Source organism: Rhinolophus sinicus, chromosome 3 (assembly GCF_057876585.1).
Source record: "Rhinolophus sinicus isolate RSI-liver-muscle chromosome 3, RSI-T2T, whole genome shotgun sequence".
Classification (NCBI taxonomy): Eukaryota; Metazoa; Chordata; class Mammalia; order Chiroptera; family Rhinolophidae; genus Rhinolophus; species Rhinolophus sinicus.
This window is the reverse complement of record NC_142503.1, coordinates 100,505,056-100,570,944: the sequence shown is the minus strand read 5'-3', so window position 1 is coordinate 100,570,944 and position 65,889 is coordinate 100,505,056. Positions and strand designations below refer to the sequence as shown.

The 65,889-nt window shown below is 52.6% G+C and overlaps 1 protein-coding gene and 1 long non-coding RNA gene across 5 annotated transcripts in view; both read right to left on the bottom strand.

Annotated features, from left to right (window-relative positions):
* Positions 1-7,460: 7,460 nt before the first annotated feature.
* PSTPIP1 (proline-serine-threonine phosphatase interacting protein 1) lies at positions 7,461-55,112 on the bottom strand. Of its 3 annotated transcripts, none has more exons than XM_088796809.1 (16): positions 54,584-55,112; positions 51,913-51,981; positions 30,604-30,704; positions 30,165-30,239; positions 21,217-21,251; positions 20,885-20,991; positions 18,698-18,760; positions 17,984-18,082; positions 16,996-17,041; positions 15,842-15,921; positions 15,147-15,245; positions 13,968-14,064; positions 13,365-13,455; positions 9,110-9,165; positions 8,799-8,923; positions 7,461-7,761 (listed from the first exon to the last, which is right to left on the bottom strand). In XM_088796809.1, exons 2-16 carry the CDS (start codon positions 51,946-51,948, stop codon positions 7,630-7,632), a joined length of 1,242 nt encoding a protein of 413 aa, XP_088652935.1. In that variant the 5' UTR covers positions 51,949-51,981; positions 54,584-55,112; the 3' UTR covers positions 7,461-7,629. The 3 variants fall into 3 exon arrangements, with proteins under 3 accessions (XP_088652935.1, XP_019574083.1, XP_074184427.1); XM_019718524.3 differs by lacking the exon at positions 54,584-55,112 and adding an exon at positions 52,144-52,396; XM_074328326.2 differs by lacking the exon at positions 51,913-51,981 and having other exon boundaries at positions 54,584-55,111.
* Positions 55,113-63,407: 8,295 nt separating this feature from the next.
* LOC109438576 (uncharacterized) overlaps positions 63,408-65,889 on the bottom strand; it is a 15,658-nt gene continuing 13,176 nt past the window's right edge. For both annotated transcript variants that reach the window (XR_016020753.1, XR_012494887.2), the window contains one exon: positions 63,408-65,889. This exon is cut by the window's right edge and continues 500 nt beyond it. This is a non-coding gene — a long non-coding RNA (uncharacterized LOC109438576).

The window sequence follows — 65,889 nt, the reverse complement described above, 5'->3', positions numbered from 1 at the left end:
AGGACTTCCTGGAGGAGAAGCCCACGCCCAACGCTGGGTAGGCTTTGTTGTTGAGGGCACTGGGAGTGGGAGGGGCAGGGGGTGTCCAGGCAGCTACCAGTTGCTTGTCGTGCTGGGGCCTTAGCACACAAGGCTGGGAAAGAAGCAGGGCCCTACACGACGTCAGACTTGGCTGACAGGTGGAGGCAGCCATGTGTGATGTGAGTGGACCTGCCGCAGGTGTCCCTGTGGCTGTGGTAGCGTGTGACCAGATTCAGTGAGGCTGACGCAGTTCTTGGAGGTGGCAGGACAGTGGGGGGATTTATCATTGATTGGATGTGGGACAGAGAGAGAGGAGAACAGAGGAGTCTGCATGAGTCCCAGGTTTCTGGCTCAGTCAACCGAGGAAACATAATTAGTCACAAAGACAGGAAAGCTAGTAAGGACCACATGTAGGGTCATGAGTTCACATTCTGTTTTGGGCCTGTCAGGTTTGAAATCCTGGAATGTCATGCAAGTCTGTCCTGCCTGAAAATGGACAAGATGGGAGAAAGAGAGCAGTAAGCACTGTTCACAGTGGAGGGTAATTAAAACATTCATGAACGCAGAGAACTACAGGAGGCTTGGTATGTTCCACTGATGCAGCCCACCTCTTGTCCCTGCGTGTGGCATGGTGGGCGAGAATGTTCTGCTTGTCCGCGACCTTTCACAACGACCTTCCCACTCCAGCCCTGTCTCCCCTCCCCCTCCAGTTTTTGATATGTACCATTCTGTGGCCACCTGGCCGCCGACGAGCTGGCTGAGCAATGTCTGGACTGTGACGCTGGTCGCCCTCAGTGAGTTCTGCATGACAGAACCGAGCCTCGAGTACGAAAGTGTTCTGGGAAAATGTGCCAACTGCTAGCCCACTCTTTGAACTTGTCCAAGATACAAGCTGCACACAGCCCTCCTTCACTCATTCCTCTCTGTGTGCCTGGCGAAAAGGCAGCTTGCTTCCCTCTGCTCTGAAAACTGGACCCAACTCGACTGTGTTCACAGTGAAGCCAGAAAGCTGGGGGATGGTTGCCCTGGGGCCTGTTAAACTTTCTAGTTCCTGCCGGCTTAAATTGTGTGTAATTCGTGGCACCGTCCTAGAAATACCTTTTTCCTTTGCCTGGGAACCTCTGGAAGGGACGTCTGTCCATGTTGGCCATACAAATCCAACTTCTACCTGCTTAACGTCTCCAGAGTCTCTGCCATACCCCCAGAGCTGGAAGCAGATAGGCCACTTGTCCCCAATGCACACAGCCGCCAGTGTCGGAATCTAATGCTGGAACTCTGAGCGCTGTGCTGAGGATTCCTGTCCTTGTCTGCATGTTGGAGCCACCTGGTGGACCTCTGAGAACCGTAGAGGTGTGGGTTCCAGAGCCTCCAGAGCACCATGAAGGCTGAGCAGCACCTCTGTCTCCTGTTCTTTTTAAAAAGTTAATTTTCTTTAGAAATAATTTCATTCGCAGAAAAGTTGCAAGAATAAGAATTTTACATAGAAGGCCCAAGTGCCTTTTCCTGAGACTCACCTATAACATGTTGCCCCGTTTGACTGTCACGTGTGATCTACATGCTCTCTGTCTCTGCACGTGCCTCACAGCCCGAACGTTTCTTAGGTGTTTCCTCCAATCAGCCTCTGGCAGCCACAGCACAGTTATCAAGTGCAGTGCACTTAGGACTAACCTGCCATTCGTGTTCCTGTTGGTCTCCTAATGTCCTCTATAGGTTTTTCCTCCTCCGGTTCTGGGTCTAGTCAGGTGTTACAGTTGTCATGTCTCTGTTCTGCAAGCTGGAGCATTTCCGTAGTTTTGTCACTTAGGACATAGACATTTTGGGAGAACAGTCCCCTTTTAAATGACGCTCAGTTGGGGTTTATCTGCGGTTCCTCTAACTGAATTGGATTAGGGTTTGCCTTCCAGGGGCTGGGATGCTGCCCGTGTCTTGTGTCCTCGGGGGCGTCACATCAGGAGGTACAGTGTCACTTGCCCTCATGCTCATGTTGATTTGGATCAACTGCTGTATCATTCAGGGCCCGGTGAGGGGAAAGTGGAAAGAGGAAAAGTTTAAACAGTTGTTAATTGTGTAGAAGATTGGTTAGCTACTACTAAATGGGGGTGAAAAACCAAACAAAACTCTAAAGCCACTTAGTAGAAAACAGCTGCCACCCGGAGGGTTAAGGGGAGAGGGCTAGGAAGGAGCTAGAAACTCAGAAAAGGGCTGCAGAGCTTGTCAGACCATCGCCAGAGGTGCCGCCTGCCAGCCTCCGTGGTGGGGAAAGCCGCGGGGGCGCACGCCAGGCGAAGGCAGATGGTCCCCTCCAGAGACCCTCGCTGGCCAACAGGCAAAGGAGGGATGGAGTTTGCAGAGCCCCGGCTTCAGTGTGGCAAGGAAGCGTGGGTTTGGAGCTAGGAGGCCACAGTAACACCTGGCATACCCGATCACGGCCGATCATGGTTTCTTCCACTGCCTCCATGGGGCAGTTACTATTCCCCCCCCCCCGCCCCCAGCTCATACGCAATCTCTACACACATACTGTAAGACCTATAAACACTAGGTTCCTCACCAAACTGTCCACACGTTTAGCAAACACTGCTCATTCTGGCCTGATTCAGTCTTTGCGATGATGATTGTAAAACACTGGTTTTCCTCATGTACCAGTGTGTCCTCCCTTCTCCCCTCCCCCAGTGGTTTATGTATTATATTCATTATGGACTCGGGTTTCCATTGTTTTCAGTAGTTACAACTCATTATCGCCCTGTTTTGATTTTGTTTTGGTTCTCAGATAGTTTCAGATTTGGTCAATGGGATTATTCCCTTTGCGTTGCCTCCCGTGACCCACCCGTTTTGTTTAACATTTCAGTTATTTTTGAGGGAGGATGTTCCAGGGTCATCCTGTTCCCCGCCGTGCCCCAGCCCTGGGTCAAGTACCCGGGACTAGTTGTGCTTATTGCTACCGTGGTATCTTTGCTTCTCATCCTATTGGAGCTCGTCTTACTGCCTTTCAAAAATTGTTCCTAATTTTTTTAAACAAAAGTTAATAGTGCTTTTAAAAATGTGAACTACAGCTATCTCTAAAGAAAAAAGTACCCACAGGTAAGCAAGTTTTGAAGTAGTACATGTCCCTCCAGACTGCCGTTGACGCTTGAACAGCACTGGTTGGAACTGTGTGAGTCCACTTCTATGCAGATTTTTTTCAGTATATATACAGTAGGCCTTCTGTGTGGGTTTTGCATCCACAGATTCCACCAACCACAGACAGTATTTTTGATCCGTGATTGTCGTCTGGATGTGGGGGGCCAACTGTATGCATTGTTCTACACCATCTTCCAGAAGGGTTTGAGCATCTGCGGATTGATCTGAGGGGGTCCTGGAACCCATCCCCAGAGATGCTGAGGGACTGTAGTTAAGTTTTGGGGGAGTCAGAAGTGATTTGTGGATTTTCGACCGGTGGGTGGGTGGGTGGGGGGAAGACGCCTGTAACATGCATTGTTCAAGGGTCAACTGTATTTTCTCTACATACATAAAAACAGACTTGCGGTGGTTTCTAGTTTTGCTTTTTAGTATTTTAATTCTGTCCTACAAGGTTCATTTTTCCTTTTCACAACATAGTATGGTACTGTCTCTGTGTCCAGCGGCAGGCTTTGCGCTTCCTGTTTGTTAGCTGCATGATCTGTTAATACCATGACTAACCAAGGTACATGGACATTCAGGTTGATTCCAGCCTCGCTGCAGTGAACACTTCCATACACATATTATCAGGCTTTTTTTTTTAAAGTAAAGTTTATTGGGGCGACAATTGTTAGTAAAGTTACGTAGATTTCAGGTGTACAATTCTGTAATACATCATCTATATCTCACATTGTGTGTTCACGACCCAGAGTCAGTTCTCTTTCCATCACCATATATTAGACCCCAGTTACCCTTTTTTAGAGCCCCGCTCCCTATTATCAGGCATTTAAAATTGTTTTTGATTTTAATAATTTTTATTGAGGTGAAATTCACATAGTATAAAACTCACCGTTTAAAGTGAATAGTTCAGTGGCATTTAGTACATTCACAAGGTGTGACCGCCTCCTCTGTCTCGTTTCAGTTTGCACAAGGCCTAAGGCCATCATTTTACTGATGGCGAAACTGAGGTCCAGAGAAACCGACTTTACTAAGACCACACAGTGAGTGTGGATTCAGACCCTGACATTCTGGCTTCAGAGGCAGTGCTTTCCCCCTGCTCTACCCTGTCTTTGAGCAGATCTCTCTGTCAGGAAGGGGCCTGCAGTTATTTATAGACACCCAGTTACACAGGCCAGCTCCCCCTTTATATGCTACCCTGTCCTCTGCGGGGAAGGCTGTCCAGCTGATGTTCCCAACAGCTGAGGTACACAGAGAAGGGAGAAGCCGCAGAGGCAGTGACTCTGACTTAGATTCATTCGTGGGTTTTTATTGATTGATTTTTTTTTTTCCCCTCCCTGGTGTAAATTGCTATCCAAGAGTTCCTTTCAGTTGTGTTCTTTGGCTGCCTGAAGGGAGCGTAGGCTGTGTTATCTAACACTATTACCCATCATACTCTGGGGCCCATCGACAATGCAGCCCCTGTCAGAGACGATAAATATCTAGGCCAAAGGTTTCTAAAAATATCTTTGCAGTCATATAGAATGCTCACTCAAGATAACAATGTATGTTCAAGAAATAAAGGTGAAAGGTTTGTACGATCTTATTGAGAAATAAAACATTTAAAGAAAAGTGAAAAGGTGTAAAAAATTAAAATAAAAACTTTAAGACAAAGAAAGGTATAAAGCACTGATACCTAACTTTTGCTCTTGGCTGCACATACATGAGCTGACCCCGGTGGTCAGTCTCCTCGGCTGCCCAGCCTCTTCTGGGCCCTTGGCCAGGCTTTGTGCCGGCTGCCCCCATACCCACCTCCTACTCCACTTGGGGTACTGGCCAGTCCTCAAGGCTCGGCTCAGCAAGCACTTCTCACCTCTAGTCCCACCCCCACTTCTGTCTCACGTCCCGTAAAGTACCAGGTCCCATCAATCCATCTCCCTCGTTCTTCCAGAATTGCCCTCCAGCCCAGTTGCCACTTCCCTGACAAGCCACCATCGTCCCATGATGGACAGCCTGCACCTGGCCTCCTGTCCCACTCTTGCCCTGTTCACTACCTGTCTTGTGTCAGGGGTTATAGCGCCTTTGTACCCCTCCTGGGGTCACAGCTCTTTGAGGCCACCCCGGTTTCTTAGCGTCCCTCCATTATCAGTGCAGTACCTGTCACACAGACATCAAAGTACCTTGATTGAATTACTTCTGGGCTGCCTGACGAGCCTTGTACCTAGCTGTCCCGGGCAGGCATTTTCATGGCAGGCCTTTAGTCATTGCCTTCCGTCTCCTTCAGAGAAGTGTAAGACCAGGCATCAGATTCCATTTTTCTCTCCAAACATCCCTGTGTATGACCCTCAGATGTGTCAGGGACAGATGTGGGAGTTTGGTCAGTTCTCTTGTGCTTTACAAGGGGAAATGACATTTCCAGTAGGTTTAAGCCTTTCTGATTTTTTCCAGAGGCCCAAAAGCTTTTGCCAGCCTGCCTCCCACATTCCTTCTGGGGGAAGCGGTGGTGGGTGACAGCAGCAGAACACTGGCTGCTGCACAGCTCCCGAGCTTTGTTTCCAGGGTCCTGCCGTGGGGTCTCCTCGGACCTCTGCCAGCCCTCCCTGAATGCTCTGTAGACTTGGGAACTGCCCACACACCTGAGACTCAGGTGAGGCCACGATTCGAAGGCACCTTCCCTCCTGAAAGAAGAAAGCCTATCCCCCTCTCACACCAGGTGTCATGTTTGCTTAATCACTCAGGTGATGAAGATGAGGGCACAAGGATTGACATCTGCTGGAAACACAGCAGCAGCCCCCTCCGGCCTTCTGCCCAGGGCAGAGCTTGGGCAAAGGTCTCATTTCTGCCCCTGTGCCATCTGACATTTGCCTGGGCACGTGCGATGGTCCTCCATGCGCTGTCAGGTGCATGGCCGGCCAGGCAGAGCCAGGAACAGCAGGAAGCCCCAGGTCCCCTGTAGGCTTCCCTCAGTGTCATGAGTCCCCCGTCACCAGAGCTGTTGAAGCTGACAGGGTGACCAGTGCCCAGTCCCTAGGAGTGACAGAGGGCATCCGGCAGGAGGTCAGATTAGTTCTCCTAGCGTCTCTTCTAATTCTAAGTCCTGGGGACTTGCAGTAGTGACCCTCTGTCACACACATGAACCCTCTCCTTGCCCTTTGTGGGGCTACCAGAGGCAGGCTGGAGTGGAAAGAAACCTACCTTTCCTTTCTCGGAACAGCTTCCCTGTCTCTTGTCTTACCTCAGGTCATCTGTTCCAGAAGCCTCACGACTGCTCTGTACACCCGGCATTCCTGTACCGTCATTAACTTCCTGGGCTGTGTGGTCCCCTCTACCCCATCAGGACCGCCTTAAATAAAGCAAGGGACTGAGTGAGAGTTTACTTATCTGCTGCTGTAGGGGGCGGGCCACAAAGGTTTAGGAATGAGGAAGCAAAGTAACAGTCACAGAGAAAGACAGTCTATGGGCACAGTAACACCCTCAACAATATCTCAAGCTGCACCCGTGTCTCCCACCCCACCTCCTACAGGCTGCCGGATTTGACGGGTGGGGGCTCCTGGCCTGTTGTGCTGGCAGTGTTGGGGCTCCCACAGGCGAGCGTGGGGGAGGCCAGGGCTGAGGAGCTCCCAGCTCCCACGCGCTGTCTCCCCTACACCCACTCCCTCCCCTACACGCACTCCCAAAGCTGGCATGGGTGGAGACTACCGTGATGAGCAGGGCTTTGGCCGGCCTTGGCCCGTAGTAGAAGTTATGTTTTGGGGGCCTGGGTCCAAAGAGAAAGTCCTGAGAGCATCAAGGACAGAAGAGGAGTTGGCCAGCTGTGCCCAGGGTCAGCCTGTACAAGCTCTGAGCTCTGCCTGGGCAGGAGTCACCACGTTTGAGGGAGCAGCATAGGCACCTGTGGGTCTGGGAGACAGAATTACTTCCTCCATATGCTCTAAACCTGCCCACCTCCAGTGGGCCCATCTCCTGTTTCCTGCCCCAGACTGAGTTTGGCTTGACCCCAGGCTGTTCCAGGTGGTCCCACCTTGTGCTCACACAGCTGCCTGCTCCTGGTGCTCTGCTCTTCCTTGTGTCCTGTCTGCTACTGCCCATCTGAGGCCCCGCCCAGGGCCGCTGCCCCCAGGAAGCCTGGACCCCACCCCAGCTCCTCTCTGACCCTGTGGTCCTTCTTCCATTTGCCCACATGTGAATGGGAGTTCCCAGGGACCGGGGCCAGGCTCTCCATCCCCAGCCAACCTTGGGACAGACACTGAGTGGGCAACTGTCCTCCTAGACTTTCCCCCACTCCTTTGCCTCTGAATTGAGCATTTGGACAGGGGCAGGAGAAAAAGAGAAAGGAACCCCCACAGACGAAGGAGAAAGAATGCACTCCTTTATTCCCCGTAGGAGAGACTGCTCAGGGAGCAGGCAGCACCTGTGGGGTTGGGTCTATTGTGGTCTTGGGGACCCAGCCTTTCAGTGACGGAGGCACTGCTGGCCCCACGGACAGGGCAGGTCCAGGTCGGGGCCGCTGCCCCTTCCTCAGAGCTTCTCCAGGTAGGAACCAGGGACAAAGCCACGCTGCCCATTCTGTTCCACTGTCCACCAGCCATCCTCCCCTTCTAGGATGACCTCCAGGATGTCCCCCGCAGAGATGTCCAGCTCGTCAGAATTCTTGGCAACAGAATGAAAGTTCATCAGGCTGGAGGGGCCAGCTGGGAGGGTCTGGCCGGACATCCTCCCACCCCAAGCTGTAAATTCAAGCTGGTCTCCCAGGTGGGCCGAGTCAGCCGAGATCTGCCCGCCTCCTGGCGCTGTAGGACAGGCCTCTGGGATAGGGCAGCCCTCAGAGACATACAGGGTGTGGGTGCCCCACGGGACTCAGCCTCCTGTTCTCCCTGCACCATTTGTCATCACAGGCCTCCCACAAACCTGGGCAGCTGCTCTGCTTCACATCCCTGCTGTCCCTTCCCCCATTCCCTGCTCCAGACACAACAGTAACTTGCGAGTCAGGCCGGTGCTTGCCATGCCCAAGCCCAAGGGGTGTTCTCATTCCAGGCCCACCACACACAGCCCTCTGCCAGGGAGTCCCCTGAGCTCCCTCAGCCCTGCTAGGCCCTGTCACAGGCACATCGTCCTTCTCCTGGCCTGTCTCCCCTGCCGGGCACTGGGCTCTGGGGGTCAGTGCAGTCTGCCACAGCATCACCCAGCCCTGAGTGGGTGCATGGCTTCAGTCAGCTGGATATGGGGTCTGGCTCTGCACCCCTCACCTCAAAGCAGGGAGCAGACTGGACTCCCAAGGATCTTGGCATAGCTGCCCTGTGGCTCCTTGACTCACCCTTTCCCCATGGACCTCAGAAAACCAAACCCGGCACAGCTGAGGGACCCGTTCTGGCCGTAAGTTGTTCTCGGCAGCCATGGCCGTGGAGAACAGGCCTCTAACCTGAGGGTGCAGAGCCTGACCCCTGGAGCAAGCTGTCAGCTTGCCTGCACATGCGCGCGCGCACACACACACACACACACCACAGGTGTACACAATGCCCATGTCTGCCTGGACACCACGTGTGTGTGTGTGAACAGATTCAGGGAGACACAGGTCCTGGCCCCCACTCACCAGCAGATGCGCACAGACCCCCCTGAGTGCTGGGTACTGTTCTAAGGGCACACGCCCCAAGCACACTCTGCACGCGTGCCGTCCGAGGATGCCTCACCTGGGCCCTGTAGTCGTAGAGCGCCCTGTAGCCCTGGGCTGGCAGCGTCGGGGGTCCCGGCACCTCCTGCACTGCAACTGCGGCATAGACACCCTCATTCCGACTGGGGCTGGGCGGCGGGGCATCTGTGGGGGCCGGGAGCACAGTGAGGCCCATAAGACTTGAGTCCTGGAGGCCTTCCCCTTTGCAGAGTGTCCCCAGTCTTGCCCTAGCCTCTCCCCCAGCTGTGGGAGGGCCCGTCTGTGCGTGCAGAAGTCCTCTCCTTCATCCCAGAGTCACAGTTTGGAGGCCCCCACATTACACCCACTTACCTGCAGAAGCTGCCAGCACTGAAGTCTTGGGACTTCCATGCAGCAGCCCAGAGAACCTGGGGATGGAGGAAAGCAGGTAGGTCCTTCAGGAAGGGGATGAGGCAGGGGGCCCTCAGAGCTCCAGAGCTACAGTCGCCCCTATGCTCCAGTTATAGATGTGACTCATGGGGTGCCCCTCAAGCAAGAGAGCTCCCCAAAGGGTTGTCCCAGCACCACCCTCCTAGTTCCCCACACTGTAGCCCTCCTCTCAGCACCTGCCCCCTCCAGAGCCCTGCCCCCTGCCCCCAAGGTCCCTGCTCCAGCTCCTAAAACCTTCCCTCAGAGGCCAGCCACTCACACCCACTGGGATGGTCACCTGCATGGGCCCAGCCAGCCTTCCTCCCTGCGACCCCAATCAGCCTCTCCCTGGCTACGCAAAGCAGGGTCCCCACTGTACATGTGACTTCCGGGGGGCAGTGCTGGCCTAATTCAGTCCTTCCCTGGCTCAGGCCTGGACTGAGCGGGAGTCATGAAGGTTCGAAGGTTCGTTGAATCAAAGAAAAGAATGGAACAAATGAGAGGCAGACATGGGGCAGCCCGTGAAGCCGACAACGCTAAGGGCTCCATGAGTGGGGGCTGATGCTACTTACCTGCCTGAGGAAAGGCTGCCCCAGGGGGTCAAGCCTTGAAAGACAGCTTTAACAGGCAGACTGGGGTGTAAGGCACTGCTAGTGAACAAGAGAGGGGAGCAAGGTACAGAGGAGGGCAGGATGGGTGGAGCAGTTTGGGGAGTGGAGTGGACCAGGTTGAGGTGTGTGGGAGACAGAAGTGGAGTAGGACTGAGCCTCCGAAGGGGCCTAAGTGCCCCTTGAGGGGCGGGACCTGTGGGAAACAGGGTAGTGAGGCAGGGCACACACCTCCCAGGCACTGCCCTGCTGGCTGGAACCCTGGCCCCCTACCCAAGGTGTGGGAGCAGCCGTAGATGGTGTGCCTGCTCTGCCTGTGTTAGCAAAAGGACTCCTGTGTGCCATTTTGTTCTTTGATTGTGTTTCTGAGTTCATTAAATGGCCTGTTTTTTTTCTTGCATCTCGTTGAGATTTTGAAGAATTGCAATCTTGAATTCTCTGTTATTTCAGTCACATATTTCCATGTCTTTAAGTTGATTTTCTGGAGACTTTTCGTCCTGTCTGAGCTGCCTTGTTACCTTGGTTATTCATGGCAATTAATGAATGTATTTCTCTTCCTAGACTTTTACAGGAGTGGGTTCTGCAACAGGTTGATACAAAGAGGTCTTTCTTTTGTTTCCCAGTAGGTGTTGGTAGAACGCTTTATTTTCTGTCTGACCGCAGCCTTTATTTCTCTCTGCATTGTTCTGGCTTCTCACTCAATGGGGGGATTCCCTGTAAGGCAGGCTTCTCCTCTGTGAGCAGGTCACCTGGGTCTCAGGGCACCACCTCCGTGGGGGGATGTGGAGAGCTTCTGAAGTTACAAAGCTCTTCCTGCACCAGATTCAGGGCCTGTGTGTTTCAGGGGCTCTGTTTACCCCTGCAGGGATTCACCCAGATAGGTGGGGTAGGGGCAGGGTGGGTTCTGAGAGATGACTCTGAACAATGGTGGTGACCACCACCACAGCCAGTCCTTCACCCAAGGCTCTCTCCCCTTCACCGGAACTAGTTGAGCCGCGAGTCCGTGGCTGCAGGCCACAGTTCTCAGAACTGCAAATATGCAGTTCTCAGAACTGCAAATATACACTGCTACTGTTCCACTTGTAGCACTGGGAAGGTGGAGGTGGGGCGAGCTCTGGGAGGGTGCAAAGGGGCAGCTAGGCTCTGTTTAAGCCTTCCGTTCTCTGCTCAGCAGTAAGGGCTGAAATCGGCATTTTCTCCCTTCTTCCCTCAGTCTCTGCTCCAAGGTCTCTGCCGTGAGTGTTGGGTTCAGCTGAGTTATATGCTGACCCCTCAGGCGGGACTATGGGCCATAAGCAGAGCCCTAGCAATTCGAGTTCTTCCCTCTCCCTCAGCTGTGGTAGTTCTGGAATGCAGCGAGCTTGGAGCTCATCCTGCTGCCCACACAGCCGGCGTCTTCTCACTTTCCACTTTCCTCCTCCCTCACTCACACAATTTGCCCACCTTTCGATGATTTCAGTTGCATGTCTCTTAGTCTTGCCTGTCTGCTGTGCAGGGAGTTCTTTGTGGAATTATAGCTGTTCAATTTGTTGTAAATTCCAGGGCAGATTTCAAGAGGCTCACCTCACGCCACCATTTCTATGACTTAATCCTGGTTTCAGGTCTAATATTGAAGTCTTTAATCCATTTTGAGTTTATTCTTGTAAATGGTGTAAGAAAGTGGTCTAGTTTATTTTTTCTTTTCTTTTTTCTTTTTTCATTTATCTGTCCATTATTCCCACCACCATCTATTGAAGAGATTGTCTTTACCTCATTGTATATTCTTATCTCCTTTGTCATAGGTTAATTGACCACATAGGTATGGGTTTATTTCTGGGCTCTCTATTCTATTCCATTGATCTATGTACCTGTTTTTATGCCAGTACCATGCTGTTTTGATTACCATGGCCTTGTAATATAGTTTGAAATCAAGGAGCATGATATCTCCAACTTTGTTCTTCTTTCTCAAAATTGCTTTCGCTATTCGGGATCTTTTTGTGGTTCCATATAAATTTTAAGATTCTTTGTTCTAGTTCTGTGAAAAATGCCACTGGTATTTTGATAGGGATGGCACTAAATCTGTAGATTGCTTTGGGTAGTATGGACATTTTAATAGTAGTAATTCTTCTTATCCATGAGGATGGTATACTTTTTCACTTATTTGTGTCTTCTTTAATTTGTTTCTTCATTGTCTTATTGTTTTCTGAATACAGGTCTTTTACCTCCTCGTTCATACAATTGTGTATGGGATTATTTCCTTAATTTCTCTTTCGATAGTTCATTATTGGTGTACAAAAATTCAACCAATTTCTGAATATTAATTTTGTATTCCTGCTACTTTATTGAATTTATTAGTTCGAATAGTTTTTTTTGTGTGTGGAACCTTTAGGGTTCTCGCTATATAGTATCATGTCATCTGCAAATAATGACGGTTTTACTTCCTCCTTTCAGATTTGGATGGCTTTTATTTCTTTTTCTTGTGTGATTGCTGTGGCTAGAACTTCCAGTTCTATGTTTAGTAATAGCTGTGAGAGTGGGCATCCTTGCCTTGTTACCTGTCTGTACTTTCTTGACACTGCCCCAGGTGAGCTCTTTCATCCAGTTGTTTAAATGACCACCTGTGCTGGGATCCAGGTCCTCACTGGAGGAGCAGGGAGGCCTGAGTCCCCCAAGATTTTGGTAGCATTGTGAGAGTGCGAAGGTCCTCCTCCTGGGGTCATCACTTTCTCCAGGTTCTCAGAGGGTTGTGCTATGCTCCTTGTTCTGAGTGTCTGTGGTTCTCATAAGCCTCTGCTTCCTGGAGGTGTCCTGCAGGGAGGTTCTAGGGGCTCCTGAGGTCTTGGAAATTATCTGTCCTCAGAGGGCTGGGGGCACCATTGACCGCTTCCCCCACCCCTGCCCTACATTGCCCACCTCCCAAAGGCAGGGCCTTCTCTGTACAAGGTTGGATGGCAAGAGGAGTTCATGGGGGCCTCAGGGTGTGGGTATGGCACAGACACCCACAGATGTTCCTAGATGCCCACAGACAGGGCATATGATCCCTTCCAGAACCTGTCTACTAGGGCAGAGGAGGCATCCAAACAGGAGGGTCCTTTAAGTCTGAGTCTGACTCCAACACTCATGTGCCCTGGACCTAGAGAAGGTGAGTGACTTGTGCAGGTGACACAGTGAGGCATGGCACTAGGACCCAACCACTGCTAGGCCAGGGGAGGGCTCCTACAAAGCCTGGATAATTCTCCAAGAATATTGGCTGTAGGGCCTGCTCCTGTACTCTGATACTGCACTAGTGGGGAGTGTTGCCTCTGCTGCCTGACAGTCCAGGGCACAAACCTGGGCTAGTAACAGAGCCCAAGAGACAAGTAAGCCAGCCTGGGGCCTCCCAGGAACTCTGAGCATTCACCAGTGAGTAAGTGGGGTGTGATTATTTGTTTAATGCCGGGGTCCCCTTGGGCTGCGGGTGTCTTGTTCTCAGTGCTCAACACCTGAGCACAGCACCCACCACACAGTAGGCGCTTCATTAACAACACGGGGAATAGCCAGTTGCAGGAGAGGCTGGACCTGCTTGCTGCCCCACCCCCCACCCTGCCTCTGCATCCCAGCAAGTGTCTCACCTTTTTATCATGCCACAGGACGGATGTACACCAGGGCTGCTGGATGATAGGGTGACCTCTCGATCATAGTAGTTCTGATAGAGCATCGGAGCTGTGGGCAGCAGCCTGTGAGGCAGGCCCTCGGTGGCCGAGGGCAGGGCAGGCAGGACCTGCCCCAACCTGTCCCCATCCAGAGACCCAGACGGGGCCCCACTTTATCATTCTGGCCCTGGCCCACCCTGGTGCTTGGGGAGGGGGCCTCTCTCATTCCCATGAGAGACCCCACTGTGGGCACCACTGAGACTGAATATTCTGGACTCATAATTTAGTGGGACCAAACAGGCTGGGATGGGGTCCCACCTTCATTCCGCCTTCTGAGTGTTACAGTGTTAGTAAGCTCTGCTGATCTTCTGCCTCAGAGGAGGCAGCAGACCAGGAACCCAGCCACGGGACCACACTGTCCTTGACTCTTTCCTAAGGTCTGGCCACATCTCTGCCCAGAAGGGATCTGTGAGCCACCCCAGCCCTGTGCTGGCAGTTGAGGACCAGAGAACCAGGGCCAGGCCTCCTAGGGACGGACAGGCCTGGACCCAGAGGCCACGCTACCTGTGGGCCAGGCCTCACCTGGGGGCTCAGTGCCTGTGCTTTTGGCCTGGATGAAGCTCTCGATGTCGGCCTCAATGCTGCAGCCTTCCAGTGTCACCCGCACCTCCTCATAGAACTGGGGGCAGCAAAAAGCAGAGGCTGAGGAGCCAGGCCTCATCTCAACATCCACCTTCGTCAAAGCCCTGCCCCTCTATGGGTCTGCACTCTGGCCAGGGTCTCCCACCCCACCAGCTTCCTCACAGGCCTTGTGTGCACAGCTTGGTGCCTGAATTTGGGGATCTTGAGGTGTGACTTCCCCAGGCCTTGCTGAGGCATCAGAGCTCTGGCTGATGGTGTCTCCTGGTTCCAAACACCTGTGCACAAGGTCCTATGCAAGGGACTTAGCTTACTCCTGTCCTCTGTGGTAGACACTGTTTCCCCCATTTTATAGACAAGGAAACTCAGAGAAGGAAAGTGACTTGCCCAATGTCACAGAGCAAGAATTCAGTGCAGCCAGGCTCTGGTTCCAGTATGAAAGGATCCACAGCCCACCTTCCTTCTTCTGCCACAAGGAGGCCACCAGGTGGGCTCAAGTTGTTTGGCGGGGGTAAGGGGAGGAAACACAGCGAACATCAGGGAGTAAGGGATGCCTTGAGAGAGCACTAATGGCTCTGGGATTGTGTTAACAGAGGTCAGAGACCCTGGTGGGGAGGTGGTGGCTCCTCTCCGCTGGGTAAGACCCACCCCAACCACCCAGCATGCAGAACTCAGTGAGGAAACCAGGACACCCCAGAGATGTCTGGGGGCCAGAGGAGGGACTGGACCTCAGCTCTTGGCAAATATCCAGCTTGGAACAGAGCAGCCCTGAGTTCTCCAGCCCCTCTGCTGACCTCAGAGGGGCTGTGTCCGCTACTTTCCTGACCCCGGTAGAGGGAACACATACATACTCTAAGAACAGAACCCAGACCCTGGAATAGGGGTGAGCAAAGCAGGCAGATGTCAGGGTAGCCACAAAACCAGGCTTCCAGGCAGAGAGGCCATGGTCCTGCGTGGCACTGAGCCCGCATGTCCGTGGGACCTTGGAGGCAGAGGCTGAGGCCTGCTGTGTTTGTTGACAGACTCAGATGGACTTGGACATGCTATTGGCCTGAAGCTGCCCTCTCTTCATGGCCCCACCCCCCAGCTCACTCCCTACCCACCCCCACCCTGGGCCCCAACCTCGTCATCCTTGACACACTGCATGGAGAGCTGGTTGCAGTGCACCCACAGGGCGTTGCGGAGGATGGTCAGCCGGTCGAATTCTTGCAGCTGGAAGGCCTGGGTGTGTGTGGGGAGAGGTTGAGAAGTGAGGAAGCAGCTGCAGGGCCAGGCCAGGCTGGGCTCCACTCACAGCTCATCTGCAGCTGACAAGTCAGACCCCCTCTGCTGAAAGCCAAGTCTAAAAGGACCCTTCCTGCGGGTCCCCACCCCCACCTCTGCGCCATCACCTGAGGCTTCTGGGAGGGAGGCTGAGCTGCCTGTGGGTTCCTGCCCCCACCCTCCCTCCAGGCCCCACCACACGCTGCAAAGGCCCCGGGAGGGTGTCGTGAGAGGAGCATGGGCCCTGGAGTCCTGCTCATCAGCAAGGCCCAGGGAAGCCCGGGGTCTTGTCTGAGCCTCAGTTTTGGCTTCAGCTAAAAGGGGTGCAGGTGTCTGCCTGAAACAAAGGGATCCAGGGCACACAGCCCGACTGTGAGCTTCCTGGCGGCAGGGACCCAGCACAGGGCCTGGGGGACGAGTGCATGAGTAATGAATAAAGGAATGGGGTCTTACCCCCACCCCACTGTTTCATGTTCCCCCATGAAGCAACTGGAGCTAGGATGGGCATCTTTCACATTTTGTAGCTGGGGAAACTGAGGCCCAGGGTCACTCACCTCACAGGTGGTCCGGTGCTCCTGCTCCCACTCAGCCCGCACCTTCTCCAGCTGCTCGATGTGCTGCCTGTATACCCGCTCTGGAAGCACAGCTGGCCCTCAGGGAGGCCAGCAGCCCCTGCCCCCATCACCCACCGCTTTGCTCCTACAGTGCCCCTGCACAGAGGGACCTGCCGTGGCTGCTGGTACCGCTTCTGGATACTTGTCAGGACCACCCACTCAGGTACTGCTAATTTGGGGGTGACCCTTAGCTCCCTGGTGTGCTCTGAGCTGCCCAAGGCTGGAGCAGAACCCACATAACCCAAGAGTCCAGGCCCCTTGCCATCCCCAGTTCCCACCCTTTCATTTTCCAGAGGGGAAACTGAGGCTTGCAGAGGTGGATGGGGAGAGTATGGTAGTTTTTGGGCTGGGAATCCAGAAGGTGTGGCCACGACCTCCGTCCCCAGAACTCTAGGGGTTCACCTGTCCTCCAGCCATGGGAGCAGCTGGGTCCTGGGAGAGGCAGAGCAGAAGGGAGTGCCTTCCCAGGAGAAGGAATCAGGGTGAGCTTTCTGTCCTAGGAGGTATGCCGGCAGAGACAAGGGGTGTTGGGTGTTCCAGCATCAGGTGAAGGAGAGAGGAGACAGACCCAGAGAAGGCTCTGTGTGTGTGTGTGTGTGTGTGTGTGTGTGTGTGTGTGTGTGTGTGTGTGTGAGAGAGAGAGAGAGAGAGAGAGAGAGAGAGAGAGAGAGAGAGAGATGAGTGGATCTCTCTGCCATGATGGTGGCTGTGAAAGTACTGGGCTGTAGAGCCAGATGACCTAAGTTGGAATGCAGTCACTACCTCTTACTGGCTGTGTGACCTTGGGCAAGTTATTTAACCTCTCTGTGCCTCCATTTCCTCATCTGTTAAAAAGGGGGATAATAATAGTAGCCACCTCATAGGATTTTTGTGCAGATTAGTTAAAACATGCAAAGCACCAAGAATGGTCTTGGCAAATGAAAGAACATGAGTGTTTTTATTTTACTTACATGAGTACAGAAGTGAGAGTGATGAGCTTGTGATTCTGTGTCATCAGGTGTGAGTGTGTGTGTCCCCAGATAAGAAAGTGTGTGGTGGGGGCAAGGCCTGTCCCCACCACCACCCAGGTCTGAGGAGGCAGGAGGGCCACGTACCTGCCTCTAGGGCCGAGTCCTTGCACTGCTTGGCTTTGTTCTGGCTCTGAGATGTGGAGGGAAAGCAGTGCTGAGCCCCTGCCCCAGAGACCACCCGGCCCAATGTGGGGCTCCCAGCCTCCGGCTGACTCTGAAGTGCCTCTGTCACACCCCTCCCCAGCCACCCAGGGAGATGTTTGGAGCCAACTGTGAGCAAGTTCCATCATTTACTGCAGCCTCACTCCACAAAGGACTACAATGAAAAAAATCCCAACAAAAAAGGAATAAAAACAGAAACCTGCAGACACACATGAAAACTAGATGTCAGGACTGAGAGGGAAAGATGGAGCCCACAGGCCCTGAGGCTCCATGTGGCCAGTGCTGAACCCACTGGCTGGGACTTGGGCTCTGGCCCCCAACTTGCTATCTCGAATTCACCCTCAGGCCGCTGCCCTCTGTGGGCCTCAGATTTCCTGTGTGTGCAATGGGCAAACTATGTTCTTGGAGCCTGTGGCTCTGACATCCCTATCTGGCCCAGAGTCCAGAGCAGTCAAGAGTTTGAGCTCTGGACGACCTGAGTTTGGATCCTTTCTCTGTTGCTTCCTGGCTCTGAGACCTTGGACAAGTCACTCACCATCATTGGGCCTCAGTTTCCTCTCTGTGACATGGGCTTACTGGGCCCCTCTCCAAAGGTTGTGTGAGGGTTAGTATCTGCTCTCATTGCTCTGTAAGCTCTGGGCCTGGGCTATAGTGGGCCTGCTCTGGGGAATGGGTCCTTGGGTGCAGCCTGGAGACTGCAAAGGGGATGAAGCTGACCCTGTCTGTCCAGGCCCAGAGATTCTAGGAAACCCATTTCACAGATGGGGAGATGGAGGTTCAGAGATGGGTGAATAGCTAGCGTGTCCCAGATGCAGACTTTGCCTGGGGGTGTCTGCAGCACCCCTTGCTTGCCTCCCCCACCCTGCCCCAGCCCTGGATGATAGCATATGGCCTCAGCGGCCCCACGTACCTTCTCCACCTGCTTCTGTTGGCCATTGGCACTGATGCGCTCGAAGGCCTGCTCGGCATCGTCTGCATCCCGACACTTCTGCTCATATGCCTTCTTGGACTGGGGGTGTGGAAAGGCATGATTTGGGGGCCCAGAGTGAGACTCCCTGAGCCCAGTGTCCCTTCGCCCTGTTGGGGCTGTGGGTGGAGGGGGCACCTCTTCACCAGGGACAGGGATCTGGAGGTCGGGAATGGAGAGGGAGAAGGCAGTCCTGTTCCCAGCCCCCTTCCCCCTGGGGACGTGTAGCCCTGCCTCTTCAGATGTGTGGTCACCTCAAACCACCAGTAAGTCTCTGAAAATGCTGTGTATCTTCATGACACTAGCTCCTACACTCGCTGTTCCCTCTTGTGGGACCTTTTCTCCTTCTCACCCAGTGTCCCAGGGGACACAGCTCAGGGAGCCCTCCTTCCTCCATCCTTGGAGTCCCCAGCTGACAGCATGGATGACCCTGTGGGCCACTGCCTGGGACTGACCACCTGCCTATCAGTCAGGAGCCCCCGGGGCAGGGCCTGGCCTGGTCTTGTGGGGCCTTGGCACCAAGTGCACCCTTGAGCACTGCGCATGTCCCTGGGTGAGGGTCTGAGGCAAGCCCTGTGCCCGGTGCCCACCCCAGGTCTCCTGGGGGACACACCCTGGGCCCTGCCACCCCAGAATGTCCAGCAGCCTTGCACCAACCTCCATGGCCTTCTTGTAGAGTGACAGCTTGCTCTTCTGGACACGGTCCATAACAGCTTCATACTGCAGGGGACACGAGGCTCTTAATCAGGGGCTGTGGCCTCTGGGTGCTCCCCTAGGCCAAGAGGATGGGGTTTCCCTGGGATGAGCGCAGCATCCTCTTCTGGATCTGAAGGGGGCAGTGACAAGACGCCCTCCCTCTCCCATACCTGCTCTTTCACAGTTACCACTCGGAACAGAAAGCTGGAGGGCCCAGGGCACGGGTATGCCCATCGTGTCTTCCTGGCCAGGACTTGGCCTCCAGCTGCACACAGTCCTTCCCTCACCGCCGCTGTGCCTGCTCACAGCTGGCACACAAAGTTCCACACGATACCTCAGAAGTGCACACACACAGTCCCCATACTCCCACTGCTCCCCCTTGCACACTCAGGCCTTCAGAACGCCCACCGACTAGCACAAGTGTACACAAACACACTCCCCTGCCCCCTGTGCACAGCCACGGGCCTATTCACACAGGTGAACACACATACACTAAATTTAGTCATGGCCGCATGCAGGCACACACGCCACTGGACTCCCACCTCACCTCCCAGGCTCCTTGTTCAGACAGAGAGGATGAAACAGGGAGTGGGTATAAGCTTTGGGAAGAATCGGAAATGAAATGCCCTTCCTGTTAGGGCTGCAGCCAGTTTGTGCCTGGGGTCACAGTCGGGCCCGTGCCAGTGGGGAGGCCTCAGGCAAGCCACCTGGCCACACACAAGCTCTCTGAGACACATGCACATGCTACAGGCATGCACATAGGTGCACCCACGTTCTCCACAAGTGCACATGCACACCGAGGCAGGCTTCCCTGCACACTACGTCATAGCTCTCTGCTTGCAGGGGCCTGGCCAATCTGGTGTTGCTCTGCCCACACAGCTTTTGCAGACATCACAGCCCCGGGCCTCCCTGGCACAGCAGGTGCTCTGCAGTCAAGGCCCCGCTCAGTGAGGTCCTTGCTCCAGCATCTTCAGGCTGGGCAGGCCTCTGGGGCTGGCTTTGGGAACCAGCTGTCTGCTCAGGAACCTAAATTTAGAGTCCCAAAAGCCGGAGACCCCAGCTGGCCACATGAGCAGACAGGGAGTGCAGCGCTGCTGAATTTCTGTGCTCAGAGCCATTGATCGGAGCCACTGCCCTGTTTGTGAAGACTGAGGTAGCATGGTTCTGGCCTGGGTCCCCAAAGCTTGGGAAGTGGACATGTGTCCCATCCTGCAAGAGGGAAACTAAGGCACAGAGAGGAGAAGCGGCTAGGCCAGAGCACCCAGGCCCAGCCTGGCCCCAGCCATGAGCTGGCACCTTCTTCCCCTTCACAGATCCATTTTCAACTCTTTGGATCGTTTACAATAATCCTTCCTCTCCAAGCAAGAAGTGTTTGTGTGTACTGGCCTCCCCCTCCCTGTCTGGGGCACTCCTCTCATCACTAAGACTCTGAGAGCCTGAGCATGTACCCATCTGTTCTCCCATCAGGACACATGCTCAGCCAATTAAGAGTCTCAGGCTAGGGAGTGGGACCTGGGTTACAGAGGTCCCCAAGCCCACCTTCCACCCCACCACTGCAGCTTCCCTGACACGTAGCCTCTATCCTCTGCTTGCATCCGTCCCATACTGGTAATCTCACTTCCTCCCCATGGAGTCCCTCCATGCAGGGACAGCCATGCCCTACACACAGGTGAGAAGTCCCTTAGGATGGGAGGCACTCCCTGCAGTCTCAGTCTGCCCCTCAACCTCGGGCAGCCCCACAGAATGGTCACAGTGAATGGCTCCAGGTCTGCCTTTCTCCCAAACAGCCCAGATCCATGGGCTCAGGACAAGCTTCCGCTGACTCCCCAACTGAGGCTGCTTCCTTTGGATACCCCAGGCTGTCACTGCCCCTCTACAGTCTGCTGTGGCAGGATAGTCAATAAGACACATGTCTTCGCCTATTCCCGGTATGAAACAGCTTGGGGGAAGGACCGCCGGGGGGCTGCCAGGCCTGCGAGCTGGGCCCTTCCCCTCCTCCTTCAAATCAGCCTCGCCCCCAAGCCTGGGTGCTGACCCCACTCTCCATCAGCTCCCTCAGGAGTGTGCAGCTCCCACCACATCCACAGCATCGATGGCCACCTCCCACTTGGGGTCCTGGTGATGGGGAAGCACCCGGCGCTGCCTCACCTTCTTCCTCTGCTCCTTCTGCCTCTCTCGGAAGTCCTCCAGGCTGCGCAGCTCGTCACGCAGGGCCAGGGCCAGCTGGATGTGCGAGCTGCCCACATCCTCCATTTCTGGGGGCACAGTATGGGTATCGGCACCCCACATCAGACCTGATGGGCCTCAGCCACCCACTCACCCCACCTAGGCCAGCCTCTGTCACCCCCAACCCGCCGCCAGTCTCGCAGGCCTGTGTGAAGCCTCAGCTCCCCTCTTGGTGAGAATTCATCCACCTCTGTGTATGTTCCCAGAAGGTCCTATCACCCTGCAGCCTGGGGTGGGGGACAGTCACGACTTACGCTGCTTCAGGGAGTCAAAGGAGGCCCTCAGGGAGCTGCAAAACAGAGAGGCCAGGGTCAGCATAAGGAGGGCACAGCAATCCTCTAGTCCCAGCTGGCCCCAGGGGCTTTTATTTTGGCTGGAGGGCCCTAGGTCACTCCCTCACATAGACTGGCCTAGACCCAAGGGAGCCGGCATCCCTAGAAGGCAAGGCTCTCTCTTTGAAAATTGTAAAGCAGTCAAACCTCCCCATGGTGGCAGAATACTCCTGGCTTCAGCATGTCTTCAGGGTCCTCTCCCTCCCTCCTCTGAGCCCCTCCCCTGGCTGAGGCAGGAGAGGGCCGAGTTCAGACCTGGATTTAGGCGGGTGGCCTGGAGGATATTTTGGGGGATGCTGGATGGGAGGGGGCAAACAGGGTAGGGGTGTAGGAGGGGAGAAATGTGGGAGCGTAGGACAGGAAGAACAGGATAGGACGTGCAGGTGAGGACAGCAAGAAGCTGTCCCTGGCCCCTGGCTGGGGTGGCTGGGTGGACAGTGGACACACGTCTGAGAGGGGCCCAGGAGGGAAGATGAGCCATCCACTTTAGGGTGTGCTGAGAGAACTCGGCGGGAGGAGTCGGGAGGCCACTCCTGGGTGGGCACCAGGGGCAGCAGGGAGGGAAGAGGCTGGCACATGGCATGGGAGGTGGGGGGGTGACGCCCCATGTTAGGGGTGCAGGGGTGCCAGTTGGAGGAAATAAAAACACAGGACGCACAGTTAGATTGGAATTTTAAATGTAAATGTGCCCCATGTAACATTTGAAACATGCTTACATTTAAAAACTATTTGTCATTCATCGGAAATTCAGATTTAACTGAGCATTTTGTATTTTATCTGGCAGCCCTGCTGAGGGGACTTTTCCCCAGAGCCATGGACACACGTGGCCTGAGCACAGGCGTCAGAGCCCAGCCAAGACCCAGCTCTGCCTGCTGATATGGTCATGGAGCCCATGAGACAGAGTCAGAAACAGGGTCAGAGTGCAGGACCTTGGGTCAGAAACAGGACCGACGGGGCAGAGTGCCTTTCTCCGGCCCATCAGCTCTCGGGGACATGGCCGCTCAGAGTGGTGAGCTCCCTATCCTGTAGAGGAGGGAAGTGGCTTGGCACCAGCCTCAGAAACCAGGACCTGGGCAGGAGCTTCCTGCTTGGGACTCCCACATGCATGAGAAGCAGACCCTGGAGCCAGATGGTCTGGGTTCAATACAGTCAGTGCCACTCAGTCTCCGTGTGACCTTGGGCAAGTTACTTACTTTCTCTGTGTCTCAGTTTCCCCTTCTGTAAATGGGATGATAATAATAGCACAAACAGGAAGGTGGTGAGTATTAAATGAATTTATACATATAAATCATCTCTATTGGGACCAGGTTGTTGTGCAACCCTCCCCTGAACCCTCATCTGCACATCTCACCAGGCCTGGGGGCTCCCCAGGCCCCTGAACCAGACCTGAGCTATGCCTCCAAAGTGTCCCACCTAAGAGCTTACCCACTCTCGGGGTAAAATTATCTCTGCCTGTGTTTTTAGCCTCTTAATGAAGAAGGCAAAATCCGCTGTGGTTCCCCCTCAGCAGGATGCCAGAGGAGCCACAGTTAATCGAGGCAGATAGGGAAAATGAGGCCAGAGCATGGCCAGGCTTGCTGGGTTACACAGGGGCGGCAGCAACACGTCCCATCTCTGGATGCTTCCTGCTGCTGCCTTTGCTGCCTCTCTGTAGTTGTCTGGTTGTCTGTACCCCTGGCAGCCTCTCTGCCAAGCAGCATGCCCACCCCGTGGTGGCCACATGGCTGCATGGTGCCTGGCTGGGACAGCCCTGGGCTCCTGCCCTCAGCCGTCGCAAGGCAGGCCCCCAGGGACTCCCTGCGCCCATTGGACATTTAGGGAAGCTGAGGCCAAGGAAGAACAGCAACACCCTGGGACCCAGGCCTGGAGGAGAACTCGGGGGTCTTGTCAGTGCCAGTGCCCTTGCCCGAAACTAAGTGAATCTCAAAGTGTGGTCCACAAGCCAGCAGTTGCAGCATTACCTGGGAGCCTGTAGGAAATGCAGATCCTCAGGTTCCACCCCAGTCCTGAAGTAGAAACTCAAGGTGGGGCCCAGACACTGCTAACCAGCCTCGGGGGTTGCTGGTGTCCATCAGGTGTGACTTATTTAATCCTCACAACTCTGCCAGGGAGGGCACCATAATTCTCCCCATTTTATAGCTGAGAAAGACCAGGGTCAGAGAGGTGAGGAAAGTCCCCTGCAGCCACAGTGCTGGGAGAGGTGAGAGGTGGCCCCAGCTAGACCCGTCAGTGGTCAGTGCTGCGCTCTGCTTTGCCAGAGGAAAGATGGGGTGACCGCTGTGCTGGCCACACCTGCCCTGGTTGGGGTGGCGGTTTCTTCTCTGACAACAGCTCGTCTCCTTTCACATGCACACACTGCCTCAGTCTCCCCATTCGTGGTTACAGCTTCTCTAGGCAGAGTGTAGCCTCTCCTCCCCATGCCCAGCTCCATGCACACTGCCCTACCCTTCCCAGAGCTCGGGGCCTCGTGCTTCAACGGCCTGCTCCCCACCTCCTTTTGGATCTAACACCTCGCAGACACCTCAGATTAAATGTACAAACTGGACTCAGCACCCCACAAACCTGCCCCTCTTGCCGGGCTCCCCTCTTAGCAAAGGCCCCTGGTTGTACACACCAGAATGCAGAGCTGAGCCTGGTTCCACTCTGTCCCCTCTCCTGCACTACCTTCTTTTATACCTTCCAGAATCCTTTCAGCCTGCCTCTTACACCCCTGCCCATCACCTCCCTCTCTGCAGCTTCCCGCACATCAGCCATTTTTCTGCCCCACCCCCAATTCCTTCTATAGGCCCTGTTCCTTTTTGCCTCAGGGTCTTTGTACATGCTAACTCCCTGTGTGCAGTACCTTTGCCTAGCTTCTCCTTCTGTCCCTTCTGAGCACTTGCCTCTGTTGTCACTGTGGGCTGGTGCACCGAGTCTGTCACCTCACTGCACTGTGAGCCCAGTGAACAGGGGCAATGCCTGGTTCTCCTCCAGTTGTCCCCAGGCTGATACTCCAGAGCAACAAACTCAACACATGAATACCAAGGCTTTTCTTAACTCCAAACCCGCCTGTGCCCCCTTTCCTTGGTCCATGGACTTCGGCCCTCCCTCCCAGACTGGGTGGCTGGAAGGAATCACAGCCTCCGGGAGCAGCTGGCCCTTGTCTCCAGCCCCTAGATGCTAGAAGCCCCTGCCTGCGCTCACAGAACTGCCAGGTACACATTCAGTCTCTGTACCCACTCTGGGACAGTCCAGATGGTGACAAAGTCCATGCTCACCTCAGGCTCCCATTTGCCCCACGAGCTTGCTGGGCCGTGAGGGCTGCATAGATGAGGGTGCTTGCTCTGCCTGGGACAGCCAGGCAGGATTGCAGGCTCTGACCATTGCAGGTCCCCCACCTGCCCACCTCTGGGCTGCACACCTTCCTGCTTCAGCCCTGCCTGTTCCCAGTGCTGGCGCCGTCAGGCCATCACAATTCCACTCACACAACAGGCCCAGGATTCCACCTCTCTTTTTCTTGGCCCTAAACTTTCAAGGAGGTAGCCTCAGTTCTGTGGGTGACAGGAAGACCTCAGCTTTTCCTGCAACTAGAGGCAGCCCATTGCGGGTTGGCAAAGACTCTCCCCAGGGCAATGGCTTTAAACTCTGATCTTGTGGAAGATCTGGGGACCATTTGAAGTCTTTCTCTGCTCCATGAGACCCAGCAAAGACGGTTTATCTTAGCTATGCTCCCATTCCCGGGGATTTCCCCCTTGCCATTCAGAGAAACTATCACCAAGATCTCTCTGAGCTCTCCTCTATTGTGCCTCCATTGGCTGTCAAGGACAGGGACCCCTGCAGGCTCTACCCTCTGCTATCAGTCACTGGTCTCTTCATCCAGTTGCCCTTTAGGACTTGGTTCTCAGGACGCTCAGCCTGAACCTCTGTGCTCAAGCACAGTGTATTTAATGCATTTCCTGTGTAAATGTTGCCTTCTGTACTGTCCTCACCATGTGCCATGTACCACCTTAGGCCCCTGCTGTGGCCTCCCTGCCCCCTGCCCACCTGCTGGTAAGGAGGTGCTGCCTCCTAGCTGACAGGCGTGGCTCTCTCACCTCCCTGTACTAGAGGCTGGGCCTGAAGTGAGCTGCTGTCAGAAGACCCCTGATGGGAACAGGTCCCACCTATCCCGCTGACATCCTCAGTGATGTTTTCATTCTCTGAGCTCAGAGAAAAGGAAATTATTGGAAAACATAAAGAACAAAAAACTCTCGGGCCGGCCTGGTGGCTCAGGCGGTTAGAGCTCCATGCTCTTGACTCCAAAGGCTGCCGGTTCGATTCCCGCATGGGCCAGTGGGCTCTCAACCACAGGGTTGCCAGTTCAATTCCTCAAGTCCCGCAAGGGATGGTGGGCTCCGCCCCCTGCAACTAAGATTGACCACGGCACCTTGAGCTGAGCTGCCTCCCGGATGGCTCAGTTGGTTGGAGCACGTCCTATCAACCACAAGGTTGCCGGTTCGACTCCCGCAAGGGATGGTGGGCTGTGCCCCCTGCAACTAACAACGGCAACTGGACCTGGAGCTGAGCTGCGCCCTCCACAACTAAGATTGAAAGGACAACAACTTGACTTGGAAAAAAAAGTCCTGGAAGTACACACTGTTCCCCAATAAAGTCCTGTTCCCCTTCCCCAATAAAATCTTAAAAAACAAACAAACAAACAAAAAACTCTCCTGATAGAAAAACCACAGCATTTTAGGCTGTAACAAGTGGGGGTGAGGCGGGACATGAGGGTGTAAGGATTCAAACCCATGCCCCTTGGGGAGGCTGTTCTTGCTTGCGGGAATCACAGAGGGGCTCACAGGAAGCTGGCCCCAGCCCCGCCCCCCTCAATTCCCTTCGTTTCCTGAACCTATGTCCTGTGTAGCTTCTGCAGTGTGTAGCTCCCCAGCAGCCTACTTGTGGCAGATGAGCAAGAGAGGGAGGAGGTGACAGCATTCTGGGGAAGGTGGTACTTCAGCCAGACCTTAAAGGATGGCAGCACTGAGCAGGGAAGAAATGGGGCAGCAGCCAGAGCAAAGGCATGGGGGATAGAAGGGAGACTCAAGGTGTGCTCTCTGCGGGGTGGGATGTGTGTCGTAAGCATATCGCTCCGCCCCTCCACTACCTAATGCACTGAAAGGGCTTGTTGGGGTCTCTCAAGTGGGGGACTGGGGCTTATTTGTGCATCTTCCATTGCCACTGCCCAGCAGATGTTCGCTGAGTCAATCTGTGAAGGAGCTGAATGAGAAAAATTGTTTGAAGATGGGATAACCTCCTTTTAATGTATGTGGCTGAGACTCCAAGTCCGAGTGAGGTTTCTGGCCAGTCTGAGGTCAGGTGTGACGCAGAATTGCTATATCCTCAGGCAACAGAGGCACGGGAGGTCAGGCTGCTCTGCTCTTTTGGCTCTCACTGGGCTATCTTGAGGGTCAATTAACCCCCTCGTTCGTCTTTTCCCTGTTTACCACCCCCCCAGCCTGTGCACCCCAGTCCTCTGCCTGCCCTCCAAAGGACTGAGAAGCAGCACCCCATGGGACCTGGGAAGCTTGACCATGGGAAAGGCCAGGGGCTCCGGCCACTGGGGGATGGACCCTGAAGGAAGAAGTGCCAGCCCCCACACTGAGCAGCCAGGCTGCCTTTCCCAGAGGTGCCAACCCCAAACACACCCCCAAGAGTGTCCACAACACGGACGCGACCCGGGACACTATTCACTCTTCCCACAAACAACCCTCCAGGTGGGTGTGGGAATCGGGCGACCTGGTCTAAGCCAAGACCCTGACAGTCAGGCAAGCCTGACTGCTGGAGGTGAGCATGAGAGGGCTAAAAAGGGAGGTTCGGATGCAAAGGCCTGGGAGAGAGAATAAAGTCACCCTCAGTGTGCTGGACTGGCTTCAGGATGGTGGGGCCCTGTATTTTATCTATTTTTCCTTTTTTTTTTAGTTACAATTTATTGGGGTGACAATTGTTAGTAAAATTACATAGATTTCAGGTGTACAATTCTGTAATACATCATCTATAAATCCCATTGTGTGCTCACCACCCAGAGTCAGTTCTCTTTCCATCACCATATATTTGACCCCCTTTACCCTCAACTACAGCCCCCTCCCCCCTTACCCTCTGGTAACCACTAAACTATTGTCTGTGTCTATGAGTTTTTGTTCCTTCATTTGTTTGTCTTGTTCTTTTGTTGTTTTCAGTTTTATATACCACATATCAGTGAAATCATACGGTTCTCTGCTTTTTCTGTCTGACTTATTTCACTTAGCATTATACTCTCAATATCCATCTATGTTGTCACAAATAGTCCTATTTCAACTTTTCTTACCGCTGAATAGTATTCCATGGTGTATATATACCACAACTTCTTTATCCATTCCTCTATGGAAGGACACTTTCATTGTTTCCATGTCCTGACCACCATAAATAAAGCTGCAGTGAACATTGGAGCACACATGTCTTCAGGGATAAATGTTTTCAGATTTTTTGGGTAGATACCCAGGAGAGTATGCTGGATCATACGGTAATTCTATTCTAAATTTTTTGAGGAACCTCCACACTGCCTTCCATAATGGCTGCACCAATCTGCATTCCCACCAACAGTGTATGGAGGGTTCCTTTTTCTCCACAGCCTCTCCAACACTTGTTACTATTTGTCTTGTTGATGATAGCCATTCTGACTGGGGTGAGGTGATATCTCATTGTGGTTTTATTTGCATTTCTCTGATGATTAGTGATGTTGAGCATTTTTTCGTATGTCTGTTGGCCATTTGTATGTCCTTTTTGGAGAAATATCTCTTCAGGACCTCTGCCCATTTTTTAATTGGATTGTTTGTTTTGTTGTTGTTGAGTTGTATGAGTTTCTTATAAATTTTGGATATTAGCCCCTTATTGGAGGCATTGTTTGCAAAAATCTTCTCCCATTCGGTTGGTTGCCTCTTTATTTTGTTGACGGTTTCTTTTGCTGTGCAGAAGCTTTTAAGTTTCATATAGTCCCATTCGTTTATTTTAGCTTTTACTTCCATTGCCTTTGGAGTCACATTCATAAAATGCTCTTTCAAACCAAGGTCCATAAGTTTAGTAACTATGTTTTCTTCTACGCAGTTTATTTTTTCAGGTCTGATGTTTAGGTCTTTGATCCATTTTGAATTAATTTTGGTACATGGTGACAGATAGAAATCCAGTTTCATTCTTTTGCACTTGGCTTTCCAATTCTCCCAGCACCGGTTTCACTAACCCCAGAACATGCCACTTGGGTCAACCCCAGCATTTGTTAAGCACCTACTGTGAGCAGTCAGCTGAGCTGGGAGCTGCATGGGGCATGGCCCTAAGGGAAGCAGCAGGTGAGCTGAGATGGTCCCACTACTGCTTGTCATTCACTCTCTCTGAATGTGCCCTGCACTTTCCCACCTCCAGCGTTTGTCCATGCCGGTCCTCTGGCAGGAAGGTGCCTCCCTTCCCTCTCTGCCTATCCCAGGAGATGCCGTCCCCAGTTCACCCCTCTCTGCCCTGTTCCTCTGACTGCGCCATGTTGATGCAGGTGGCAGGCAGGGACTCCTTCCTGATCACGTTCCCTCAACTGCCCTCTCCCCCAGGGGAAGACAAGGAGGGGCCACAACAGACTTCCATTAATTCCTCACCACGTCCCCTGCCCATTGGAGTGGGCAGGTGAGAACCAAACTCAGAGAGGTTAAGCGACTTGATCACAGTCACACAGCACACAAAGGTCAAGCGGGGACTAGAGTTCATGCCTTCTTACTCTTAGGGCTGTGTTCATGCTTTCTGATCTAATGAATGGACCCTTGGGCACTGAGCATTCATCGCCCCTGGCACATAGCACTATTAAACGTTCCTCTAACTCTTCCATGTTTCCTCTGGCTCAAGGTTGGAAGCCGGAACCAGGGTCCTCTGTGTCTTTAGAAGACCTAGAAAGTGTTCAGGGCACTCAAATGAGGGGATCTGGTTCCAGACATTGATGCTGACAGGATTCAGGGCCACTTTCCTTGGGCAGAGCCAGACACTCACGGGTTTGACCTCCAGCAGAGCAGGGGCAGGAGTCAGGGGTTGCTACAGCAGTCACAGGCTGAGGTCAGGTCCTGGGCTCCCAGGTAGGAGGAGGACTCAACAGAGCCTTTCAGACCTTGGAGCCCAATGCCCTGTATGCCCCTCAGGCTGGCTTGGTCCTTACCCACGGGAGAGTCCACACCTTCCCAAGGCAGCCCCTCCACTCCACTGTCCTTCAGCCATCCTCAAAGCATCACTATCTCCCTGTGCCCTCCCTGCCTGGCAGTCTGCATGCAGAGACCCAGGCTTGGGGCCAGAGAAGCCTGGCTGCGTCACAGCAGACCTGCCTCTATTACCTCTCCTACTAGCCAGGCCTCAACTGAGTCCCGGGAGTCTCTTTATCCTTCAAGGAACGTTGTATTATCATTGTGCCTCGCTGAGGAGGAAATGGAGACACAGAGTGTCAGCGACCAGCCAAAGGTCACACTGCTGGTGGTAAGGAGCTGGCACGGGAATCCATGCGTGCCCCAACTTGCAGCCCAGGCCATGCCAATGCTACAGGGAGTTCGGGAAGTCAGTGGAGGGCCTGCCAATGGACTTTGGGGAAGCTGCCCAGGTTGTATGAGCTGTGCTGCAAGCACCAAGGACAGATGGCCCCTGCTGCCCTGTTCAGGGCCTTACCACTGCTCAGACCATTGGATTTTCTCCCATACACAGAACCTCACCTCCCAGTACCCAGGAGGGTTGTCCTCCAGTCACCCCAGCTCTGGGAGCCATCCACACTCTCCCTGGCCCTCGCCAATCCATCCTAAACCCTGTCTAAATGCCAAGAAAGTGCCTGGCAAAGGAGCAGGGAGCCTGAGACCTCTTACTTGATCTCCGTCTGGCCACCTGCTTTCCGGGCGATCTGCACCAGCTCCTTCCCGTACCGCTCCTCTGCTTGGGCCCTGCAAGAACAAGGCATGGTCACTGCCTGTGACCTTGACTTCTGCTGGCCATGGGTCCCTCAGACGTCTGGCAGGACCGGGGGAAGCCACCCTCTCAGCCTCCGTGGCAGGCTGTCCGTCCAGGCTCCTCCTTGAGAAAGTTAATCCCCCCAACTCTTCCTCTAAATAAATGTTGGTCAAATACAGGTACATTTGAAGGGACATCAGATTATTTGCCCACAGTGGGGAGACCCACGTCTGGGGAAACACAGGAGAGCCGCACTTACAGGGATGCGCTGACAACAGCGTGGCTGGGATGGGGGCCCCGGCCGTTTCCCAGGCCTTCCTGCCTCCCCTGACTTCGCCTACCCTGTCTGCTGCTCACCTCTGCCTCAGCAGCTCCTCCACGTCCTTGCACATCTTCCTGCCATCCAGCAGCCGCTGCTGCAGCACTTCGTAGCCTGTGTGGGCGGTGAAGTCCCTGCACTGCAGCACAGGACAGAAGGACGCATGAGGGTCACACCAGGCAGTGGGGGTCACAGCCTGGTGGGGACCCCTCTGACCACCTCTCCATCTGCCTCCATCTCCCTCATTCAGGCACAAGCTCTTAAGATTCAGGACGTGCCTTCACACAGGCACACAGTAGGTCCTCGCAACACATCTGTGGAGGTACCAGGTATATAAGTGAAGACCCACCTGGAATCAGAGCTCACAGTCCAGGACACATCAACTCCAATACAAGACGGCCGCGGGGAGGGCCACCACCAAGACCCCTTGAAGACAGACAGCCTGGCAGGGTGCCCAGCAGGGCTTGCTCCTGTCACCATCTCAGTAGCCCTAATATCTCAGCTGTCTCCGTAAGAAAACGGAGGCCTAGACCGGCGACATGTACCCTGAGTGACTCGGCTCAAAAGCTGTCTGGCTCAAGTCCAAGCTCTTTACCTACACACTATATGGTCTCTCTGTGGGCTCAGGTAATCATCTTGCAGCCACCTAGCAAGGTGGCAATGAGGCTGACCTCAGTCAGGATGGGGCGCACCCAGGCACATCTATAGAGCATGTGTAGGACACCTCACACACCTAAGACACCGAGGACATCTGGCAAACCCCGGGTCCACCTCTTAAACAGGGCAGTGAGGGAGGGGCCTCATAGGGAATCCAGGACGAGATGCCTCTCTGCCACCTGCCTGGCTTTTACTCAGCTTCTCCTGGGGTTCCTGGCCCATCTGAGTTTCCTTTCTCACCCTTTGGAGTGGTCTTTGAGATGCTGGTGTGGGAAGGGAGGTCCTACTCAAGGATTATGAGGGGACATAGGGTCTCCTAAGACATTTCCAGGCCTAGGGAGTGGGTCCTAGGGTCAGGCAGCCCCCTTCCAGCTCTCTGGGCATCTAACTGCCAGGGGAGGGAGTTGCATCCCTGTGGGGACAGAGCCAGGAGTGCAGCTTCCAGGCTCTCGGCCTCACGTGGAAAGGTGCTGGCTCAGGTAGTAAGTGACCATCAACTATGAGTGAATGGCCATCAGCTGTGGCTAGTTGGCCATCAGCTGTAACCAGTGAGCCATTGACCACTAATATAACTGCCGTGGCTACGCTAGCAAAAAATGGGGGCTAGCAAGAAGATGGTGGCTGAGCCTGCAAGCGTGGATTGCAGTTAGCAAGGGGTTGGTTGTTTGGCAGAGACAAATGGACGGCAGGCTGCGGATTGTGTGGCTCCTGCTTCCTGTGTCTCCAACCCAGCCACCAGTGAGAATATAGTAGTATGACTCCCCCATCTATGGCTCCGTGGGTGTTCCTTTTTGGCCTCACCATGTCCTGCATTCTTATGCGGGGAGCGGGACCAGAGACCCCACATGACACCCTGCATGACAATCCCACAAGGAGGTGGTGACACATACTGAGAGAAGGGGCTTTCACATCACTGGCTCCCACATTCATTCTTGAGGAAAGATCCCCAAACCCTTGAGGTCACTCAGCCAGGCAACTGCAAATCAGGGCAGGCCCTGAGATTTGGCACCTAGTGTCTTCTTTTCCTTCCCCACAAACCCCCAAATCCTCAGAGACTGGGGAAATGAGCCCGCATTCCCAGATATCAAACACCACAGCCCTGTCTCAGAGTTCAGAGACTAAGGGAAACTTTCACAAGGCCACACGCAGGGATGGCAAGTCTAACCATCTCAGAGTCAAAAGTTGGGGGTGCTCCTATCCCTGCCCCATGCCTCCCCTCAAATACTGTTACGGGGAGAGGCAGGGGAGGAGTCAAAATCAGGAATAGGCACTGTGAGCTAGGTTTAGGAAGGGAAGGTGTTCTCCAAGGCCTACGGAGAGTCGGATGTGGTAGGAAGGGCAGAGATGCCACTAATGACAGACAGCCCCATGTCAGGCCTGACCCATCCTCATCAAACTCAGAATAGTTCTCCAGGCCTGTAGTACGCTTAGGACCCCAAGCTCATTCTTTCCTCCGTAAGCATCCCTAGAAATTCCTAAGGCCCAGGCTCAGCTGCCCACAGGGTGACAAGCACGGTGTGTGGGCCCTGGTTGGCCACCCAAAGCCCCGTCAGGGAGAAGTTGTCCCCCCAGATCCTCTGCAGTCCTGTCCTGGAGCCCAGGCCAGCTCCAATGTCCAAGCCAGTGTTGCTGGGCCAGTGTTTGTTTGGCTTTTGTGGGTAGCCACTTGCTCACTAACAAGCCAGCAGACCATGGCTTCCTGCCCTCAGCCTCTGCCCTCCCTCTGGACCCACAGGCCAGAAGCCTGTGACAGACAAGAAGGAAAATGAATCTGGAGCCCCAGCCTCCTGCACTCTCCCAATGAGGGGGTCACTCTAAGCTGGACACAAGCACTCAAGTCTGAATTCCCCAGATCACTAGAAGGGACATATCTTGTCCAGCGCCCCTCAATCCTCAGGGAAACTAAAACCCAGAGAAGGGAAGAGCCTGGCTGAGGTCACACAGACAGAGGCAGGACAAGGAGATCTGTTTTATTGTACGATGTCTGTGGGAGAGATGGCAGGGAGTGACCAGAGGACATTGATGGGTCCAGCCCTGGGGCAGGACACCCTCCTCTTCCCTGCCAGCCCCATGCCCAGCCCGACTTTCCAGGTGAACCCCTCTGTCCTTATTCAGACCTTCAGAGTATAAAGAGAAGCAAAACCAACCTCGCTGGCCATTCTGGAGGAGGCAGAAGGTGGTGAAGGGCCCTGCAGGTTGGGTCCCCAGGAGCTCATCTCCCCAAAGTACTAGAGCTTGAGAATCTTGTCCAGACTTTGCTCACAGCCACGGTGGTGCTGGCAGGCCGATGGCTGAGTGAGCTACCGTTACAAGTGACTAGCCTGTTCCGAGGAAGTGCCTGCCTCCACAGGGCTACAGCCTCCCCCAGCCTGCACCCTCATCCTTCACCCCCACTCCAACCAAGTCCTCAACGGGATGAGCTGTGACTCACTACTCACAGCCGGGTAGTCAGGCTCAATATGCTGTTGAGGATATGAGTTAACCAATTATTCAGTCAGTCAGTCAGTTGGTCCTGCAGGCTCACAGTCCCAGGCCCTGCATCAGCTCACACCCTTCAGGGCTCACCAGGCCTTTCCTTTCCCACACCCACCCAGCTCCTTGCTGGTCCCCCATTTTACGGGCTCACGCTGACATTTCCACAGCCAAAGCTCCCAGAAGCCAGGGCCTTCACTTCCTTCTGTCTATCCATGGCCTCTGTCACATGAAATGTTCACGTGGCTTTGTGAAGTCGCCATGTGTGGAGTCTACCTGCGTCACACTGCACCCAGAACAGCACAGCAGTTATCTCACTGGGAGCACACACCCAGGGGGGTGAGGGTAAGTGGTGAGGAGGCTCCAAGAGAGGAGAGAACTCTGCCTGGTCACTCAGCGGGTACAGGTCAGAAGCAGGGATACGAACTCAGGTAGGCCTGTCCCCAAAGCTGTGTACCTACATCGGTCATTCAATAGACATCAAAAAAAAATATTCAAAAAATAACTTGAAAATGATTCCTCAAATTCTCTCCACCTCAAATCACAGCTGTATTTTGGACGATCATTCAGTGACCATGGAGTCACAGAGGCCAGCTCTGTGTCCAGGTTGGGCCAGAGCAACGCCGCCTTGGAGAAGGGCTGTGCTGCTTGGAGGACGAGGTACTGACAGCCAGCAAGCATCCAGAAGCCCCACAGTGTGGCATCGAGGGCACTCCACCATGGGGGAAATGCCAGTCTCCTCCTTTGGGAGCCTTGCTTAAGCAAGATATGGGACCACAAGCCCTACACACAGGCTGTGTGAACATGCTGGGCTCCACTTTCCCCATGGAGGGGCCAGGTTGGGGCAGCAGGTTGGGGCACCCAGGAGGAGGTGCTCAGGAAAGTTCTGGGCAGGAGGAAGCCCATTCCTGCCTCAGTGGTGAGACACTGTGGGCAAAGCCTGGGAGCCCTGTTCTGCTCAGGGATTGCTTCCCGCTCTGGGTGGATGTGCATATGAGCCATTGTCCAGGCCTGAGAGCTGGCCCTGCCATGCCCCACTGGATGGGTAGAGAAGCAGCTTCTGTACCCACCATCACTTCCTCCTTTTCCTGCCGGTGTCACTCTTGGTGGCTGCAGGGACCAGGGCCCTGAGCAAACCACTTCCCTTCTTGAAACCTGGTTTCCTCATTGAGGAAGTGGGGGCAGAGGCCAACCTACCTCTCTCCTGGCCCTGATGGCCACCCCTCTTGGGCTGACTGCCAAGTCAGGGAGGGAACAGAAGCCTGGACAGAGTTTTTCGGACTAGATATGAGTTGACACCTCATCCTATGAGCCTGATTGTCCCAGCCTCTACTTCCCTCCCTGTAAAAATGGACTAATACTTTCTACACCTCGGGGTGATCTGAGAAGCCAATGAAATCATGTGTGGAGGTAAAAATAGTGACCAGAGCTTGCCCTGAGGCAGATACTGGGCAACGGATGATTACCGTCACGTGACAGCAGAGGATAATGGAACCCAGAGAAGTTACCTAATTTGTCCAGGGACCTGCAGAGCACAACTGGAATTTGAACCAAGCTCTCGCAGGCCAAGGTTTTGGCTCTTAACCTCCCATTCTCTCACCTCTCTGCAAAGCCCCAAGCTCAGTGGCTGTTTAGCAAGCAGTGGGTTCCCATGTCCTGCCCCATCCCTGCCTGCTGCCACCACCCGCACCAGATAGAGCCTTTCCACAGCTGTGGCCAGGCTGGAAAAAAGGCGTTATCTCCCCACCACAGCCCTCACACAACCTCCCCCACCAGAGGGGCCATTTAAAAGGCTGTGGAACCTTTTTCAAATGCTCCATTACATGGAATTCCAGAATACAAAGTACATCAGAGGACAGCTAAACCTTTAACCTTGTAGGGAGATACCTGGGTTTTGGTCCCAGTTTCCATCTGCTAGGAATAAGCTGGATAACCTTGGTAAAGCCCCTTGCCCTCTCTGGGCCTTCCTGGCTGCACAGTGGGTATAAGGGGGGGAAGAGACATTCAGTTGGCCTTCCAGCAGGGAAGACAACATGTGTCTGCTGGCTTCTGGAAGCCATGGCAACTAATGGCGTGTCTTACCTAGAGAAGTCTGAAGTTGGGAGATGGGCTAGTGCTGCCTGGGGGCTGAGGGAAGAGAGTGAGGCGGGGCGGGGGGTGCTCGGCCTGTCCAGGAACTGGCACTGATATTTTACCTGGGGACGAAGTGGGAGCTGCGGAAGCAGAACTCTCCACCCTAGAGAACTGACAGGGAGCGAGGAGGCACCAGAATAAGCTGTGTGGGGTGGACTGCTGGCTGCAACTGGGAAGGCTCAGAGGCAGACACCAGCAGGAAAGGAGGGATTCTGGGGGTGGGAGTGGGGGTGGGGAGGGTCAGCTAAGAACCTGCCGAGGTGGCCAGGAGAGGAAAAGCTGACCTGGGGTGTCATGCAGGGTGTCATATGCTGTCTAGTCCTACTTCCCGCATAAGAACACAGGACATAGTGAGGCCAAAAAGGAACATCCACGGAACCATAGATAGGGGAGTCATACTACTATATTCTCGCTGGCAGCTGGGTTGGAGACACAGGAAGCAGGAGCCACACGATCCGCAACCCGCTGTCCACTTGTCTCTGCCAACCAACTTCACTTGCTAGCTGCAATCCGCCTCTCCGCAATCCGCAATCCACACTCTGCCCCCAGCTAGCTTAGCCACGGCAGTTATATCAGTGGCCAATTGGCTAACGGGTAACAGCTGATGGCCATCTACTACCTGAGTCAGCACCTTTCCATGTGAGTCCGAGAGCCTGGAAACTGCTCTCTGGGGCTCTGTCCCCACCTGGGGGCATCTGCCATCTGCTGCACTGTCACGAGCTACAGGGAAATAAGACCTTTCCCCCTTTAGAGTCCTGACCCAGGCCCGCCCTGTCCATGGAGACACTGGATGCAGCTGGCAGTGAGTGTGGACAGAAAATGGCAAGTGAAGACACAGAGGCTGTTCTCTGTCCCCATCACAGGCTCCCAATGCACAGCTGGGGAACTGAGGCGCCTTACACTGAGTGAGAGTGAAATTTTGCTTTTAGTTAGTTGAACTGGAGTGAGTTTTACCTGAACAAGACTGGAAAAGCTCTGACACATGCCCGGAGGTGGGGAAGAGAGATCCAATAGCAGCTTTGGAAGGTAGAAGAAGGGAAAATTGCTTCCTACTTGCATGCTACCAAGTTCAAAAACCAGTTTGTAAAATGCTAACCATTCTTCTCAAAAACTTTTCTTGTGTCTGACATGCTCTTCATTTGATAGGCTCTTCATTTTTTAAAATCTTTCTTTTTTAAATCATCTTTTCCTGGTGGGAGTGCAGACAGAACAGGGAGACTAGGCTCTCTGCCTCTCATCTCAGAAGCCTCAGAAGACAAGGACAATTTTGGACAAGTGTGAGGGGCAGCGCAGAGCTGGGTGTCTCTGCCCTCTCGCCTCTCACACCACTTTAACAGTAGGGACTTTGGCAGCCAGCAAGTAGCTTACTGCTGCTTGTCTTCTAGGGACTGAGTGAAAAAACCATCAGGATTGTTAGGAAACCTGAAGCAGTGAGCACTGAGCTCTCGAGAAGGCAGCTCCATGAAAGCAGATGGGCCTATCTGGATCTCTGCTGGGTCCCAGTGCCTGGCGTCTGCACAGCAAACACACTGGACAGAGAGCTGAATAAAGTGCCTCAGAGAGACCCTGGACAGGACATGGCTTTATGACTGCTGGCTCCTGAGGTGCCCATGCAGGGGACCAGACCACTCGCTTGCAGATTCAATGACTCATTACCCAGCCCCTTTAAATAAACCAGACAGACCCATCCTGTCTACTTCTTACAATAGTATTATTATCCCTGATGTACAGACATAGAAACTGAGGCTCAGAGGGGACAAGTCGGTGAATAGCAGCCAGGCTCCTTCCGCTGCCCCTCAGCTATTACTCCACAGTGGGGCTCCTCTCCACTATCACTGTTCAGCAGACTGAGGAAGGCAGAGGACCAAACAGTCAGGTATGGCTTGGAAGGATGGATGACCAGAGACTTCAGTAGGCACACCGATTGCTTACCCAGAGCGTCGCAGGAGGAAGGATGGTGAAAGAGAGGGTCCCAAGCTCAGGCCCTTGAGGAAAGTGTGTCACCTGCATGCAGACTTTTGTGGGGCCACCAGAAACACAGAAAATGTCTCTGGTTGGTATCCTCAGAACCCTAGTCAGGACTCACAGGGGTAAAGACAGGGAGGCCAACTCTAGGTCAATACAAGGATGGGCTTTCCAGGAGCCCAAGTGGCCCCGGATATGGAATGCAGGGGAGCTGCTTGCATAGGTGGAGAGCACCCCATCACTAGCGGTCTGCAAGCAGGTTGGGGGTTCCACAGAGAGGCTGTGTCCTTGCACTGGGTGTTTTGAGGGTGTTCGTCCCCTGACCCAAGGATTGGAGGGAGTCTATGCAAAAGCAGATAAATGTGAAGTGATTTGCAGCTTTTCTGAGGTGGCCCAGGTTAGGCGTCACAGGGAGAGAGCCATAAGCTAAAGAGAGACGTTTGTGTTTAAAGAACAAAAGCACATAAAATGTGGTTAGATGAGCTACTCTCGGTTCGGGCTGATAGGAGCTTGAGATTAGAAATGTGTTTCCACTGACCCCCAGTGGGACAGTCGGCCCGCAGGGCCTCCCAGGGCTCCTCACCAGGGCAGCAGAGCAGCCTACAACTGGGGAGCCTGCAGGCCTGTACCTGACAGTCACCCTGCAGTCCTCCGGAAGCCCTCTGTGAACAGTCAGGGGCTCCCAGAAATCGCACATATCTGGGTGAGGTTCGGTGGGTGGGCAACACAAGCTCCAGAAGAGGACCTACTGTATGTGGGGGGCCTCGTATGTCAGTAATACTGACTGCAGGGGGCTATGGTTTGAGGACAGTGAGGATGAGAGAAGTTATATAATTTGTCCAGACTCAAACAGCAATTGTGTGGGTGTGCTGGCTTTCAACCCAGGTCTGTCTGGCATAAACGCTTTGTTCTTGCAAACAGGCCTCTTCCATGATCAGAAAGGAAAGGTCTCCACTACCACTCCCCTCCCCCAGTCTGTGAAGTACCGCCTACTTCCCCTCTGCTCTCTCAAGTCTTAAAGGCCCAGCTCAATCCCCCACTTCTTCCTCCTGCTTTATGAAATCAAAGTGTGTAGAAAAGTCAGAACAAGAGGCAGGCGCGTAGGTGTTGGGCGTTAACACAAGTCCGGGGAGAGTCCTGGTGGTGGGAATGAGCCCCTCGGGTTTATGAACCTGGAAGTCTGATACGCAGACACTGAGAGATGTGAGGGAGCTGGGTGGGGCAGGTGTCTGAAGAGGCAGCCTGAGGCTAGCTGGAGGAGAGCCCTGGGTCCAGCAGAGCAGGAGCTGACAGGAGCCAGGGCCAGGTTCCAAGGAAGGAAACTGGGTGGCAAGTGCACAAATACAGGCCAGTGCCCTTGATGCCTTATCACCTCTAAGCCTAAGAGAACCCAGTAATGTCAGGACTGTGCTGTCATCGCCCCATTTCACAGATGAGCAACTGAGGCTCAGCAAGGTGAGTGGCTTGCGCAGGTCTCACAGCTCCTCTGTGCTGCCCCTGCCAAGCTGATTCAGCAGTGGGGGCTGACTATGATCTAGCAGTAGGCAGGGCAGGAGGCAGATGCCAGTGGCCAAGAGCGAGGGCAGGTGGGGAAGGGATGCAGTGGGACCCAGGAGTTCATTGGTGGAGGGAAGGAAGGAACTGAGCTTCCCAGACCCTGAGCCTGGAAGAGATTCTGACCCCTTCACTGAGGACAGGCACTGTTCATCCCCTGCCCATGGCTGGCCACACCGGGCTCCTTGCTGCATAGGCTCCAGTTTGGGGGGGGGGGCAGCCAGGGAGGGGGGACCAGCCCCAGTGGAACAGGGACTGTTCCTGCACAGCCCGCTCCCCACCCCCCACCCCGCCTGCACCTGCCAGGGGACGCCCCCAGGGGAACACTGCCCATGGAAAAGGTCCAGACACCGGGTGTGGGAAGAGCTCAGCACTGGTTTCTGGTCCCGGCAGTTCCATGCACAATTTGCCCTTAACTTCCTGAGCACGGACTCCTTCCTCTCCTCTCTGTAAAATGAGTGTGAACATAGTGCCCACCTCCCAGGGACTCTGAAGACTAAATGAAATAATACGCATAGGAGTCCACAAAGGGCGTCCTGACGCTTAATGAGTGGGAAATGGTGGCCATGGTGATTAGTACTTAGTAGCTAAAAGTAAACCAAGAAAGGACATAAAAAAGGAAAGCTGGGTTTGGATCCTAGCTGTGACACTTAGCGGGCCTTGTTGTTCCCAATCTCTCAGCCTCAGTTTTTTCATCTGCAGAGTGGGATGAACACTTGGACCCTGTGCCCTCACAGGGGCCAACGTGGGATATCTTGCTTGTGGCTGTGAACTGCTGCAGGTGTGAGGACTGGCAGCTTCCTGTGGGCTTGAGACTTGCTCAACAGACAGAGCTGGGCCCCTGGAGCTGCAGGGGAACCCCACTCCTATCCCCAAGCCTTTCCCTGAAGGCAAGGACAGACACTTGCAGCCTCTGGAGAAGGCCCCTTGGCCTCCTCTGCTGATCTTGGCTGATCAGGGAGCTCAAGCTGACCCTGAGCTCTGGCCGCAATGCCCTCCAAGCCCAGGGGCTAGCTGGGCTCCCATACCTGTGGGGCTCCTTGCTCTTACTAGGTCATTAATATGCACATTGCCACATAACCATCTTCTAACCACAGAAATTGATTTAATACAGATGGGGGACCAGAAGCTCAGCGAGTGGAGGGACTCAGCAGGGCCAAACGGTGAATGTAGTGGAATGGAAGTGGGGTGCTGGATTCCAAAGGTGGTGTGAGAGACAAAGATGGCACCCTTCAGGTAAAGCTTCTGTGTTGGAGACGGGAACTTGTTCCATCTTGCCTAACACAGCCAGTGTGCATCTGTCGTAGAGCCATGCAGTGGGAAAATGCATCTCTAACCAGAGCAAGGTGCTGCCCCTGGGGTTGTGGGTGCTGGCGCTGCCTGAGGGAATGTTGTGCTGTCTGGGACCATTCATTGTTAAACTTTCCCTCTCAGCCTGTCACTTGCACCCACACATTGGTAGGACTCAAACCAAGACTGTTGGCCCCTGCAGTACAAATTCCTTCCCTCATTGAATCTGCAGTCCCTCTAAGGTTGGGGGTGATCCGAGGATTGGGATGACAGCCAGTAGCTCATGGCAGCCCCTGCCCTGACCTGAAGCCTAGTCTCAGCTGCTGGTATTCGCCTTGCCCTGGCATCAGGCTCACGGCAGACACCACCAACATGGCACCTACCACTCTGCTGCCCTCTGCCGTGCAGAACCCCATGCCCTGTGCTTTGTTTAATATTCATGACAGCTCCAGGGACACTGATCTGTATATCTGTGCTGATCCCCCTCCCCACTGCCCCAGCCCTGTTTGCATGGACTGTCCCCAGCTAACCTCCTAGACCTTACCACTTGCAGTCTGGCGTCCCTCTGCCTGGGAGAATGGACTCAGAGCTGGTTTAGGAGGAAGTGAAAACATTCAGGAGGCGACTAAGAAGGGGACTCCTACTTCAGTGGCCGCCAGCTGATAAATTAGGAGCTAGAAGTCCTGACTTTTCAAAGGCCCCTCAGGTTTAGGCAGGCCAAGGCCAGGGCAGACATCAATTTCCTGCAAGGCCTTCCCATGATGCACTGAGGAAGAAGTCCGTGACCCCGGCCTGTGGGCCAAATCTCCTTGAAGAATGAGAGCTGGTGGGGCCTCAAGGAAGTTCAGAATTCACGGGCCTTCCCAGATGGCGGACGATAAGGCAACTACAGGGAAGAGCCCACATCCCCAAGGGGACCTCTCTAAGGAGGGTGTCTCTCCAAGTGTGCCCAGACTGGGAGAGTACTGGGAGATTTGTCACCGACTGGTAGCCAAGCCAGGATGAATTAGAAAGGCTCAAACCTTAATTTCCTCACCTATAAAACGGGAACAATAAAAACACCTCCACTTAGGACCCCAACTAGCCAACAAATCTTAAAAAGGAAGAACAAAGTGGGAAGAGTCACGCTTTCTGATTTCAAAACTTACTACAAAGCCACAGTAAAATAGTGTTGTACTGTCATAAGGACAGACATATAGACCTTGGAATAGAATAGAGAGCCCAGAAATAAACACTCACATACACGATCAATGATTTTCAGCAAGGATTGTCATGGCCATTCAATGGGAAAAAGACAGTCTTTTCAACAAATGGTTCTGGGAAACTGGGTATCCACATGCCAAAGAATGAAGCTGGACACTTATCTAACACCATATACAAAAATTAACTCAAAATGAATCAATGACCTAAATGTAAGCACTAAGACTGCAAAACTCTGAAAAGAAATCACAGGGAAATCTTCAAGACATTGACTATGGTGATGATTTCTTGAATATAACACCAAAAGCACAGTCAACAAGAAAAAACATAAATAAATTGGACAAAATGAAAATATTTTGTGCATCAAAAGACAATATTAAGAGAGTGAAAAGAATCCACAGACTGGGTAAAATATTTTCAAATCACATATATGATGAGGATTAATATGCAGAATACATAAAGAACACTTACAACTGAGCAACAAAATGACAAACATACCAATTCAAAAGTAGGCCAAGGACTTGAACAGACATTTCTCTAAGAAGGTATCAAACAGCCAAGAGCACATGAAAAGGGGCTCAGCATCATTAGTTATTAGGGAAACGCAAGTCAAAACCACAGTAAAACACTACTTCACGCCTATGAGGGTGATTATGATTAAAGCAACAACAACACAGAAAATAGCAAATGTTGGTGGAGATGTGCAGAAAATGGGTCCCTTGTGCACTGTTGATGGGAATGTAAAATTGAGCAGCTGCTGGGGAGAACAGTTCAGCAGTTACTCAATCCATTCTTGGGTCTTTACCCAAAAGAACTGAAAGCAGGGACTCAAACAGATATTTGTACACACAGGTTCACAGCAGCATTATTCACAATATTTAAAAGGAGGAAACAACCCAAGTGCCCAGCAACAGATGAATGGATAAAAAAAATGAGGTATATATGTAGAATGGAATATTGTTCAGCCACAAAAAGGAATGAAATTCTGATACATGCCAAAACGTGAATGAACCTTAAAGACATCATGCTAAGTGAAATAAACCAGAGACAAAAGAACAAGTATTGTATAATTCTATTTAAATGAGTTTCCTTCTTAGGCAAATTTATAGACTCAGAAAGTAGAAGTAAGAGATGAGGGACGGGAGATGGGGAATTATTGTTTAATGGGCGCAGAGCTTCTGTTTGGGATGATGAAAAGTTCTGGAAATAGATACTGGTGATTCTTGCACAATATTGCTGAAGTACTTCATGCCACTAAATTGCACACTTAAAAATGGTTACAATGGTAAACTTTATGTTATGTATATTTACGGTAATAAAAAAGTAATCATATAAGGTTAGAAAAAAAGCAAAACAAACCTCTACCCTCTATTTACTCACAACTGAGTCAAATGAGGTCACGTAACTGGCGAAAGCCAGGTTCACGCTCACGACCAGCAATGGCGATGCATCCATAATCACCTCCGGTATCTAAACCAATGGTTCTCAACTCTGGCTGCACTTGGGAAACACTGGAGGACTTTGAAAAACACTGATGCCCAAACACTAACCCCAAATTCAAAAGTCAATGGCCCAGGGTGTGGTCTGGGCATTGGGATTTTTGAAGAACTACTGTCCTACAAGATCTGGCTCCCTGTTACATTTCTGATCTTATCTCCAACTACTTTCCACCTCGTCACACTGCCCCAGTCACACAAGCCTCCCTGTCGTCTCTTGAACATGTCAAGCACTCTCCTGCACCAGCCTATCACCTCCTCTCTCCCCCTGTCCCCTCCCAGTATGGCTTAGCTTCTCTTTTCCCATTTCCACAGCTGAGAGGCCCTGAGTCCCAGCTGGTCATCCCATCCCCACCCTGGCTGCTCCTGGAGCTCTAGCTAGCACTTCCTGTTACCCAATGCTGGGTGGCCTGTCAACACCAGCGGAAGGGGCAGTCACTCGCATGCCTGTACAGTCATCCACTGCTTAGGGTTCCTGGTCTTAGCAAACCACCACACCCTCCCACCTAATCCCAGAGGGTTCTTTGTCCTAGGCCTGGCCCAGTGGCCCCAAAGTCTGTCTGGGTGGCAGCCCCAGGCACATATCGCCTTTATGAGCCTTGGTTTTAAGAATGTCAGCTTCACAGGGTTATTGTTGCAATTAAATGCATCTTGTCCCTTGAAGCCACGGAATACTCTCTAATGGTGGAATTTAGTATGCAATGGTGAACAGAGTTTGGGAGGCATTCTGGGAGTAGGAGGATCCATATACGAGGCTCACCCTGTAGGTGCACATCTAATGATAAGTCTGGGTCCCTTGGAATCGATCCTATGGTAAGCAGGGGAAGGTGGTCCCTTTAGCTCTGCCCTGGGCCTCCCCATCTTCAAAGCCTTTATCTTAGGTGAGCATCACTCTGACATCCTACAGATAGGACACTGAGGTTCAGAGAAGGGAAATGATTCTCCAAGGCCCTCCAGCAAGAGAGGGTGAGTCAGGGGAGGCTTCAAAAACACCTGGTCCCTTCTGAGCCTGGAGGATGGGGAATGACTGAGCCTGTGAGGGAAGGACCTTCTGGAGCTGACCCAGAGGGTGGTCCACAGGGCACAGGGCACCACCTCTCTTGCTGGAAGCCAAGGCAGTGTCGGTTTCCACACCAAGTTCCTTCCGTCATGTGATTTGCAGTGTTAGCCAGGCTCTGGGTGGAAGGAAGGGCCTCCCGCCCACAGCCTGTAGCCTCCCGGCCCCTCTGCAGGAGATGAAACGCCCACCCTGGAAATGAGCCAAGAGGCAGAGACATATCTCTGCCACCACCTATGGCTCGTCAAGACCTTTCACAACTCAACTGGCATCTTTCCTTCCTACTAGTCACCCTGAACAATCCTCTGGGCCAGAAAACGGTCTTCCAAACCCACTGAGCCCACTATCCCTCCACACCTTTGCCAATGCCAATCCTTCCTTCCACCTGGAGTGCCACTTGTCCTCCTGCCACCTTCCAAATCTTCATCCACCCTTTCAAAGCCCAAGCTAGAACCTGTCTCTCCATTTCAGGGGCTACCCCAGCTGTGTGTAGGTGTCAGGAGCAGCCAGGAAAAGTCTGCGAGTCCTTGGGAATTGGAGGGCAATGAGCGCCATTGAGAGGTAGATCTTGTTTTCCACCAAGGGTAAAATCAAAGGTCTGGGTTACATTTTTGACCCAGGACACTGCAGCCAGTAAATCCTTTGGGTGACCATTGGCAGGCATTGCAAGTGCAGAGCAAGCATGACCACAAACCTCTGCAATCTGTGTGACCATCAGACAGCTGGCCACGTCCTGTGGGATGAGGAGAGATGAGCTAGGTTCTCGGGTCCCGGGGGCCCACATAGCACACAGTATGCGCAGAGTATGTGCAAGAGGAATGCTATCGAACCACAGATTTTGCCTAAAATGATTGGTCAGCCTGGAAAACAGGAATTGCTTAGTTTTGTTTTTAAATATTTTCCTTTTAATGACATATGTAATTTATGATCGCTTGCAGAAAATTACGGGGGGAATGGAGAGAAAAATCACCCTACTTCCAAGACCATAGAACCCAATGCCATCTTTTTATCCTACAGGAATTATAATTGAACTAAGAACAAATTAGCCAATTGCCTTGAATTCAGGGGCAGAGCATGATGGCATCCGACATACCTGAGGGGCAGTCCCTGCTCTGCCCTGCACGTGTGACCATGGTCTAAGCCTGCCCATGCCTCCGTGCCAGAGATGGGAGGACACTGACAGCCGTCCACGCTGTCAGTAAGGGCCTGTAGAGGGTGGGCTAGGGGATCATGCAGAGTGACTCCCAAAGGGCCTGGCGTGTATTAGTCACTCAGCAACCAGGCATCGTTCATACTCCTCTGGGGGGATTTAAGGAGCTGGGACTCAGAGAAAAAAAGTTGTCATGGAACTTGAAATAAATGCTTCCTTTTTTATTTTTAATTTAATTGAATTTTAAAGTAAGTAATACATTTAATGATCCAAAAATCAAACAGTATAAAAAGTGCGTAGTGAAAGCACTCACTGCCACCCAGCCCTGTCACCCATTAATCTCTAGTCTCACTGCTCCAAAAGGTCATCACTTTAACTCGTGCTCCGTGTGTCATTCCAGAGACTCTCGTTGCCAAAAGAAGCCTATGCCAACATAAATGCTTATTCCCCCACTTTTCACAACAGGTCGAATACCAGACACACACAATTGGGCTCTGTGCTTTTCACACGTAACGCCATGCCTTGCAGAGCTTTCCCAACCAGTACGGAGAGTGCGACCTTCCCCATTCCTCTGACAGCCATGGCCAGGGAGGCACTGGGAAGGCAGCTGGTGGAGGCAAAGGCGACACAGCCAGGCCCTTCCTCTCTAGCTACCTGCACAGTCCCTGATGCTCAGGGGGACCTGTCTCTCGTCATTGGCCTCCTCGGCCTTCAAGGCCACAGGGCCTGCCCTACTGTCAGTCCTCCCACGGCGTCTGAGCAGACTGGTCCCCGGCAAAGCCCCTCTGGACTCGCCCCTCCCAGCCCCTTTCAGGCCATTCTTGCCCCTCCTCCCTACATGAAAAGATCCATATCCAGCCAGGGGTCTATGAGGGGTCCCAAAGTATCTGCTAGTGTTAATCCCCCACTTTTTCACCCAGGAATGTCTCCTCTTCTGGAAATCTACCCAAAGAAATAACTCTCAACTGAACAACCTTGATACACAAAGATCTACCCATTGCTTTACTGTTCAGAATAATAAATAATTGGCAATATCCTAAATGTGCATCAACAGGGGATTGGATAAATAAATGATAGCATGTCTCCCAGATCTACAAGCTGGAGGACTTATTAACAGTGGTATTTTGAAGATGAGGAAATCACACCCACAACCATACATGTTCATAATGGAATTACATTGCAAAGGGGGGTGGTGCCACACAACAATGTGAATATATTTAACACATCTAGACTGTATACTTAAAATGGTTAAGATGGGAAATTTTGTTAGGCATGTTTTACCACAATTAAAAATAAATTTTAAAATGCAAGAAATAAAATGTGGGGAAGAATACAAAATTGTGCCAACAACCTGCTTGCACCTATGTAAAATAATCTTAGAAAAACACAGCAAAATATTACCAGTTGTCTCTGTGTCACCTGAGGGTGTTCTAGTCTTACTTTTCTCTATTTTCCCACTTTCCTCTTAGGACCTTATATGCATTACTTTTGTTTCTTCAAAAGGTGTATACACATCCGTAAGTGCCCAGAACAGAACAGGTGCCCAGTGAACACCAGTCTCTCCTGATTTTCTGTAAGGCCCTGGGACCACTGTCGACAGGTCCTGAGGTGGGGGACAGGCAGCTTTAGCACAGACCGAAAGTGGAGCCCCTCTTTGTAGCCTCCTCAGTGGGGACCTCAGAATCTAGAACTGGGAAGGGGAAGAGGCGGCAGCAGCTGAGTGGACACATGGGGGAGGGGAGGCCCAGCCTCGACCCCTGTGCCTCCCTGTGATTCGTCCCCCAACCCAGGGAACAGGACCTTCCTCTGCCCTCTGTCTGTTGCAGACCTCAGCTCCTCCCAGCTTGGCACAGAGCTTTCCAGATAAAGCTGGAGCCCATCTTCAAAGGAGAGAGATGTGACCCTAAGTCAGACGGAAAACTTCTGGCTGGTCCTCTCTGTTTCTCTTGGCTCCTGCCCTAAGCTGAGGAGTGGCGTGAGAGGCCGCTGTAGTTTCTGTGGCCCAGCCCCCACAGGCCCTTAGGGTTTCTTTTAATGACCCCAAAAGGGGTAGGATGTGGATCGCAATAAAGCCTGGTCCAGGGCTAGATTCTCCCTCTTAAAACAACATCCATTGACTTCTTTGCAAAGGCCGCTGGGTATGTAGGTCTGGGTGGGAGGGAGACAGTGGGCGTGGAAGGTGTGTCTCAGAGCCCTGCTCCTCTTGAGACACACTGCCTGGCCCAGTTGTCAGGGAGCCTCTGTTCCCAGCACTGGACACTGACTTCCTTGAGGACAAGATGGTCTTATTCATCTGATTGGATGTAGGCGTGAGGCTCAGGGGCCCAGCTTAAACCACCTAGGTGAGAACCCTGCTTAACAAATACTTGTAGACTAACACTAAAGTGAAATGAAGGAGACAATGGGTTTAGAAAGGCAGGTGGGATGATGGAGACAGCCATTGTTCACTCATTTGTGTTACGAACATTGACTGAGTACACACCCCACCTGTCCACCCTGTGCTGAGTGTGCAGACAGGTGTTTCTTGCGATACAGTTTGGTTGTCTGCTGGGAGCAGAGCCACTGGTGAGGACAGCAGTGTGTATGGGAGGAATGGGAGGCAGGACCCTGCCTTCTCAGGCTTCTTGCCCCCCTGACTTGGCACTGAGGCAGGTAATAGGAGGCCGAAGGCCCTGTGGGCTTGGGCATCTGGGTTCTCAGCCTCAAGCTTGTCTCACTGACAGGCCCTGCTTTGAGGCTCAACTACAAACTTCCTGAGAAGCCATGGTGCTCTTTATGACTGTGTGTGTAACAGAAATCAAATTCTCCTTTCCTTCCCTCTGTGGCTAGCCCACCCCTGACTCATCTCCACAGCAGTCTGCCTCTGAATGCTCTGCCACAGAGAAAAGTAGCCTATAAACAAATACTGTTTACCCACACTGACCGCATTGCAAATGCAGGCCTACCAACCGATAGGACTGGTCTGCTCCCACGCAGAATGTTTCTACCATTTCTGAGACATTATGTTTGCTTCTTATAATTTTCCTGTTTCCTCTCTTGTTATCAGGCCACGAGCTATCTCTGAAACTGTCTCTAACAGCTTAGGTCCACCAATATTTATCAATCACCAACTGTATATCAGGTTCCATAGAGACCCCTACTAATTGCTGTATCTACAGATTAAAAGATCACATGATCAATCTCATTAAGATTGTGGGTAACTACACAGGAAAGAAGGTGCCTGCCTGCCTGCTGGCTGCACAGGAGAAGGGCTCCACCCAGGGAAAAGGGTGACTGTCCCTTCGGCCCTCACCTCGCAGCCACACAACTCAGTCTGTCCCCATGTGTCTCTGACACCTTCTGAGTCACTGGCCCTCTGCTGGAGCCCAGGGAAACTCTCTTCATTGCTGGCTTTGAAGAAACAAGCTGCCATGTTGTGAGTTGCCATATGGAGAGGGCCCTGTGGCAAAGAACTCAAAAGTGGCTGACAGCCAACAAGAAATTGAGGCCCTCAGTCCAGTGTCCTGCAAAGAACTGGTGTTGCCAGCAACCACGTGACCTGAGAAGCTGATCGTCCCCCTGCTGAGCCTCAGGTGGGAGCCCAGTCCTGCTCCACACCTTGACTGCAGAGGACTGAGCCCAGCCACACCCAGGCTCCTGGCTCACAAAACTGGGAGAAAATACATGTGTGTCACTTCAGGCTGCTAGGTTTGTGGTAATATTGTTATACAACAAGAGATAACTAATACAGATAGTATCTGCCTGTGACATGAGAATAAATATGTATTTGGTCTCTGCCCCTGTTTCATGGCACACAGCTCCTAAAACTCTTGGAATCTCAATAATAATAATAATAATAATAATAATAATAGGTATAATCAGAGTTCATAGGCCCTAACTAAAAGCCACAAGCCATGTCCTATGGGTAAACTATATGAGCTTTAACACAAGCTCTTAGCTCTTCAGAAACCACTTCTATTTTTCTCCTTACTGTGAGCTACTGCAGGAAACAGGGCTGGCAACTTGCGTTCTGGATAGTTGAGGCTACGCGATAACTGAAGTGTGGTGGAATTAGACAGCATTCTTCTAGTTCAGTGGTTTCCTTCCACTATTAAAGACTAGTCATTTTTATATAGTGTGCTGCCAAGCCACAGGGTTTAATGGCATTGCCTTGGGCTGCGGTAGGGGGTGAAAATCAGGGAAGGGGCAGGCTGGGCTCTGTCCCTAACACTCCCGCAACAGTAGATCAGTATGTCTTTTGTGTTTGACAGATTTGTCTGTAAATTTAGCTTCAAGGTAGTTCTATCAACCTTGTTTGATCTTACTTCTCTGGGATGTGGGAAGGACAGAATTTTTTTTATCCATTTTGCCAACGTGGCCCAAAGATTTAGTGACTTGCCATGTTGATAGAGGGGAATGAAGCACCGTAGATGAGAACCCAGGCACTGGAGCCAGGGTTTAATCCCAGCTGTGTGTGCTTGGGCAAGTAACTTAAACTTTCTGTGCCTTCATTTTTTCCCTCTGAATAATATGGACAACAATAGCATCTACTTCATTGGTTTAAATGAGTAAGTTGACACCTGGTCCTGGCACAGTGCCTGGCACATCTTTAGCGCTCTGTGAGTGTTAGTTGTCTTCATGGGCTGGGCTGGGCTGGGGATCAGGGGATCCTCAGTGCTGACAGTGACCTTTAGGGTCACCTGCTGAGGATCAGTGTTAGAGGCTCCCACTGGCCACTTCTTTCTCTCCCAGCTCTGGCCTTCCCCAGGGAAGCTATACCCTCGCCCCAGGCCCGGGGAGCCAGCAGTGCAGGAGAGGGGGCACCCGGAGGCCATGGAGCCCTGAGCAGCTCAGAGGTGGGGCACATGCAGAGTGTGATTGGCGGCCAGCTCAGGACGCTGACACAGGTGAACTGCTTTCTTGCTGCTGCTACTGCTGCTGCCATAACCTGTGCCCTCATACACCATCCCCCACTGCCCAGGTTCTGTCATGGGGTTGTTCCTTGCCTCAGCTCTGCCCTAGAGAAGGTGCACCCAGGCACCCGGCCTGGGATGTCCTGGAGGTAACACAGTCAGGGTCTCCTGGCCTGCCCCGGGCTACACAGCAACCTGCCCTTCCAGGCCCTGCCCCTTTCCCCAGCCGTGCACTCTGAGTCAGAGCGGGGACGTGACTCACCACTCCCTGCCTCCCCCACTGCAGCCACTCCACCCCAATTGAGACTTAGCTGCCCTCCTGGTGCTTGGGATGGGTTGAGCCACCTCAGCCTTCACCGGCTTCTCTGGGCTGGTCCTGGTTCTTTGTAGAGATGGGGGAATGAAGATCCAGAGAGGCATGGGGTGCTCTCCCCAGGTGGCCCTCTGCCCACTGTGTGGTCAATGTAGGCGTGAAGCAGGTCACTCATATACTGGCCACAGGTCCCAGAAAAGGGCCCAGGCAAGGGAGGCTGTTGACTAAGCCAAAGGGCCAGGGAGTCTTCCATGGGGCGGAACAGCCTCATTCATCAGCTCCAACCAGAGAAGTCTGAGCTTTTCTCCATGAGCCACAGGGGCAGCCAGAGTCTGAAGAGCAGCTGGGAAGGTTGAAGGACAGCTAGGAAACAGCTGAGGGGTCTGGGGTCCAAACTGTGCTTGCAGGCTGTGTGGCCTGAGCCAAGCCATTTCACCTCAATGAGGCAGGTGGGTGCTATTATTTCATGGAAAGAATTTTATTTACAGCTGCACTGAATTTAAGAAAGTGATCAAGGCATTGCTCAGCCCTGCTGCCTCCTCAAAGGGCCCCTAAGGGCTGCACTAAGAGGGGCTGGGTGAGGGAAGAGAGTTACCATTTGGGTGCCAGCAAGGAGCAGGGACCTGATTACATTTGATCACCTTGTTTAACCCTCCCATTCAGTTGGTATGTATATTAATATTAATCTCCACTATACAGATGGGGAAAATGAGACTCAGAGAAATAAAATGACTTGTCCAACCTTTAAATAGCAGAGCCAAGATTCAAATTTGAGTTTGTTTGGTCCCCAAACCTGTGACCCATTCCCTCCTTTGTCTTGCATGGCCTCCTCAAACTCCCACCCACATATTAGACTCTCCTAAGAAGATCCTGCCATGGGGAGAGGGTTGCCTGGAGGAGAAAGAGTCCTGGGAGCATAGGGGATACTCCTTGCCCACTGTGTTGAAGTGTACAGAGAAATCAATACCCTAGGCCGAGGACTCACTTCATCTTCCAACTTAGAAGGAACAGTGGCCCAGGTCACTTCCACAATTAAGACCAAAAACCAACCAGCATTTTTATGAGAATACCCCCATCTTCTCTTGGAACCACACCCCCATCATCTGCCCTGGGGAAATTTCAGCCAAGCTGCACTCGGCTGTTAAATTCCCAGGCCGTCTTTACTCACCCAAAAGGAATCTCTGAACTGAAGCTGGGGCATCATCTTCAGGAAAATGCCGCGGCAAAGCTTGTTTTCCTGCCACAGACAGGGCTGAATGAGGCCAGGAGCCAGGAGTACTGTCCCAGTCCTGCCTGGTAGGCTGGCCCAGTCTCCCCCAACTCAGCCGGTGCTGTTTGCAGCACCTCAAGAGGCACTCAAGCCAGAGCTGAGCTGCCAGAAGGAGGAAAAGCACACAACCTGTTTTGCTTGGGGTTAGAATCAGCAGCAGAATGAGGAAGGAGCAGTGCCCAGTGATGGGAGGGCGGGTCCTGGTGTGCTGCCCAGCCCCTCACCAGCTGCACAGTGATGGTGGCGGAGAACCCAATCCAGGCTGCGGGACTAAGTAGGGATGCCAGCCCCAGCTAGGAGGCAGTGGCCAGAGGGAGAGACAGTTTTGTACACAGGCAAGGCAGGCAGGCAGTCCAAGGCTGCACAGGAAGGTCTGTGCAACCTCTCCTTGGGGGCGGGTACCAGGGCTCTCGCCCACAGGAAGTAGAGCCAGTGTGCTCCCCTGTGCAGCTCCGCCTGCCACCTGTCACCCTGCTGCTTGCCTCCACTTGCCCTCTACTGGGCCGTTCTCAGCGGCTATACATTTAGGGAGCCTGAAGCCCACTGAAGGTGTGGGCATGGACAGGGCCCCAGCCCCACTCCCGATCTGGTGCAGAGATGCTAGACTCTACAGCCCTCACCAGCAAACTGTTTGGGAGAGGCTTCCCAAGCCCTAGGACTTCATCATTCATCAAACCCTGATTTCTCGGTGCCCCAATTCACATCTGCCCTCAAGGAGCTCACGATCTAGGGGCAGACACAGCTGGGCTCTGGGTACTGTGGGAGCACAGAGGTGTGGTGAGTGTGTAACTGGCCAAGAGAGAACCATCTGAGGCTTCACGGGCACTCTCCCTACCGCTGTCCCAAGTCTTCAGATGAGACACTCTGGGGCAGGATGCCCCCTCTGAAGGTGGAGTCTTCAGGCTGGAAGAATGTGGTTGGACGAAGAGAGACAGCAGTATACAGGTACAGATGGAGGAGTTTGAAAATCCAGGTTGAGGGCCAGTTTTTGTTTTGTTTGGGCCCCACCCTTCACTGGTTGAGGGATATTAATTGACTCTCCAACTCTGTGAGCCTCAGTTTCCCCGTCTGCCACCCTCAGTCTTTGGAAAGGAGAAAGTCTTGAGACCATTACTGGAATTTCTGGTTTGGCTGGGCAGGTGCTGGAGGCATTGTCAGGTACCACCTTGAGAGGAGCCCTGGGCTGGAGCCCCAGACACAGCCCTGAGGGGCCAGGGCCTGCCACGCAACAGAAGATGCCAGCAGGGGCTCCTGAGCCCAAAGTCAGTTGGAAGAAAGGGTGAATCAGCTTGTCCACAAATCAGCATCCCCATGAGCACCCCTACTGACGAGAAAAATGAAAGCTGCTGTACAAGAGCTAAGCTCCCAAGTGCCAGAGATGTGTGCCCAGGATTAGAGATGGGGCACACTCATACTTCTGAAATAGCTCCAAGAGAGAACATATCAGGGAGAACTGCAGAGGAGTGTGGTTGCCCCTGTAGCCCCCTATCTCCCAAACCCCTGGGTTTGAACTAATAAACATCTTCAGCATTGAAGGTGCCCTAGTTAGGTTTTCTGTTGCTTGCCGCGGAAGACCTCTAATGGTATGAATATCACCTTGAACCTCAAAGGCCAAATGCTGAGAGACTGAACCTCATCCCAGTGGCATCCCATCTCCGATAGCTCTGACTCAGCCTCCCTGGCCTTCGTTTTTCCACCTGTCAAATGGTATAATGCCTGTATTTCTACAGGCAGACGAGAAATCCTTTGTTAATAGAAGTCTCAGACCTTCTTATCGGCAGATCACCTCATAGCCAGTCTCTCTCCCCTGCCTCTCCAGGAGTTCCTCCCATCAGCCCCCCACAAATTTCTGCTGCCAACAGGCCTTCTCCCCTCTCCCCAAAGGCACTCTGCACACTCCTTCTCCACACCTCACTCCGTTGTGCCCCAGCCCCCTGCTGGCACGCCTTCCTTGAAGTTCCTGACTTGGGCAGGCCCTCCCAGCCCTTAAGGCTCATCTCACAGGAGGCCTTCCTTTCCTAACTGCTGTTTCAGCCGGGGCAGCCCCGGAGGGATGGCCGCACTGGTTGTGGGCTAAAACAATTGAGGAAGGAAGTAATGGGAGGCATCTAAAGAGACCATAAAGTTCTCTGCTACAGAGAGGTCTTCCTCCTCCTCTCCTCAGCGCCCCACCTTTTGCACCTTCCAAGGCTGGGCCAGAACAGCCCATGCAGCTTTGCAGCGCTTGCTGAGTGCCAGCGGCACATTAAGCCTCTTACAGACCCCTCACGTTGTCCTCACCCCACCCTGTGGGGTACACAGTCACCATCCCTGCTTCACAGATGAGCAAACAGGTCATTAGAGAATGTATGTGTTGTACATCTGAAACTAATATAATATTGTATGTCAACTGTAACTGAAAAACAACAACAATTATTTAAAAAAAAAAAAAAAAGTACACCAAGCAGTGTTGCTCTCACATCACTACATCACTACATGTCAGTGTGGTTGTTTTTCATTTAAAGTTCAAAAAATAAAGTGTAATTTAGTACTGAAAACAAACCAAAAAAAAAGAGTTTATGCGACTCACCCGAGACCTCGTGGCCAGTAAGTGGAGCCCTGGGCTTTGGGCCAGGTCTGTGTGACGTCAAAGCTCATGTTCCTGACCTCCATAGGTCTCTAACCGACAGCCCTCTCTCCACAGCAGGTGTCTTCCTTCCTTCCTCAACTAACACCTTCAGAACCTCTCGCCTTTTTTTTTTTGATAGCTGTTAAAACTAAGCCAAGGGAGCGTGAGCGTGGTGGGGCCTGCGATGCTACTGGGCGAGAGTCCAAGCCTGGCACAAGGTCTTCTGGCTCGCTGTGTGACGTGCACCCTCTGAGGGTGCCTTGACTGCAGGAACACAAAACCAGAGGGTCTGACACAGAGGAAGGGTGTCATGTCCCAACGAGGGGTCTGGAGGGAAGGCGACCTCCGTGGGGTCCATTCGGGCGCCGATTCCGTTTCTCTGTGATTCTCCTCCTTCACTATCTCCTTCTGGGGCTGCAGACCTCTACTTTAATGCTCCTGACACAGACACACCTACAGGAGAAGAAAGGATGCTTCTGTGTCCCCTTCTTGCAGAGCCTCTCTTCTCCTCCTCCTCCTTCCCAACCACCCAGCAGGACTCCCCTGGTGTCTCATTGGCCAGAAATGAATCACATGCTCACATGTCACCATCACTGGCCTCAGGATTCCCTGACTGGGATGCTGTGCATGTTGGGAGCCAATCACCGTGACCACCACAGCCTCCTCCCAGCCAGTTGCATAAGCACTGTGGGCACCAACTCCTGCCAGACCCTGATGGAACAGGGGCCCAGAGAGAAGGCAGACCTGGTCTCTGACTTGAGGATCCTACAGACAGGTTCTAGAAAGATCTCTCCAGATGGGAAATGGCTCAGAGAGGATGAGACCAGCAGAGGTTGTTGTAATATCCCTGAGAGACGGATGGAGCCTGGATGGGGCAGCCGGGGTGGGGGATGGGTTGGTGGGACATCAGGGAGGTGAGACATCAGAACAGAGACATACGAATGCCTCTCAGAAAAGGGAACTGTTCTTGGGCCTCCCTCTGTCACCAGCCCCCTGGGGAGGAGACTCCAGTCCTGAAAATCACAGCTTTTTAATGACTGTTCTAGCTGCTGCAAAACAGTTTGCCTTGAGGACTGGGCAGCTGTGACTCCAGCCAGGCTGTGGCTCCTTTTTATAGGGGAGCCCCCTGTGCAGGCAGCGCCCCATCCTGTTTTGCACGGTATTTGAACACATCTGCCTGAAGAATTCAAGAAGTCGTAGGTTGAAGGACTGAGTATAAAATGGCAAATCCGTTGTCACAATACCAGTTGTCGTAGCCAGCCGCATAGCAGGGCTCAGCTCCTGAGCCACCTCATCCATCCTTGTGAGCCCAATAAACAGCACAAGTAACACTGGCTACCATTCAGGTGGTGTTAATAGCTGCGGAACCTGCACGGATTTTACACACTTCATCTCACTGACTGTTCTCTACCACAACCAGCCACGTAATTTCCAGGGTCAATGCAAAATAAGAATGTGGACCTCTTACTTAAAAAGCAGGGGAAAATTACTGTTAAATGTACTGAAATAGAAATGTTTTCCTTTCCCATGTTACCTTAGCCTGGCATAGTACTTTATTTGCTGTTTAATGTTATACTCCGTTGGGCATGGGAATACGTGTAGGACAAGGGCCCTCCCCTCGTTTACTTGCTTTTGTGCAAAACCCACTAGCCTGGGTTTCCCTATCAGCCACCAGACTCCATTCCCCAGCTGGGGGCAGGGAAGTCAAGCCAGTCGTCTCCCTTTCCCAAGGTGGACTGCAATCCCCAAGGGTATTTGCAAACTCATGCAAGGGTGCACTAGGTACTGGGTCAGGAGTGGAAGTCACCTGCCGAATGTGGCATAGTGCTGTCAGCCACTGCTGTGCCCCATTCTGAGATGCCACCAGGCAGCCCTGAGCTTCCCACACATGCACCCATGTCCCTGATGGGGACAGAGGGTGGCAGGGTTGTTCCACAGGAGCTGGGAGGGGAAAGCTGAGAACCCATCCAGGGGAGGTGGCAGGAGGCAGCTCCAAGGCTCTAAGTCCTTGATGCGTGCTTCATTGGTCTCCCATTAGTCTTCACTTACAACACACAAATTTCAAGCTAATATTATGAAGAACTTCAAGATGACAACTGCAGACCCTGAAGCCCCAAATGCAGCGTCCTCCTGAGCAGCAGGTCTTGTAGTTGCACATCCTGAAGTCAACTCTGCTCATTACTGTCTGTTCTCCACACAGTGGAGTGGCACCTTCAGACCCAGATTCGATCATGTACCTTCCCATTGTCACCTTGTTATGAGTTCCCACTGTTCTCAGGACAATGGTCATTGTCCTTACATAGTCTATATAGGCCCTATATGATCTGTCTCCCCCTGCCCCCCATACGCACACCTTAACCTCATCTCACACAGCAAGACTCTGAAGCAGTAGCTTGGGGCTTTCTAGAGACGGGAAGAGGTTACAGAAAAGAAGTGTCTCAAAGCTCCTTAGTGACATTGGGAAGCCAGAGGCTCTTATCATGAATTCAACTTGGAAAAAGCATTCCACTGGTTCAAGGGGCATTTGTTTTGTCCCTTTCATTGCTAGCATGCTGTCTTAATAATGTCTGCCCTTCTCTGTGCAGGCCACGTGACACATGTATATCCTTCCTGAAGGAGCTGAGTGCACTGCCATGATGCTGGCCATGGCTGCCAGGAAAGTTCCTCTACTTGACCACTGTGGTACACTGTTCCTGGGGGAAATGCATATGGGGTCCCACCAGGTGGCCAGAGGCTCATGTCCCACTCTCGACCCTACCGACCCTGCCCCAGAATGGAACAAGGCCCCTGTAGTGTATTCACCAGCATTTCCTGAGCCTTCCTCTCTGGGGACATGGAAATGAACAAGGCACAACTCCTGCCAATCTGCTGGGGGTGCCACCCAGAAGGGGTGATATGCCGAGTGGCAGGACAGCAGTGTGTGCAAGGAGAGAGGAGCAGCGCTGAGGAAACAGGCCTGGGAAGGCCTCCCACAGAAGGGGAGCTGGGGCCTGATTGATGAGAAGGAACTTACCAGTGAGACCAGGCAGGAAAGGAGTTCCAGAATAACTGTAATAATTATAATTGCCTGTTGGGTCTCGCTGCATCAGGCCATGTGCTAAACACTTCATGTGTCTTAGGTCTCACTTAATCCAGCAGATAAGGAAACAGAGGCTCAGAGAGGTCAGTTAATTGTCAGAATCCCATCCTAAGTGGGATTTTTCCTTCCTAGATTTTTTTCCTTCCTAGGATTTTTCGTAGAGTGTGGGGCTGGAGGTGAGGGTCCAGGCCAGGGTCTGGGGCAGGAGCATGATGAGTAAGGAGGGGAAAGAAAGGAAGTCCCCAGCTAAGGAGGAAGTGTGGACACCAAGGGCTATGCAGGGTGGGGGAGGGGCTGCCATATGGTATATCTGACACCAGGAGACATCCCAACACAAGTTCCTTAGTGGGGGCCTAGGGTGCGGCTCTCAGCCCTCAGGGTATGATATAGATTCTGTTTTTCAGTTTGCCCCGGAAAAGAAGTTGCAAAAAATAAGACTCTTTCGCACTCACACAGCTCTTCTGAGTAGACAAGGAGCTTTCAGATTTACTAATCTGCAGCCACAAGAGTGTGACTCTGAGTTTCCAAGCCCTGTCAGTCTTCAGAAGCTTGGGTACTAGTTAGGATCTTTGAAAGACGTCTAGGAGGTGCAATGTGGTCAGTGGGCAGCCAGCAGAGTAACCGGCACAGGTGCCCAGCGGGTGTGGGGAAAGGGTGTCTTCTGTGAGGGCCAAGAATCACCCTACCACTGCTCACTGGTCACAGGGAGGAGGCCAGCAGTGATGGAAGGACGTGCACAGACCAAACAGCAGAAAGGGAGTCTATCAGAGCCCTGTGGGACTTTGTAGAAAAACATAAGGCCAGGCCCTGACTTAGACCTACTGACTGGGTTGGGGCCAGGCAATCTGCCTAAGTTTTAGGTTTCATAAGTGAGTCAGATGTACACCCTTGGATCAGAACTCCTGCTGTTGCCTTACTGCTTCAATCTACAGATGGGGAAACTGATTCCCAGTGGGGCCAGAGCAACTGACCTGACTAACAGGGAAGGCAAGTGTACCCACCTCCACTCCACAACAGCTGAGCTCTCTTGTCTCCATCCTTTCTAGCTTGGTTTGGTTTTCAATTTTGGCAGCTGTGTCTCAGAAGAGCTTCAAAACAATTTTTTAGCATATGATCTCCAGTAAGATTGGTTTTAATTTAGTAAAAAAATGACTTATTCATAGTTAGGCAAAGTGTGATTTTGGCCCAGTTGGTGTTTAATTATCACAGCGAACCTGGGATTCAGAGGCAGTGTTGCAGAAAAACGGCAAGGACCGAGAAACTCAAGTGGCACACAGAGATCAGGGAGAACACAGCTTTATTATGCCAGTAGGCTCTAGTGGGATCCTTCCCAAAAGACTGAGCCCCCAGCAAGGTTTTGAGCAGGTTTTTATGGGTTGGGGACTTCTTTGAGTCAGGGAAGGGGTAGGTGTCGTCTGGTGATTGGCTCAAAGTGTGGCTTGGAGGGGGTTATGCGGAAGTGGGCTGGAGCTTAGGCTGGAGACTTCTCTCTCCACTGGGGCCACCATTTTAGTTCAGTTCCATGTGGCAGGGAACCATTTTAAGGTCAGTTTCCCCATCATGTCCCCCCCGTTGATGATCGTAAGTGGTAACAACTTGGAGATCATCATATTGGCTAAGAGGATGATAACCCCGCAGGGCAAGGATCTGGGCTGGAGCCCGATGGGTGATGGAGGTCTCTATGAAACATCAGTACGAGAAGGTTGGTTGGCCAGTGAATTTTTCCCGGCAGACTGAGGGACAGGAAAGGGAGGTCATGACTCCTTCCCGGGGAAGAGATAGGATTAGAAAAAGCCAAATCATGGTTGCTGCCTAAGACAGGTAAAGAGAGGAGGCAAGCAGCCCAGAACAGAAAGTAGAACCTAACAGTCTCTTTTCCAGTGGTGACCAGCTCGGTGGGGAGGATGCAATGAGACCAGCAAAGGCTAGAAACAATAGGAGTTTAATAACAGCAAAGATGGAGGCTGGGCAGACAACGGCAAGGCTCATCTGGGCTGTTTCTTGAGGGTCAGATGGAGTGGACGGGCTGGGTCAGGCTGGGTGGTCCAGGCATCGGCCTCTGACTGGGATCCTTTAACCCGGGTGTGATGGATCCACGGGACAATGCCTGAAACTTTAAGAGCGGTGGGAGTAACAAGTACAACAGTGTGAGGGCCTGTCCACCGGGGTCGGAGGGGCTCGCGCTTCCAAACTTTGACCCAGACTTGGTCTCCTGGGGTAAAGGAGTGTACCGGGGCCCCGAAAGAAATGGAGGCCCTTTCCAGAATGTAAGCACGTACATCTGTGAGGACCTTGCCTAGCGTGGCCATCTGGTTTTGGAGGCTGGAGAACCCCAGCTGGCAAATGTCACCAGGGAGACTGGTTAGCAGGGGAGAGGGCCTCCCGAACATAATTTCGAAGGGAGAGAATACAGGTTTGCCAGGGGTGCAGCGCACCCAAAGGACGGCTAGTTGTAGGAGGTCCACCCACCCTAGGGAGGTCTCCTGGTGGAGTTTAGCCAATGTCTCCTTGAGGGTACGGTTCATGAGTTCAACTTTCCCTGAACTTTGTGGTCTGTAACTGTATGGAGCCTCCAGTTGATGCACATAGCTCTGGCTACTGTATGGAGAAGCTCTGCTATGGAGGCTGGCCCATTGTCACCGTGTATGGAAAGTGGAATCCTATAACGGGGGATAATTTCCCTGAGGAGGACCTTGGCTACTTCGCGATTTTTTCAGTCCGAGTGGGTAAGGCTTCGACCCACCCGGAGTAGGTACAGACCAGCACCAGTAAATACTTAATGCCGCGGCATCTTGTCATGTCAGTGAAGTCGACTTTGAGGTCCTCAAAAGGTGCGGCACTGCTTCTCTGAATCCCAGGGATGGGGCTAGGGCCGGACTTTGGATTGTTCTTTGCACAAGTGAGGTGTCTACTTGAGGACCTAGCAGGGCTGTGATGAAAGTCTTCCATCGGGCAGTTGCCACCACCCTTGTGTCAATCTGGTGGCCTCTTCTGACTTTGCCCATCTGAGTACTTCTTTTGTGTACCGTGGGAGGGATGTGGTGGTAGTGTCAGTGACCAAGAGTAGCTCACTAAGACTTCCCATCGCCACTGATTTGGCCGTGGTGTCGGCGAGCCTGTTCCTGACTGCTGAGGGCTTGTTGCCCCTCTGGTGGCCCCGACAATGGATAACCGCAACCTGCTGGGGAAGCCAAATGGCCTGTAGGAGCTTAAGGAGTTCTTGTTTATTTATAATAGTTTTTCCCTCCACAATCAGAAGGCCTCTTTCTTTGTATATAGCCCCAGGATATGGACGGTAGCAAAGGCATACCGAGAGTCGGTGTAGATGTTGACTTTTTGGCCCTTGGATGGAGTAAGGGCTCTTATTAGTGCCCATAGTTCTACCCGTTGGGGTGACCATCCCAATGGAAGTGCCCCTGCCTCGAGCACCTCATCTGTGGTGCTTATTGCGTATCCCGTGTTACGTTTTCTGTCCCTCAGGAAGTTGCTGCCATCAGTATACAGAGTGAGGTCTGGGTTAGGGTGTGGGCTGTCCCGGAGGTCAGGTCTGGTGGTGTAGACCTCGTTGATAATTTCTATACAGTCATGTTCTGGATCCCCTTCCTCGGTTGGCAAGAAAGTGGCTGGGTTCAGGGCGTGCACAGTTTCTAACGAGATCCAAGGGTTTTCCTGAGACTGAGTCAGCTGTGCATTTGATAGCCATTGGGGTCCTTGACTGTTCATTAAGGTGGTGACCGAGTGGGGTACTTTAACTATGAATCTTTGGCCTAAGGTGTCTCTGCAGAGCTGGGCTTTCTTCCAGGAGACTCTATACCCGGTCTCGGCTAAGTGGGATAGGAGTGCCCGTGTCGCAGTTTGGCACTTGGTCTCAGTGGCACAGGCTAGGAGCAGATCATTCATATATTGCAATAGAGTGCAGCGGTATTGTTCTCGAGGGAAGGTGGCTAAATCTGAGGCTAGCGCTTCCCCAAAGAGGGTTGGGGAGTTTTTGAAGCCCTGTGGGAGCCGAGTCCATGTCAGCTGGAGCTGCCGGCAGGTATCAGGTTCAGTCCATTCAAAGGTGAGCAGTGAGTGGCTCTGGGGCGCCAACCGAATGCAGAAGAATGCATCTTTCAGGTCCAGGCAGGTGAACCATCCGGACTCCGGGGGCAGCTAACTGAGGAGAGTATATGGGTTTGGGACTACGGGGTGTAGGGAGACTGTGGCTTGGTTCACAGCTCTTAAATCTTGTACTGGCCAGTATTCTCCATTAGGCCTCCTTTCCAACAGGAGAGGCGTATTTCATGGTGACTGGCACTCTACGAGTATCCCTGCTGCTCTGAGATGGGCGAGGTTTTTTTTGAATCTCTGCCCGAGTTTCCCTGGAGATGGGGTATTGGCCTAGCTGTTGGAGTTGGGCTCCGGGTCTCAGTTCCTCTAAAACTGGGGCCTTATGTTTTGCAAGCCCTGGTGGGTTATCTTCAGCCCAAACCTCCGGGAAATTGGCCCTGTAGGCTTCCGGGTTCTGTTTTATATTGCCATGAAGCCTCCATTCTTTATCCCTCGGTGTGATAATAGAAAGAATAAATCCTTCCACCTGAGGCTGCAGAGACAAGGTGGCTTGGCCTGATAGTTTGAAGGAGATTTGGGCCCCTAATTTGGTAAGGAGGTCACGCCCCAGGAGGGGAACTGGACATTCCGGTAAGTAGAGGAACTCATGTGACACGGTGTGTCCTCCCAATTTACAAGTCCGAGCCTGGCAGAATGGTCGGCTCTTAGCTTGATCCCCGGTGTCTCCCATTATGGTGACTCTGAGGTCCCCGAGTGGTGCCACCGGTGTGGTGACTACTGAGTGTTCCGCTCCAGTATCTACCATAAAATTAACTGTTTGGCCCCCTACATCTAAGTCAACCGTGGGCTCGTGGGGGCCGAGTTTGAATGAGCCTGGTCCTCTTTAGTCCGACTCGATTCCCGCTAATCCTATGAAGTCGGGCTCTGGGCTGGTTGGGTTGGGACCACAGGGAGGCCGAGGCTGGAAGCAGAGTGTCTGGAAGCAGCGGGGCCACGTCAGCCATTGGCCGTGGTATGTAGGGAGGTGGTAGCAGCTCTTCATCGGGGTCCCCCTGGTAAATGGCCTTAGCCATGTCTTTCTGGGCACGGCCTCATGGGTTCCATGCAACGTAGACCCTGGACTGTCCCTTACTATTGGAGCAGAACCGTACCCAAGGAGGAAAGGATCGGGCTATTTCCAACCACGAGTCAACTTAAGGAACTGGTCTGGATATCCTGGGGTCCCGGTGACAACTACATAGACTTGGTGAATCATGGGGAGGTCAAGAGTACCTTCTGGGGGCCATCCCACATCAAAACCTGGCCACTCCAGTTCACATAAAACGTGGAGATACATGGGGGTTATTTTGACCCCATAGTCGCCTCCGAAACCTTTCCTGAAATTCTTTAACATGCAATCTAGAATGTGGACTTCCCGTGTTTCCCTCCCATGATGTTCGGTGTCACGTGGACAAGGGAAGGGTTTCAATCAGGCACCTCCCTGGCCGTTTCCCTTGTGGGAACTTAGGGTGCATCTTGGCTAAGGTGTGCCCATATAAACCCCAGGCCAGGTCGCACCCCGAGAGTGCAAATCACCGTTATTCTTTACAACGCTACCACGGAAACGCAGGTTGGGGCTCATTCAGGTTCCGTAGCCGACAGGCCATGGATCCACACAGAATCCCGTTCGGGACCAAGCACACACACACTCATTCAGGGAAGAAAGACACACTCCCCCGGAATGGCCCTAACTGGAGTCCAAAGTGGGACTCAACGGGAGGTGATCAGGCTACCCTTCTGTCATGTGGGACAGGACTGACTTGGACAGTGGTCCCGGGGCTTACCTGGTCTGACAGGAGGATCTGGCTGGTTGTCCCTGGTCCCTCTCAGCGGGTCCAGCTTGGGAGGCGCGGGCCGCGGTCACCAGGGAAGGTCTGGTTCAGGGTCCGCCGAAATCGGCAGGATGGGCCACCTTTATACCTTTCTTAGGTTCCCTGTTGCTCTGTGGCTCCCTGTTGCACACCAGTGGTGCAAGAGGCCAGTGCAGTTGGGTTTCCCGGTCAGGGAACCAAATGTTGCAGAAAAACAGCAAGGACTGAGAATCTCAAGCGGCACGTAGAGATCAGGGAGAACACAGCTTTATTACATCGGCGGGCTCAGCGAGATCCTTCCCAAAAGACTGAGCCCCTAGCAAAGTTTTGAGCAGGTTTTTATGAGTTGGGGACTTCCTTGAGTCGGGGAAGGGGTAGGTGTCATCTGGTGATTGGCTCAAGGTGTGGCTTGGAGGGGGTTATGCGGAAGTGGGCTGAGGCTGAGGCTGGGGACTTCTTTCTCCACTGGGGCCACCATTTTAGCTCAGTTCCACGTGGCAGGGAACCATTTTAAGGTCAGTTTCCCCATCAGCGGGAGACCTTGACTTCAGTCTTTGCTGGGACAGAATATTTCTAGGTTAAGATACAAGGAGAGGACCATGGATGAGGCAAAGGGAGCGATGTCTGCCAAAGCGTGGAAGCAGGAGGGGCGAGGGTGGGGGCCGGGAGCACTAGACTTAGAGCCTGAAGAGCAAGGTTAGAATCCTGGCCGCAGCCTTACCTGTGTGGGACTCAGCTTCCTCACCCAGAAAATGGGGGTGAAGAGCCTATGTATTGAACAGGGTTGCTCTAAAGCATAACGAAGATTTTTCCAATGTGCCTAGCCCAGTGTTTGAGAACAGGAAAAGACACCTAGCCCAGACCCTGAACACAGCAGGTTCTCAGCCCATGGTGGTGACGCACACCTGGCCTGTGCTTTCTCAGGATCGGCTGGAAAAGCCTCACTCTCAGGACTTCTCAGCAGAACCAAGGAGCCTGACAACAGACTCTCCTCAGACCATGAGAGGACACATTCTCGGGGTACAGGTGCCCATTTCCTTAGTTTCCTCCCAAGCCCAGTCCTTAGCTGTACCCTCTTGGACTTATCTGTAAGAGGCATATTTTCTCATGGTTCTTTTTTTTTTTTTATGATTTTAAATAATAGTTTTTTAAAAAAGAGTACACAATCCTTCTTGTCCCCTTTACCCAGATTATTAAATTGTTTAAATTCTATCCCAATTGCTTTACTGTTGTTTTCTCTCTATTTTTATATTTGCATATTAATTTCTTATATTGTTTGACTAAGTTGGAGATATGGTATCTCCTCACCCCAAAATTCATCATTGTATTTTCCTAACAACAAGGACATTCTCTTACATAACCACAGCACAATCTTCAAAACTAACAAATTTAATTGATATAGGGCTATTGTCTAGTTGGCACTCCACATTTAAATGAAACTCTGTCAATTGTAATGTCCTTTAAGTCTGTTATTTTTCTTCTGGTCTCCTTTAATCTGTTACAGTTCTTCTGTCTTTCCTTGACTTTTATGACCTTGACACATTGGAAAATTGCAGGCCCATCATTTGTAGAATGATTCTCCCTTTGGGTTTGTTGTCTAGTCCTTTCCTCATGATTAGATTTAGATCGTACATTTTTGGCAGGAATATCATATAAGTAATTTTGTGTCCTTTCCAGTGCATCACACCAGGAGGCATGTGATGTCAGCTTGTCCCATTATTGGTGATGCTAACTTTGATCACTGGATTGAGGTAGTGTCCACCAGTTTTCTTCACCATAAAATTACTGTTTTCCCCTTTGTTATTGATAAATATCTCATAGGAAAATTCCTTGAGACTTTGTAAATATGCGTATCCTGTTCCTCATCCCAACTTCACCACTAGCTTTGTCATCCATTGGTGATTTTCCATCTGCACCATCGCATCCACACTTATCAGTAGGCGCCCTACTGAAGAAGAGAGTGTTCCCTTCTCCCCATGAGGAGGACTCAGGAATTTCTACTTCATTCAATGGGTTATAATCTGTTACTGTTATTATATCATTTGATACTCAAATGTCCCAGATTTGGCCATTGTGAGGCCAGTCGGAGCCACCTGGGTGGGGGCAGAGCATCCCGGAGGCATTCTGAGCACAGGGCCCAGCTGTGCCCTGCTTCATTACCAGCCTGAGGAGTTAGCACAGGGTGGGAGACAAGCGAGCGGTAAGACAGGGCAGAGCAGGCCTTTCGAAACCGCCAGGCCAGATCATCAGGAAGCAGCTCACAGAGTCTGACTCTCCTGACCAGCCTG

What these genes read in the sequence shown, in the direction of transcription:
- PSTPIP1 (XM_088796809.1), bottom strand. Translation starts at nt 51,948, where the DNA reads ATGATGCCCCAGCTTCAGTTCAGAGATTCCTTTTGG. An exon ending in AGTTCAGAGATTCCTTTTGG is followed by an intron (nt 30,705 to 51,912) that starts GTGAGTAAAGAC and finishes CCTGTGCTGCAG; the next exon opens with TGCAGGGACTTCACCGCCCA. An exon ending in CTTTGACTCCCTGAAGCAGC is followed by an intron (nt 20,992 to 21,216) that starts GTAAGTCGTGAC and finishes CTGTGCCCCCAG; the next exon opens with AAATGGAGGATGTGGGCAGC.